Genomic DNA, 72,089 nt, shown 5'->3' with positions numbered 1-72,089 from the left:
CCTGACGATATTCCCAACGACGAACTTTGTTTCCTTTATGACCATTATCAAGAAAAAGTAGACGTACAGATCTTTCCAGATGTTTCATTGGAATGGGATAGCATTCAAGACTCCAGCCTACCCAAACACTACAAGTGCTTCGCGCACTCTTTAAATTTGGTCGCGACAACGGATGCCGAGAAAGCGTTAAATGACGTCAACTACAAGAAAAGGTACAATATGGCCATATCGAAATGTTGCACTATCTGGAATAAGATAAGTCGCTCGACAATATCATCCAATCATGTCCACGAACTTCTTCCAAAGCGACTACCAACTCCTTGCCCAACTAGGTGGAATTCGTTTTTTGATTGTCTGACGGAAATTCTTAACTCTAAAGAACATATGTCTGCTATTTCCAACATTCTTAGTGAACCTCAGTTAAAAGCGGCGGACTTCGAATTTCTAACGGAATACCTAGCCGTTATGCGTCCGATTGCAATTGCCCTAGATATACTCCAGGGGGAAGAACATTGCTACCTGGGATTAGTCCTTCCTACTTTGTATCAGATAAAAGTTTCGTTATCCACTCTTAGCAATATAAGAAAATGTTCGGCATTGCAAAAATCTGTCATTGAAGGCTTAGATATCAGGTTTTCAGAAATAATGTCATTAGATAACCCGCAGAGTAAGCCTTACATTTTAGCGACCGTATCTTTACCGAAGTTCAAACTACAATGGTTGTCTATAAGTGACCATGGAGATAAGTTAGAACAAGTAAAAAATATGTTGGTGTCAGAAGCGATTAAATTATCAGGGATGATCTCTACATCGGGAGATTGCAGGGCTACTACGGACAAAGTAGAAACGACAGCTGTGTCAGATGAAGTAGACTCATTTTTTTCTTTCTTAAACAACAGCGAAGAAATGACTTCCAATGAGTCTACTTGCAATATAATAACCATGCAGGTTCTTTCTTATTTAGAACACAGAAAAAGAGATCTAGCCATATTACATCAATATCCGCTAATCAAGGAAGTGTTCCTCAAGTATAACACTATTGCCATCTTCAGCCGCCGTAGAACGAGCTAGTTCTGGTGGTCAAATTTTTACTCCAAGGCGCAATAAACTAGACGATGTTATGTTTGAAACAATGTTAATGTTAAAATATAACAGAAATATGTCACCTTAATGGTATTCAATTGCTTCTTATTACCTAACCTGTGTATATTGTAATGAACTAAATACGCAAAAGGTCAATAAAGAATAATCTTGTCATTTGTTTCGAATATATTTAAAAAAACTCATCTTCATTTATTTTTTAAATACTTTCCTTCAATTCCTGTAATTAGAGTTAAATTCAGTTTATAAACACCCTGAAATTAACGTCTTGGGCTTCACGTTCTGTTTTGAAAGTTATTGATTTAGAAAAAGTATCTAAATTGTACACATATCTAGGTACAAATATTTTACCTTTAGGTATAATTATTTTATCTCTAGGTAAAACTCCTTCTTTAACTAGGTACTATATTTGAAGTTAATAGGTATTTCAGGTAACATCTAATACGTGAATATAAATGTACAAAATGTATCTAAAGGTAAACAATGAAGTACGTTTAGATATTAATAATAGTACAAGATAAAAGTATCTATTGACTGTCGACACAATAGATACACTAGATACTTCTACCTAAGGTACAAGTACCTAAGGTACAAGTATCTATTTATCTAGTATCTTGTAGCTTGTACCTAGATGCCAAATCGCTGAACACTGCATATTCGACTAATGGTATTTGTAAACCTAAGGTAGACCAGCTAGGAGCCCTACCAAACTGTTTTTTTCTCCATCCTAGAGTGGTAAAATTTTGTTCTAAACTATCGGAGAAAAAACTATGACCACTAGCACAGAGGTCACTGCCTCGTTCAATTCAGTTTCGGTTCTTTCTCCGTATCTACGAGCTTCAAATAATCGACTTTTAATATTGGGTGTGGTGTTATTTTCTTTAGGCGCTCCCCAATTGACATCACGTAGCTTTAGTGGCTTCACGCTTTTTCCTCTCGACCTATTCCATTTCTGTGGTAACTCAGTGCACGCAAGCACTGGTGGTTTTCTTTTAAAAGACACAAAAGTCTTAATAAAGCTACTATATGGTTACACGTTCCAAGCTTTCCGGCTTTGCACACACATGCACCATCAACTATGCGTCTGGGCTGACATCGCAACCATCGGAGTGTAAGGTTCTAGCCATTTGCGTTGGCTTCGAAAGCATTTTTCTTTGACATAAGCGACATTGGTAACACTAAAATTATGATATTTCAAGTAAATGTAACGCAAATGAAATTTCTCTAGAATGATATACACATGATACACCTGTTAAATGAGGATTCAACAGTTTCACTGTTCACATAACTTTCGATGGCAAACTTGTAACGCCTCTCGAACTGCCGTTGGGTGATATTTATTTTCGTAATAAGCTGAAACATTTTCTACCGAAAGCTTTGGTATCTTATCTAGCGATTTCGAATAACCAGCAATTGGAAAAATTAAGCGTTTTTCAATAGATCCAGGTACTTGCTCATTTAAAACGTTCCCTAAGCCTTTGCTAGGAGTAGTGCTCGGAATTGGTGTAATTTTTATCCATTAGATAAGGTCTATTTTAATATTCATGGGTTTATCCATTTTGATGAAAATAGACCTTCTTATTATCAAACAATTCAGATAAAGGGAAAACTATATCGAAACGTGTAATTTTATACGTTTCACCTCTGACCCCTCTTATCTAGAAAACGTTTAAATAATATAAATAAAGTGTCGAGTATGTTCACAATTCCATTATCCATGGCTAAATCTAAATGAACATCGACTAAGCTTATCCAATTAGGTCTATCTTAAAAAAAATATTGCTCGTTGGATAAATTATCCAATAAATAAAGTAGACATATCCTTTCAGTTAAAAACAAAAAAAAACTTTCGGGGGAATTCTGCAGACTTTCCTAGGAAAGTTGTGACACGCCTTCTCTCTTTCAACTTTCTTCTTGAGATTTCATTGGGCGCGAAATCACATGTCGCATTACGTCCAAAGGGACCGTACAAATTCGACCCCTTCGTTCCGATTGGTTGTCGTTACGTCAGAGAATGACACCACGTGAGTGTGAGGCAATAATCGCCATCTATGCGACTCCGAAGGACCAAGTTCAGTTCAGTTCCGCAGCTAGATTCAACGGGCCTGTGGTTAAGAGTTCTCATAGGCTGAAGTGGTCGTGACGTATGCCTATTGTAATTGGCTACAGAAAATTGAAGGGGGAAAGATTTCCCCCGGGAATTTGCCGTTATCTCTGACGCTATTCCGGGGAAAAGAACTTTTAGCTTGGAGGCGCCTTCTGTCTTTGAGCGCGAAAACTAACATCATGAAAATTCGAAGGGAAGTGAGTTTATCAAAAGGTCACGGTCAACCGGAAAAAGTGCTGAAGGTCACTTTAAATTTCAAAATGGCGTGTGAAGCTGTGGAAAAGGTCCCCCGAACGTGTGTGCTAGTGTCGTGTATAATTTGTAAAAATGTCGATAAAAATTATATGTCAGCCGTAATTTACACGATCTGGACGTTGAAAAATTAGGTATGGAGTGCAAATTTTTACGAAGAAGGTATATTTGAAGGTTTCAGGTTACTGGAAGTCGTGCATTGGTGTAGGCCTGTAACCCTTGCCTTATTTTAAACAAATTAAGATCCTTTTTTGCAAGCCGAAGAGGTTTCATCTGCAAAAGTAAGTAACTTGTTATAACGTATAATTCTTAGACTAATTAAGTACTTTTAGATATCGTTCGTGACAATGTACAGCGATTCGATTCCAAAAATATGTATGAACATTTTCATGTTGAAAAGTATTTTTATTTTAACATTTGTAATAATGGTCCTAAAATGTAGAAGGTAGCTTGATGGTTTGGGTTTCATACAATGGCCTCATCTCATTCGCTATGGAAGAAGGAAGAGGAAGAGTTTTTAGAAGTAATGGTAAAAAAGTTCATCTTCTAATAATAATAATTACACATTTTGAGACTTCTTTCTTGCAGAGTTACAAACTGCCAGACAATAATTGACTTTTTGCGTGTCAATATCAAATCCTCCGCAGGAAATATTAACAAATATGTATAAGAGAGGCAACTTATTTAGCATTTTCTTTGGTGCACAATGTTTTAGAAAATAACCAATTTTTTTATGTTAGGAGTTGATAGGCTACTGATATCGTTATTTTTGTCGAGAATTGGTTCAAGTCTTCGATACGGATATTTTTAAACTTATTTTATCAAAAACAAGGCAGATGGTGCCACTTAACTTGATATCGGAAAAAATCACTTAAATATTGGTTATAATAGTATTGTAAATTTTTAAAATCAGTATAGGTTAAATTACGATATCGGCTAACATTTATTTCTGTAATATTGCGGACAATTAAATTAATTGAACCCTTAATACTATGTTGAGTTGAAATATAACTTTATTTACATAAATGTTGGTTGCATTTGGTTCTGTTGGTAGAAAATTCTTAATTCTGCAAATTTTTTCAAAAACCAATGTTTTGGCAATTAGGCTTAAAAAATTCCCAATATTGCATAAGTATGTATTTTGGTAACGCAGCCCGGTGTAGTGTATCTCTTGTAAAACGTTCGCATATGAATAGGTAGTGTCATACTTAAATAAATCTTATAGACGTAGGATATTATCAATTAAGTCACTGAAGAGAAAGCATATTTATGAAAAGGTGATTAAGTTGATGTTAAATATATCCCAATTTATCTGACCCCGATAAAAACCTTTCCCGCTGTTAAATCGGTAGCATTAAAGTTTTTCAGTTTATTACTGGTATTTTACGATGAATAACGTTAAGAAACTAGAAGCTGAACATTGCTTGAAAAAAACGTAACTCTTGGTTCATACAAACTTTCTATGAAACTACGTCATCTACCCCGTATTTGAAAAAATAAAATAAAACTAAGCAAAATCTTATCAGTTAAGAGTCAAAAAATACACTTCATATATTTTTAAAATACTAATTGACATTTTAGATCTTCGTTGATTAATAGCAATATATATTATTTTTAAAGGACATTCTAATAAAAATAATTCCAAATAATGATTATGTAAATAAACGGAGTTCAGCTGGTCATTTCTTTTATCTTAATGCTTTATAATCACATTCTGGACGAATTGCGAAAATTCAAACAATACTTAATACTATTTTACCAATTGAACGAGCCATAAGAATCTCCAGTTAATTGAGCCTCACCATCCATAAAATATGACTGGGAGCTATTGACACTCCTTACTCTAAAGAGCCTTTCGGTTAATTAAATTGTAGTGTCAATGGAGATTGAAACATTTATATCAATTGTAGCCCCAAGGAATTCCATTCCAATAACCTTGACATGGTTGCAACAGTTGAACGAATCGTAGATACTTTTAGAGCTCTGAGCTGGCAAGTTTGCACCTTTACTTGCTTTATTGCTGTAAACAAGAAAAAGGTTGTCCTTTATCGTCATTTGTTGAAATATGTATCTTCAAAGGAGAATGAGAAGTGGTCACACTTTGAAAATGGTGAGACCAACAGGGACTGTAAGAAGAAAATTGGTTACTTTTTCACATAGAGTTAGGAAAAAGATGGACATCATACTTAAGCTCGTTGTATAACGTGACATTTTCTGTCTCGAAGCGTGTCAAGTTTTGATAGAATCAACAATGAAGTTGTTGGGTAATCACAAACCATCAAGCCACCTTCTAAATTTTGGGACCATTATTACAAAAGTTAAAATAAAAATTATTCTCAACATGAAAATGTTCGTACCAGCTCTTCGTGTATTGAGTAAATTCCATTCTTATCCATATCGCAGTACCTTGTCACGAACGATATCTAAAAGTACTTAATTAGTCTAAGAATTAAACGTTATAACAAGTGTACTTCTCTTACTTTTGCAGATGAAACCTCTTCGGCTTGCAAAAAAGGATCTTAATTTTTTTTAAATAAGGCAAGGGTTACAGGCCTACACCAATGCACGACTTCCAGTAACCTGAAACCTTCAAATATACCTTCTTCGTATAAATTTGCACTCCATACCTAATTTTTCAACGTCCAGATCGTGTAAATTACGGTTTACATATAATTTTTATCGACATTTTTAAAAATTATACACGACACTAGCACACACGTTCGGTGGACCTTTTCCACAGCTTCACAAGCCATTTTGAAATTTAAAGTGACCTTCAGCACTCTTTCCGGTTGACCGTGACCTTTTGATAAACTCACTTCCGTTCGAATTTTCATGATGTTAGTTTTCGCGCTCAAAGACAGAAGGCGCCTCCAAGCTAAAAGTTCTTTTCCCCGGAATAGCGTCAGAGATAACGGCAAATTCCCGGGGGAAATCTTTCCCCCTTCAATTTTCTGTAGCCAATTACAATAGGCATACGTCACGACCACTTCAGCCTATGAGAACTCTTAACCACGGGCCCACTGAATCTGGCTGCGGAACTGAACTGAACTTGGTCCTTCGGAGTCGAATAGATGGCGATTATTGCCTCGCACTCACGTGGTGTCATTCTATGACGTAACGACAACCAATCGGAGCGAAGGGGTTGAATTTGTACGGTCCCTGTGGACGTTGTGCGACATGTGATTTCGCGCCCAATGAAATCTCAAGAAGAAAGTTGAAAGAAAGAAGGCGTGTCACAACTTTCCTAGGAAAGTCTGCAGAATTCCCCCGTATATCTTATTCGTTTTCGTAATGTGTACTTTGTTTTTTCAAATGAATATTGAATCGGTTAATCTATTTGTTTTATCCGATTATTTGTTACGCCGGAGGTCACGTATTTTGGTAGAATTCACTCGTAAACTCCACTCCCAAACGGATGGTTTTCGGTTTGGTTTCTTTTCGCAAACGGAAGCATGGCAGGCACTTCTAGACTGCGAAGTGACGTGTAAAGTGTCGCTTAAATCGTCCGAAGACGGAAGTTCAAAATACAAAGTGGCTCAATGCCTCTACTGCGCGGAGTAAGTAAAAGCACAAGGACTCTTATGTCTATTGTCTCAATTGGAAGGAAAAACCGTTGTATATTTATAAATCACTTAATTTAGTTTTGTCCAAGCTATTGGTTTTTATTTCCCCGCGTGTTCTATGTTACTTCCAAATATGTGGGAATAAGCCAACATAGCTTCGCCGCCTGCGCGAGCTAATTTTACTTTTAGTTTTCGACATTCTGCTCGGCCAGGGTCCGAAAATGACGTCTGTTAATAATATTTAACCATTAACTGAAATAAAATGCAGTAATTTACAATATCTCCCCAATTTTTGTTTCGGTTCGGTTCGGTTCCTACTATTTTTCGGTTCGGTTTCTGTTCCAATTTGTCTTGATCGGTTCGTTTCCGGCTCTACTTAGTCGGTTCTCGGTTCGGTTCTGGTTACTTTAAGAACCGGAACCGATCCGCGGCAACCCTAGTAAGTTGGCGACCCATGGGCCCTACGCTAGCTTTGGACGAAGAAAACGATCCCGAAAGTCAGCGGATTAAATATTTCCTAACCTTAAAGGGAATATAACCTCAAGTCTTTTTTAAGGTTTTTTTATGTTAACAATTTAGGCGGGAAATCTCTAACCAGTGCCAAAAATATCTGAAGCCATAGGAGGGAGCGGGAAATGGTCGAAGCGTTGGTGTTCCACACCAAAAAAGCTGAGGTTATATTCCCTTTAAGAAGTCATTTTTGAGACTCATTTCCCCTACGTCAAAACTTGTTCTGTTCCGTCCTCTACCATTAACCATAGACGAGTGCTGGTGAGACGACGGGTCACGGACCAGACTACGTTTTTACGTCGGGGTAGTAAATCTTCGCTTCATATGAGTAATAAAACTCTCGAAATTAACTTATAGAAAAGGTTTAAGAACAATTAAATTTCAAAAGTTCCCCATACCCCAAAATTACGTCTCTTATCCAAGGACCTACAATGTATTTTTCCCATCATACTATTAAAAGTAGCCAAATCTGGCGGGAAAACTTTGCAACTGGCAACTTGAATCTAAAAAAGGAAGAATGAGAGACCTTTGTTCTTTATCCTTGGATAATCTTGCCATATCCATAAATAACTATGAAGTAAACATTTTTTACTTAAAATAGGTACAAAACTGTATGTTCAATAGATATAAAATATGAATAAATAATAAAATAGACTTATCTGAAAGATAAGTTATTTTGCAGCTTGGAATTGTTTTTGGATAAAAAAAAAATATTTATACGCCACGTTCTTTATACAGAAATACATATCTGTGGATAACCCCCCGTAGTCATCTAAACGAATAAATTGGATAATATTTGTTTCGACAATGGATAAAGCGTTTATCCGTTATTCATTTGTTTGATAATCCAAAGTTAAAGGTAGGTGCACTTTATTCATGGATGCTTATCCAATACACAAATTATCGAATTTTATACGGTTTATCTATATTCATCTTGTTCGTAATTCCGAGCACTAGCTAACGGTAATAGTTAGTGTAGGGAGCTGTTGGCTCGCGTGGATTGAAGGGCTTGCCACCACCCTCCTACGCATTAATAATGGTTTTTAAAGTCGCTGGATGACTTAGGCCTAAGCTGGTGCCTTGAGTATTAGCCTAGCTGATTATTATTAGACCTTCATGGCGGTACATGATTCATCTTCTTATTTAGTGATATTAATAATACGATCTTTATAATAGTTAATACATCCTGATTAACTGACGAATTGTCTGCTACGTTTTTTATTTGACAATTTTTGTTGCTAATATTCGTAAACCGGAACAGAATGGATGTTAGTTCCTAAGATATTTCCGTTTAATGAATTTCAGCCACATATTTTTTCCTACATTGACTTTTGTTTTTACACAACTAGAAAGTCTATTAAGGATTCATATTTCTACTTAAATACTTGTATTCAATAGGAGAAGCGCTTAATATCCAACCGATTATGATGGTCGTTTATGGATGTTTCATGTGCGTGGATTCGTTCTTCTTTATTACGTAAGTATTATTGAGATATATAACCAGAGACGAAAGACAAATCGAACTTTCGCATTTTACGAAGAGGAGCTTTGGTAGCCTACACCATGGTTTCAACTTACGACCAGCATCGGATCTTCAATCCAATCATGGCCATCTTGAGGAGGATTTGGAGGTAAGTAACAATATTTAATCAAACTAAGAGATAAAATTTGTAACAAAGACAATACCATAACTTGCCGAGAGGTACATTTCTAATGTTTAATTTGAGATAATTAGTCAAAAAATTCTTAAATAAAAAGGGATCTGCTAGTGTTTGGCACAAATATTTTTGTTAGGTTAACTAACATATTTTCTTAGCGTTATTAATTATTTAAAGAAAATCAACAGTTACTAGACGCTTATTAGATATGTGAATGCAAGAATGTTAAGACGGTTTTAAAAATTATCACAAGCTCGAAATGTAAGCTGCTTGCAACTAAATAATCAAATCAGCCCGAGGTATCTCATTGGTTCCCTAAAGCATACGTCTTTCGAAGCGATTGAAGCACCCGCCGGTGTCGTTTTTCCTTCCCCATAATGAAACTGGATATAAATATAAATATTAATATAAATATTAATAAGAATAATAATAAGAATAATAATAAGAATAAGAATAAGAATAAGAATAATAATAAGAATAATAATAATAATAATAATAATAATTATAAATCTTTGATAGCAAAGCCTTAAGTTTCAATAAAAATTAAATGAGTGTGAAGAGCGACAATAATTATTTTTTCTTGGTATAAGAATTTATAATTTTTTGGTGGGGCTAGGTGGCTCTTCTACCGAGTAAGCTCAACGCTGGCCTCATCATATTGACAAAGAATTATAGGACCACTTTATCAAAGTTACCCGTTGACTGGAAAAAGTCGATTAGCTAATCGTCAAAATGTTAAGGGATTTATGCCACCAATAAAATTATGTTTGTCGTAATCTTAACTAACGTAGATTAAATGAAAAATTAATTAACGTTTTAATATAGGTTGGAAAACCATCAAATAGGAATTGTTTTAGAAATTGTACTTTATTTCGGCACACTCAACAAATTCTTATTATTTTTATTATAATTCTTCTTCTTTTTTTATTATAATTCTTCCTCTTTTTTATTATAATTCTTCTTATTATAATTATATATCTTCTTTTTCTTCTCATTTTTATATTATTTTTATTATTATATCTCTTCTTCTGATTAATATTATTATAATTCTTCTTTTTCTTCTTTTAACTATAATTCTTCTTCGTATTATTATTATTATTATTTTCTTATTATAATTATTATTATAATTCTTATTATAATTATTATTATAATTATTATTATAATTCTTATTATAATAATAATTTTTCTTATTATTATAATTATTCTTCTTATTATTATAATTATTTTTCTTATTATTATAATTATTTTTCTTATTATTATTAACAACCTGCTATTAAACGAAGGAAAGAGCCTCGCTATATCTTTTACGCGAAAAAAAAACTCCATGTATGTATTAAACGGTACAACTATCCCGAAGACTACCGTGCTAAAAGACCTAGGCGTCCTATTTGACGGTAAGCTACTGTTCAGGGAACAGGTCTCCTCTGTCGTTGGGCGCTGTCGGCGTACCTTGTATGGGATCCTTCGTCTCGCCAAAGTACTACGTTCCGGCAACTGTTTTAAAATGTTTAATATAAGCCTGATTAGATCATAGCTTACCTATGACATGCTTCCCTTAGGAGTTGTGCAGACTTCTTACTGGACAAAGTCGAAGGTGTACAAATGAAATTTGTAAAGCTTGCTCATTCTTTTTTTCTATTAAAAAAACCTATTGATTACCGATTCCTTTTAAATAACCTTAATATGGACACGATTCGACTATTTAACAATAAGCGCGAGTTAATTTTCCTCTGGAAAACTATTCGTATTTATAAAATACCAGAACTGACTCTCTCTATCAATTTCCTCGTCCCTGATCTGCGCACTCGTCAATGTCAGCCATTTTCTTCCAGAAGAATTATTACAACACTATTTAGAATATAAGACACGTGCAACAAAGTTTGCGGCAGCCTAGACATTTTGTCTTGTAAATTTAGCGAGATCTTTAAACTCCAATACACCATTTAAAAATATAAACTATTATTACGCATGTCTCGGTATGACCGTTACTTAATTCACTTATATGTAACTAATATTTATGTACATTGTATTTCCCCTTCTTCCCTCCACCGTGTTTAATCCTGTAGGTACCCCGGTACTGTTGCTAAACACGTCAATAAAACATTTAATTTCATTTCATTATTATAATTCTTCTTTTTATTATATCGCTTCTTCTTCTTCTTATTATTTTTCTTTTATTATTCTTCTTATACGCATTATTATAATTATTCTTAAATTTGTTAGTTGATAAATGTTCTGTAAAATTACCGATGATTTTATCGGAAAATGTTCCGTATTTTACCGGAAAAAAATAAAAAAAAAGGTTTTAATTCCATGGTTAGCCTATGGCTCGCGAATTTAAATTTCGCAGCATTCTCGCCTCATTTTGTCGAAAACAAACGTTAAGCTGAGCCTCTAGACTACTCTAAAATTAAAACCCTATAATATAAATATTGGATTTAAGTTTAATTTTTCGGATTTGTGGAAACTGTTCCGTATTTAATTTTTCCGGAAATTTAACAATTCTAATTCTTACTATTATTATTATAATTATTATTTTTATTATTATTTATATGAAGAGGGATGCACCTTTAATTAATTTTATCAACCAAATGCCCATAATTAACAGGATTATTTCTGCTTTATAATTTATTTTTGTAGAAGAAAGTGTATAGAAACTTTAATATTGGTTTTTAATTTTGAAGGTTCTTACCCAACATGATTTTGTATACCGGTCTGGCAATGTTGTTGCCACTGATGGCTTCTGGATTACAAATTTTTTCATTATGATTATTCTCAAAATTGTCATAAAAATTGGTGGACTAATTTATTATTCATCAGTAATTTTTTCCCATACAATGAACAAGTAAGTATTTATGTATATATAATGGTTTGAGATTATTTCAATGACAAGAAGTACCATAAATTTCCCCGACTAACGTCCGCGTGTTACATCGCTCCATCTCTTTTCGGTAAAATTTTAGTTTTTCATTCTTTTTGGGTCAGTCTTTTTTGTATTTCGATTGTCGGAAGCCTTCTGCTTTCTTTTAAAGAATAGTTTGACAATTTCAGTTAATTTTTTGTTTAATTCCGCTGTATTTAAATTAAATGTCGTTAAGCATTGGTCATTCTTTATGTTGAGATAGACTTTGTGGTATTCTTGCCACACAAGTGTTGTGGACAATACTAAATCGGTTCCCCATCACTATGCCAAACGGACGTTCTAAAACATGCGCCAAATGTTCACTCCGTGATCCTCCCAAGAATAATTCACCAGACCCTACCATACATTGGATTTCTTGCACCTTATGCAAACCACTTCGTTGGTTCCACATTAGCTGCGTGGGTATATTAATTGCGGAACTGTCAAAGTAAAAACCAGACTGGAAGTGTCCTCTTTGCTCACCCAAGTTCATGACACCTCAAACGCGCAAGATGTCAAACACTGGTCGTACGCTGAGTACGGCGTCTCCTGTTGCCCCATCAAACGCAGCACCTAATTCTTCCACCGCAACAATTGTCCTCCAAAACAATTCCGTTGGTATTGAAGTAGCTTTGCGTCATCTTTCCACACAATTCTCAGAGCTATCACTACGACAAGGAACCTACGACACCCATATGCAACAACTACAATCCAATTTAACTTCCAAGCAAACGATAATCAATTCATTAAAAGACTCTGTTGATGCGCTTTCCTCCACCATAGAAGCTCATCGTTTAAATGTCTCCCGTTACCAATCTGATGTCGAGGAGCAACGCAAATTACTCGATTCACAGCAGGACCAAATCAGTACTTTAACTGACAATGTTGATGAACAAGGCACCGAGATCTTAGGCCTCCGACGTACAGTCCAGGAGAACCATGACGAGGTCAACACTAAACTTTTATCTATTGATAAAGGGTTTCAGAGCCTCTCTGGGAAAGTTACGTCCTTTCAAGCCAATATAAACATACACATGACCGAAATAGAAAAGTCAATGGCTGATATACACACTCAACTGCAAAACTCCGCCCAACCGTCTAACCTCGATCTGTACATCTGCGAAGCTGTTATGCCCTTACACAAAGACTTTGACACGCAAATAATGAAAAAAGTACAGGACTCGGTTTCCACTGTCTCCAAAGATAGAGGCAAGATAGGCTTTTTAACGCTATGCTTTTCAACCTGAAAGATGATAAAGACCCAATGCACGACACCATTGCTCTCCAAGAACAACTCCATGCGATTGGTTTTGATGACGACCTGATGAACCAAGTCAAACATACACGCTTACGTTCCTATCAACCTCAACAGGCAGATACTGGCTACTGTCGTGCCATTAAACTTGTCTTTCCTTCTCTTGACTCCAAACATAAGTTCCTGAAAGGGATTAAAGATTTTAAATTCCACGATACCACATTAAAAATCTCCTGCTCAATAGACCGCTCTCCCAAAATTGCCAACTTCTACAATATTTAATCACTAGTATTTATTATCTAATCTAATTACATAGGCATATTTAAAACTAATGAAGTACTTATACTTAACATATACATATTTAATCAAACATATCTAGTCATGTCACTTTAGATATATAGGGTGTATTTTTTTGTTCGGACCAGCGATTTATTTCAAAATCTTTTGTAGCTAGAACGCTGACATTTTTACGGTCGAGTTAGTATACCGGGGACATGTATCAGTAAAATTTCGTCTAATTCTGGAAATGTTTTCACAATTTAAAAAATATATATTTTTTCACCACTAGGTGCTAGATGCAAAATATCAATTAAAAGAAAGTTGTAGAACGTTAACGAAAACCTAAGAATATCGTTGGTTCTATGAAATTAGACAAATTTCTCATGACTAAATACGGCATAAAAAGTGTCAAGTTGCTCAAGCTAAAATACCCTTTTGTTCTTTTTTAATTCGGTAGTTTTTTCTGGGAATCACTTTATCATACATTTCTTATTACATTTTTACCTCTCCGAGGGGACAAAGTCCCCTAGGAGGGGTTATACAACGACCGTGTCTGTCTGTGGGTCTGTCAGGCCTGCGAACGCGTTCGCATTTTCGGTGCAAAGTGTAATCACTGCGTACGCAGTTTCTCAAAGGGTTGGCAAAACCACCGTGTGACGGTGAGCGTTAACGGATGCATTTGCGGTTTGGTTTGGATGGTGTTTTTTCGCTCACCGTCGTGACGGTTTGGTGTATTACGTTTTTGTAATGTTTATGCGTAGGTTGTGAGTGTTGAATTTGTTGTGTTTGTGTTCTAATGGTTGTGCATGTTGAGTCTGTTGAGTTTATATGGGCGTTTTCTCTCCAACTTCTTCTTAATGACTTTGGGATGGACCGAGTGCTGAGTGTAATGCTACCTCTCAACGTCCAATGGCAGGGTTTCCACCAGTTGTACACGGTATTCGTATCAATTTGCGATCGCATCGGGCGGGATTTGAACCCGAGACCTCCTGATTGACAGGCGGACGTTCTACCACAGAACCACCGACACTTGTTACGCCTTAATGAAAATTAGACCTTCAACTTTATCGGAAGCGTATTTAATAGAGTACGAAATTTTGGTTTAATTGAAATAGAATTGAAATTGAAATTATTGCATCGAAGAAATTCTAATTTAGCGTTTCTCTATTGATTAAAAACAAATGCGCCACCCAGGTTTCGAACCCAGACCATTCGGCTTGGCGGTCGAGCGCTCTACCACAGAACCACCGATAGCTGCTTAGATTCACTGAAATTAAGACACTCATCGTAAGCATAATAGGTAATAAAGTCTTTTTTTATGAATGAATTTATGAAGGCCTAATCTGTTTTTTTACGAATGAAATTTTAAAGGTTAAATCTTGTTTTAGCGCAGTAAGACGAGATAAGAGGGTTAAAGGGTAGACCCTGTGGGTGGTCCATTTTGTTAGTTTTTTGTTATTTATTTACGGGTGTTCTTAACGACCTATATATAGTTGTGTTAATTCAAAGGAGATAATTTAACGTTAATTGCTTTAAGAGCTGGCGGTTAGTCAAGTGGCTCTCTGTGCTTTGTTGATGGTAAGGTTTTTGCTTCTAGTAAATATATTTGGTGTGGATATTTGGATATCTACGATTTCTAACGCAACTGGAAGTTGAAATAAAATGAACGTTAAAGATGCGGCAAGTATTTCGTAAGCGAGAAAAATACAAATACCATCTGTAGATGTTTCTTTCATTAAAATTTGCTTAGTATTATATTCAACTGATAAACATGTACTGTAAAAAGAGTTAAATTCAATTGTGCATTGTTTTAGTGAATCTAACTCGCTGTTGTAACTACTTAATTTATAATATTCTGAATAAATTAACTCGATTGTTTCGTCTCAATTATTTAAATTAAAATGAAAATTTTACACCGGGCAGGGTTTCAACCGAGAATACGTTTTTCGTAAATAACTCTGAATTGCGGAGATATCTTTGGGGGGCGTATCGAGAAATTAATACCACTAGGGACCATACTTCCGAGGAGAGGTATATTTTGGCTTGCCAACTTGTTTATCATACATTTGTTATCACATTTTTATCAAACATTTTACATTTCATGAAGAGACCACCCTTTTTTCACAAGACATCTTGCACTTGGACTTTCAACGTTATGGTTTAGAAATGTACAACTAAGACTTCATTCATACGTTGATCAAATCCGTAAAAACTATTTTTCCTATCGACCCAATAACATTTGTAAATTTTGTATACAGCTTTACGCCTTTGATTGACAAAACATACCTAGCGTGAAATATTTATAAAAGAAACTCTTATCCGTGAAAATTTCAGAAATCGTTGAAATTTTACTAATTATTGTTAACGTAAATTGTTTTTCAAAAACAAGTGTTACATTTAAGTGCCAGGTCCTTATTAATATGCATGTGTTAAATCAGAAGACAGTTTTTACCTCTCCGAGGGGACTTTGTACCCTAGGAGGGGTTATACAACCACCGTGTCTGTCTGTGGGTGGGTCTGTCTGTCAGGCCTGCGAACGCGTTCGCATTTTAGGGGCAAAGGGTAATCACTGCGTACCCAGTTTCTTAGAATCAGGAAAAGGTTTTTCCAAAAGCGCCCTCTTTTTGTCATTGGGTGTAGTATAATTTTTTAATCGGCCGGGATTTGAATCCGAGCCCTCTTGCACGACAGGTGAGCGTTCTACTGCAGAACCACGGATACAGTTACGCTTCACTGAAAATTAAAAACTCTTCCGAGGAGAGGTATATTTTGGCTTGCCAACTTGTTCTTATATAAGTTTTATTTAAAAAAAAAACAAAATGTTACAAAATTGTTTCCAATATTTAACCATCAGCTGCAATGTTGTGTGTGTTTTTTTTTTAAAAAGCTGATGAATAAGGAACTGGCAATTAAATGTAACACTTGTTTTTGAAAAACCAATTTACTTAACAATAATTAGTAAAATTTCAACGATTTCTGAAAATTCCACGGAAAAGGTTTTTTACAACTATTACACGCTAGGTATGTTTTGTCAATCAAAGGCGTAAAGCCCTTCCTAAAATTACAAATGTCATTGGGTCGATAGGAAAATATTTATACGACTTTGATCAGCGAAAATAACGTATGTACGAAGTCTTAGTTGTACATTTCCAAACCATACCGTTGAAAGACCAGTGCAAGTCTGCCTTGTAAAATAAGGTTAGTATCTAAATAAAATGCAATAATAAATTGTATGATAAAAATGTAATAATAAATGAATGATAAAGTGATTCCCAGAAAAAACTACCGAATCAAAAAAGAACGAAAGTGTATTTTAGCTTGAGCAACTTGTCAGTTTTTCATGTCGTATTTAGTCATAAGAAATTGGTCTAATTTCATAGAACCAACCACTCATATTTAATAGCTAAACGGAGTTCAAAACGTATAATTCTCTGAAAATCTGTAATTAAAATATTATGGGTAATGACAAAATTGAACTAAATTTAATACGAAAAAATAAAAGCTGGTACCCAGATATCCACCAAATTATAGAAAACGCGATTAACGAGATTTGAATCCTAGATATTTTTTTAACGTGGTCTTATATACATATCTTCTCAAAAATAGTTCAGTTTTATAATTAAGATGAAGATTGGTTCTGTTTAGTTTAATCTCAAGTTTCGTAACGTTTACTTCGTTCTTCGCGACTCCTACTTTACTGTATATATTAACTGATGTTCTTAACGATCTTGAACAAAATAACTAGTTTAAAATGTTAATCGGATTACTTGCTAATTTACTAGGGACTAAGGTTTCAACACAAAAAACCTTCGAAATTTACTAGCCTAAACAAATAATAATAATAATAAACAATATAAATATATAAATGCAAGGTATTTACCATTATGTAGAAGAAATATTTAAAATCCTCAGAAATAAATTTTGCCAGTCGCATGTTCGAAACGAGCGGCTAATTTTCCGACTGGTTCGAAGAGTTTATTGGTTGAAGAGGCGAGCATGCGCTGCATTTATTTTCGATTTTTACTTGCGCCTAGCACCTTTTTTTACGAACGTACTATTAACCAACGTGTGTTTGTGTGATTTGGGATGTTTCTCTTTTTCTCATGCCTAATTATGCTTTCGAGCACCCCGGCCCTTTGATATCATGACCGTCCGTAAGCGATTTCCAGTGGCGTACCGGGGGGGGGGGTTATATGTAATTTTACCGTTATTAAATTTAAAAATTAATTCCCAACGTTTCTACGTTTGTTCTGATGCCCGTAAGTAAGCGATTCGCGCTATTTCATCAGTGGCACACCTGAAGAGGAAGGGGGCTTTAAAATAATTTCTCATTGATCCCATTTATAATTTAGAATAGCTAACGTGTTCGGACAAAAATATGAAAATTACAAAAAATTTTAAGGTCGAAATTTGGGAGTCTTTGCGACCTCGAAGTAGTTAATTGTTTTATTTTGATTTTTTGCTAGCGCAATTTGCCCGTCATATTTGTATTCAGCACAAATTGTATACATGAAATGTAAATTTTCTTTGTCATAATTTTATTAGACACCTTAATAATCGACAGAAACGAATTTTAAAAGTTTAAAATCGAAAATAACCTAAAATTGAAAAAATATATTAAAATAATTTAATTACAGGTCTAAAACTTTGCTAATCTTATTTTCTTAAGAAAATAAATCCGTAGAAAATATAATTAAAATGAAAAATTAGCCAAACAACTAAACAAACAAAAGGTAATTAGGTAAAGGAAGACCGTTTTTAATCAGAAATAGCGCGGTACTTCGGCACGTATGCCTTCTAGGCGAAGAAAAATCGAATAATAAATACAAAATTTCCACTATATAGTCAAGTTGACATGGAAAAACCTCATTTGGTATTTTCTATTCATTAGGACCCATAGGATACGCCTTTAATTTTTGACACTCTTACCTGTATGTAAATCTGACATTACTAGCTAGGTGGATAAATTAATCTTATGACTATGGTCCTTAAAGCTAAAAGCCTGGACGGGTTTTTCTCTTAATCGGAAACCAGCCCCGAAAATGGTTTATTTTGTCAATTTATAATACATTTTGTAGGCGTTTGAATTAGGGTTGAGTAGTTGTGTTTTCTGAAACACGAACTAAAGTATGGGCCTTAGGTTTCAGATAAACTGATTTTTGATTAACCCTGTAGTAATTTAAAAAAAAAACTCAAACATAGACGCAGCGTTCAAAAACGATATTTTTGCCAATTTTACGCTCAACTTTTGGGAAAAAACGGAATAAGATAGAAGACTGCGGTGTGTGTTTTATTGATAAATAGGTATGACACCAAGTTTCAAAGTAATTAATTTTTTAATTTATTCCTTTAATATTTTTAAGTTAATGAGAATTATAATTGGGGAATTTGGTTACCGTTTCGCATACTAGAAGTAGAATCGCTTTAAAATTCCCTTTCGTATTGCGTGTTAGGCTTTCAGCTCTTCTAAGGCAAAAATTTACTTAATTTATGTTTGGAGTGAAAAAAGAATATTTCACTTAATCTTACAAAACATTTCGTCAGTGCAGTATCAGTCAATACAACGTGAAGCTAAGGGAATTAATTTCAAAATTGAAACGCTGTTGCCCTCTAGTTCTTTTATTCGGTACTAAACATTCATAGGGTTCCCCCCAAAAAGGGAGTATAACCTTTTTTTATAATTTATGGGGGAAAGTCTTTCATTACCCCAGGCGCGAAAACCCCAAAAACCAATAAAACACCAAACCGAAAACTCAGCCGCTCAACAGAGTGCTTCGATATGCGAGAAGGACTACTCTGCCGTAGACTTCGTACCTCCACTGGATTCCATTGGGCTACTGTCGCACCTAAATCGATGCGTACCCCAATTCTGTACACGCTGCATGACAATGTTCAAGCCGGTCATCTGGGATTCCGTCGCACCTGGGAACGCATTCGTTCAAGGTTTTGGTGGCCAAAAATGTTATCGCACGTTTCTAACTACATCTCATCATGCACAGCCTGTCAACAGCGCAAGACGTATCCATTCAAACCAGCGGGGTTACTGCAGCCAATCCCACCGACCACCAAACCCTTCCAAAGAATCGGAATTGACAAATTGGGTCCCTTTCCCGAATCCCACAACGGCAACGTGCATATAATCGTCTGTACCGATTACTGCAGCCGTCTTGTAGTGGCAGCAGCTGTTCCTCGAGGCTCGGCGGACGAAGTCGCTCGCTTTCTCGTTCATCGGGTTTTACTCCAATATGGCAGCCCGAGGGAAATGATAAGTGACAGAGGGACAGAATTCCTCAATAAAGTAGTAGCAGAAATAACACTGTTATTCAGTGTGGAGCACCGGCGTACCACAGCGTATCATCCCAGAACGAACGGGATGGTGGAACGGTGTAATAAAACATTAGCCGACATGATGTCGCAATACATTTCCGAAGACCATCGGGATTGGGATCACTTCCTTCCCCACCTGGTCTTCGCTTACAACACTTCCATCCACGAAACAACGGGATATACGCCATTCTTTCTTCTCCACGGTTACGAAGCCGACTTAAATCTCGATGTCGCTCTCCATCTACCGGCCCCCTCCATCACGAGTCAGTTTGGTTTTGAAAATATTCTTTACGCGGAAAGGGCGCGCCAACTCGCCGCCGAACGCCACGCCATCTCGCAGGAGAAAAATAAACCCCGTTTTGACGCAAAACGAAGAGAAGCTAGCTTCAAAGAGGGCGATCTGGTCCTATTGCGTACTCCTCGTCGCGTTCCCGGGCGTTGCGAAAAACTTTTACACCAGTATGCCGGCCCATACCGAATTTTACGACAAACCGCTCCCAACGATTTTGAAATTTCTAACTCTACGGGCACGAAAACTGACTTAGTGTCCATTGAGCGCCTTAAACCATATTTCCCAAGGACAGACTGGGACGAACCGCTACCCCCTCCCTTACCGTCTACAGTCCGCTTCAAAGAGCAAGTTGACACTTGTGAATTCTCCGTTACTGATAGTCCTATCTCCTTAAGTCCGAGGAACAATGACTCTCCTTCTCGAACGACCCCCCCTACCCCCATCACCCCCTCCATAAATCCCCGCCGGTCAACGCGGTTGCGGAGAAGCCCCGACCGACTAGGATACCACAATTTCTAAGAAGAAAAAAAAAAGAAAAAACAACATTTGGTTTATGAACCAACGCCCCCCCCCCCCCATATCTCCCTTAGGACCCAATTATTTCGCTTCCAAGCATTCACAGTCTATTTTCGTAGAAACTCGCGGGGCCATAAAATTCAATATACGGCGAAAGCACCGATTTCTGCTAAAATACATGGACAACTGTTTCATTTTCGAGTTAACTCCTGCTCTGGCCGTGTACATTTTTTTTTCCTCTCCACCAACACGTTTAAACCAAAAATGAAACCTTCGCGGGCCAAGCGTCAGAAGGAATATCACGGAAGACTCCAAAACCTTCGCCGGACGGATACGCTAAATCCCCGGGTTATTGCAGATTTATCCAGGAGGAACAAACGCCATGAACGGAGGCTCCAATCCCGAATCAAAGCTCAACCCGACGTCATCTCCTCTACTTCGTGCTCCGCACATTCGAATTCCCATTCTCTCACTCGCTTCGGCCTAACCATCACCAATGCCGACTTAGCGCCACTGCAAAGCCGCGGAAATGACGAACCTGCAGCTGTACCAGATGTTGTCATCGATGTGTACCTTAGAGTGCTGGAAACACAAACTTCCAGGTCAGTGTATGTCTACTCCACCCAGTTTGCCTCCCCATTGTGTAAAACGGAACCCAGCGCTGCCTGCTCGTTGACTCGCCAGGAACCTGACCTTTTTGGCTACGAGTTGTTAATTATACCAATCCACACTAACAACTATTGGAGTGTGGTTTTTGTGGATATACCAGATACATCCGTGGTGCACTTAAGCCCTATTCAGCCAGCCGACCCACAGATTATCTCCATTACTCGGCGATATCTATCTCGGGAAGCCCAACTGCGAGGGATTTTGGACGTTGACCCCATCGATTTCACTGTACGCTTCCCGGTATGTAGCCTCCCCACGAACCCAAAAGATGATGGAATCTTCATTTGCGAGTACGCCCGCCGGATGGTGGAATCTCTTCCACTAACTTTCACCGACGAAGTGGATTTACGACACCACATACTGCAGTATATCACCGAATAATGTTATTATTTTAAATATTTCAGTTCTCATTTACTTTTGTACATATAATTTTTATTTTATTTTTATTTTTTGCTTTTTCTTAAAATTATCGCCGGGGACGGCTCTACTCATGCGGGGGAGCTGTCGCGCTAGCTAGAGAATAGGCGGACAGACAACCAAACAATAACATAAGCAGTCAGAAATGTGGCGAGCAGGAACAAAAGGACCAAGGTCGCTCGGCCACTATAAAAGCGGGGTCCCTCTCCAAGATCGGGACGTTCTCCCGGCGTAGGCCGAAGAAGGGACTAAAAGCTGCACAAGCTCGGCCCTTCCGAAGAGGCGACCTAACCTCCTGCTGCTAAAAGCTCGAGACGGTTGTCTAGGTAATAAGCGCGGGGACAGAGACTGGAAAAGTCCGGCCCCGTGTGAAAAGCCTCCTTCGTCGTGAGACTATCCCCGACGGTGACCCGCCGCTCGCCATCGCTTCCCGTCTATCCACCTTCTCCTGGCTAGTAGGCGTTATATTGTACTTGTATATTTTGTATGAATTAAATTGTCTTAACTTAGAAATACTTGTCGTTACTCAAACTCCTACCGTAACAATATTCTTACCATATTTGGTTAAAGTCGATTTTTAATATAAAGCTAAGGTAGCCTCTACGTGAAGAGGCAATATTTCAAAATATAGCACGTTTATAAAATAAATATATAATCACTGATATATAGTTATTTCACTAGTTAATGGTTTTGTTTAAAAATTTATCAGTTGAATCAGTATATATTTGAACTAAAACCCCTATATTAGCCTGATAGTAGAGGTTTAATGGATAATTTATTGTACTATTTGTTTGTAGTAATCCGTATGGATTTTTTAACAAGCTTACAAGTGTTAGTGCACTCTACCAAACTAGAAAGGTCATAGACCCTTTAAGGTTCAACATCCATTTTATAAAGTTACGTTTAGTAAGTTAAACGAAATTACCTGAATATTTCTTGAAAGTTTTGACTTCGTTATTAAACTTAAGTCTTAGTAATGTGACTGTCGTGCAGTTACAGATGTGTTTTTCGTGCTTTTTCTGAGTAAAAGGCGAGAAAAACGCAACGGTGCAAGGGATACTCTTCTCGTCTGTTTTTCCCTCAACGCAAACGCTTCATAGAATCATAACGCATTACGCAAATTTGAAAACAATCTAACACAACGCATAACTTCAAATCCCAAAGCGTTCTTCAGCCATGTCTAACTTTACTATCACTGAGATGACTGATGATATTGGCAATTCGACAATGGATCCCGCAATCATGGCCGATATACTAAATAAACACTTTGCCGCAGTCTCTTCCAACACGATCCCACCTCCTACCCAACCCGCATCTACACATCCAACCCACATCACTCCCAAAGATAACTATCTCACTGATTTTTCCTGCACTACAACGTCAGTCTTCAAGCAATTAATGGCTCTAGATCATAACCAATTAGCCGGACCTGATGGCCTACACCCCTATCTATTGAAAACATAAGCACCTGTTATTACACAATCAGTAACTGTAATTATCAATAAAAGTTTCCGCTCCGGTGTAGTCCCGCAAGTTTGGAAGTATTCTACCATCACACCAATTCACAAGGCAGGAGCACGTACTAACCCAACGCACTACCGCCCAATATTCAAAACCTGTCTACTTGCGAGGGTTGCAGAATGGCTGGCTGATGATCCGCTTCGAACCTTCTTGACTGACAACAATTTCCTACACCCTTCACAACACGGATTTCGCTCCAAACACTCTTGTATACCTCGAATCTACTGATGGCTACCAATGACAGGACTCGATGGCTTGACTCTGGGTCCCCAGTAGTTGTCATCTACTTGGACCTCAGCAAGGCTTTTGACACTATCCGCCACTCGGGCCTAATTGCGTCACTCGAAGAATCTGTGCGGTTTCATAACAGGTCGCCCTCATGCTGTTGTGCTTAAAGGCTGTACTTCCGCACCGCTTACACTGACAAGTGGTGTCCCACAAGGATGCGTACGTGGACCCATTCTCTTTTCCATTTTCATAAACATACGTAACCCTATACCAGTCACTAGCGCTTCCTCAAATAAATTATGCCTCGTAGGTTTGGAGACCGCATATGGCTGGAGATAGAGATCGACTGACCAAAGCCCACAACCGATTCACGAAGCTAACGAAACCGATACGCCTGAGATGCGGAACTTCAAACTTGCCATTGACGCACCACTATTGCGACATACTATCAACGACCTTCTCCATATCTGGAATATCTGGACTGGTAGCTCTGCCTTAAAGGCAAATACTTTCTTCGACTTCGCCACTCTTCGAAAAACGAGAGGTCATAATGCCAAGATAGTCAAACCACATGTCCGTACTACCACCCGTCAATGGCACTTTTCCGTCCGTACAATTACCTGGTGGAATAAATTACCCAGCGATATACTCCACTGCACCTCACGCCCGATGGCCCGACGCAACATTAGAAACCATCTCATAGACTCTCAGTAACTCCGCCCTGTCCCCATTTATCCCCTGTTTGCACTATTGCCTTCACATTTTTTCTTTTTTTCTCATGTTTAACGTATTTTTTTTATTCTTTTTGTTTTTTTATTATTCTTCATATCTCCATAAGCCACAAGCTCTAAGATTGCACAAAAGCTTGATGTAGCTTAGCAGTCTATTATGTATTTAAATAAATAAATAAATAAATAAATAAAATAAATAAATTGTAAAAAAAATTAGATTAACCGTTCGCGCTCCTAAAACTACTTTTTTGGAGCTTATTGTTATTGTGAAGAGGTATGAAAAATTAATTACCCTTTTTAAAGTTGAATTTTAACCCATTGAAATACAAGAATGCAGAGAGAATCCTTTTTTCTTCACAAGAGTAGGAGCGAGCGCAAACACCCAATGAAATTAAAAATGTATTAGTTAAAAATTAAATTTTCTTAAAAAGTAGTGTTGATAAGTTTTTGCTTAGATGCTTTCGATAATTATGATTTCCTAACTGAGTTTTAATTCTTTACTTGAAGTGCGTGACCCACATGTGGTATCTGTCGGCTGACTTGCAATTGTTTCTGGTTGCAATCGTTTACTTCTTTATTCTATTCAGGTAAGAAAATTAAAAACTTATTTATTTGGAAATTTTTTATGGGGACCACTAGTATAAACATTTTCATTTTGTTCAAACCATGAGCAGCGACACTGCTATCATATTTATTAGAAGGCAATATATTTTCTACGTACGGCAAGAAAAATATCATTACCTTCTTTAATTTTATATTTTCTAAATGGCCACTGATAATTTCTAAATGGTCACTCAGACTTGAATTTTTTTAAATTGATAAAGTAGACAACGTGAATAATAAAATATAACGATAATATTTATGGAATATTAAAACGTTAAATTAATGAGATATTTGTTTATATTTTCTTCCTTTTTCATGGTTTCCTATGACTATTTAAATTAAAAAAAAAAGTTATGCTACTTCATGGTATCAATAGACGCGTCCTTCCGAGAATTTTATTAAAATAAAATAAAATAAAATATAAAAAACTTTTAAATAATTAATGATTTATTAAAATTTTATTAATCTTTACTCAAGACGAAGCTGATTCTACAAAACTTGTAAAAAGACAAGTTTTAAGCTGCCACGGTTCTATATTCATCTTTGTGGAATCGCGACTAATACACTGAAATATCTAAAGGTCTTTATCAATACTATAAAACTATGCGTGTTTCGTATAATGCCCAGATGAATCCGAAATTTACTCCCCAAAATTAAGCGCAACAGCTCCTTCTTAAATCGAATATATAAACTGAATTTTTATTTCAAACTCTAACTGTCTCTTCCTCCCGGTGCGCGTTCCAAATCTTCCAAGCGAGATAATCAGACACGTTTTTAAATCGCGCGCTTCGTCAAATAGAGGTTTCACAAACCTAGGTTTTTTAATACGCGTTTACAATGCGTTTTGTCACGATGCTAATAAGAAAAATAAGATGAAGAAAATTATACGTTTGCTAATAATATAAAAGTGCTAAAATCCAGGAAACACGTTTCAACAATCCTCGTTTGAACCTAAATTAATTCTTCATTTGGTACTTAAAGAAGGCTGTAGATATGGAAAAGTTTTAAACACGCTCTAAATAAAGAAAGTCGGTATTTTCTTTAATAATTGTTTTTCTAAGAATGTTTTTCCGCGTGAGATTTTGGAATAAAGAACCAGGTTGAGCATTGTTTTTGAAAAACTAGGATTTTTGCGTTTAAAAGTATTACGATTAATATCAGCAACTCTAATGTCGAATCCTTTTGTTTCAAAGGAGTCCAACTTGCGGAAAGTTGTTCTTAGGATTGAGCATTTTCACTTCGGCCGCTGCGAATGGATATGCGAATTATTACTTCGAATTTCCTCCCGCCGCCATATTCGAAGCATCCGATTTTGGGTAAGTTTAAAATATAATTCAATGAACTATTCTACAGTTAACGATTATTTTTTCGAAAGCTATTTCCAATTGCGAAGTAATAAATTTTAAATTAAAATTATTTTTAAAAGCAATTATAATTTAGATTGACCCAGACCGTGTTGTGGTTTTTGAACAATTTTCTGTTTTCATTGGTTCTGGGAAGAATGGAAATCGATTTCGCGAAAGATCTAGGGATCCGTTGTCGAGATAGAGTATCTGACCTTGACCACTAGTGTCAACCACTGTCTTCCTTTTGAATTAATTGAGATAGAGACACGCGGCTTATGTCATATTCTGAGACTAGTTTCATTATCTCACCAACACATAATTAATAAATTTTTCATTTTTGACCGCCAAAAGGTGTACTAAATTCCCGGAACGAGATATTATATCTTTCCGGGAGTTACCCCTCTATGAAAATCTAAATCTTAACAGATTAATTCACTGCAGTTCTTTAAGTTTTTTCAGAGATATAATCTACCTTGTCGGTATAAGGTATCCAAATTATATTTCTTATCGATGCCTCAGACACGTCTTTAACAGTTGAAAGCGATCCCACTATCAAACCTTTTTACACAAATGCCAATTTTTGTTAGGAAATTTCTACGAGAGGTAGCATTATTTAATTCCTGGCGTTGTTGGCAAGGGCTCATTTTTCTATAAGACCCGTACGCGCTTGACTCGCCAGTTGAGAATTATAAAGCACCATTAAGGTCAATCGCCAACTTCGCAGAGTTCCCAGCAGTTGTTTTTGAGAAGACCAGAGTTTGCAGTTTATTTTGCGGTTTAAAAAAATGTAACACTTTATCGCCTATAGACAGAAACACATTTCAATTGCATGTAGTGTGTATTTTGCCGAAATGTTATTTTGCTTTAACGAATGGAAGTTCTTAGAAAAATCTCTGTGCTCATGAAACATTAGGTTTTTCTGAGATTCGACAAATGACCGGTCCAGACATAGAAATCTCATAGGTAACTAGAATGCTGCCGTGTAACTGGCAAATGGCCCAAACGCCGTGGCAGACGACGCCAGATCTCAGCCAATCAGAGCTCAAAGAGCGGTTCTGCCAAGAATTGAATGTCACCGGAGAGAATGACGTCACCTATCTCCCGCTATAGTAACGGATCCAATTAGGATTATTATCCTCCTTGGCGGAACCACTCTACGGCCTCTCATTGGCGAACTGGCGTCAAGCTCGGCCGTAGGCGGCAGCATTCTAGTTACCTATGAGATTTCTATGGGTCCAGACGGTGGAAATAACGCGACCGATTTGAATTTAATTTATTTTCCGCTCTAAGTAGTTCTTTTTCTTTGATCATATGACAATAAATGTTTTTCTTTTTTTACTTTAAAGAAAAGCATCATTATACCTCGAAACAATTACGTACAAACCACAAACACATCTGGGAATATACAGCATCGGTTTATTTCTGGGGACATTTTTGGCCAGGAACAAGAAAACATCAGTATCGTTGGTAGGTATTGGATCAGTTCATATGGTTTTACCACGTATGAGAGCTAGAGTAGGCGAGGTAGCGGTAAATATCACGGGTAAGCGGATTGTTGAAGAGTATGTAACGGGCTTCTTTCCACCCTTGCGCTATTCCACCGAAATGGACAAGATTTTGTCGCCGCTAAACTGTGCGTCCGGTTAAACGTGGTCGAAAGACTTGAGAAATTCAGTATAGAAAATCACGAAATATTTGCGCTTGGAGTTGGTAAGTCCGATAAAATCACGCAGAACCGAATGGGAGTGGTAAATGCACCTCCCTGGAATGAAATAAGCCTGAGTAGAGGTTTTAATACGAATTATTTAGTGAGATGGGGGGCCAGTTTGCCCGGTCCATAAGGTCTTCGGTCTTGGGAAGAATGGAGACAATAGAGCAGTTGGTAATGAGATCAATTAAGTTAGTAACTAAAACGTTTCTATAATCTGGGCAATTCATTCGAACGATACGATTTAACAGTAATTGAAGTTCTCTAGCTCCAGAATAGTGTCGGGGTAGTCTTAATTGTTTAACGCTTTGATAATGTAGTTCAAAGTATCGACAGCGATAGCGTCGCATGATGCCGAAATATACAAGCAAAAGAAATGGATCGGCCTTAAAAACGAACGCAGAGATATCGGTCCTAAAAACTGTCGACGAAAGGGACGTAGGGGCGGAGAAAAAGACATATCGCTATAGACCACTGCCCGGATTCAGCGCGGGCACGTAAAAAAATCACATATGATTTTCAAAAACGGTGTCACGTAAGTTTCCTAAAAACAAACGATGTCGGGATGAAGACTGTCCTCAAAGTCACGAGCGGGGATAGACATCAGAGTCAGACTCATACCGCGCACATTAAGAGACAAAACTGAAAAAAAATTGTTAAACACAAAACTAAAGCAGTGTTATTTTTTTCTGAGAGCTCACCACATCTGACACATTAGGAAAAAAAGCGCTTATAGATGATGAGAGATGGCAGTAGCAGTTGCGTTCGCTCCGATGTAAGCCGTTGTTGGCAATGGGTACGACGGCGGGATCATTGTTTCCGTCAACGGAACAGGGTTTAAACGGGGGCGGGATCCCTATCGTTTCCGGCCAACACGGTGCTGCCGATTGGATTCGGGTAGCCTAAGGCACGGTGAACGAAACTGTTGACGAGGAGGCTGGCTTAAAAGGAATTTGAGTGTCAGCCGATAAATCACTGGCTGGATCGTATCGGTACTTTTTTTAGCCGGGGTTAAGGGGGGGTCCATAGGGAGTTTGGGTTTATTGCACCCCTGGGGCGGGGTTTGGGACCGAGGGGCGTCTCTTGCGCTGGATGACCTTGACGGTGGTTTCGCTATCAAAGTCCATAGTAGCGTCCTCGCGGAAGCGAAAGTGGTAATGGTGGTGGCGTTGACTGTGGAATAAGTGGTGAACGCGGTAGCTTGAGCGCTGGTTTGGTTACGGTTAAGATGACCTGATTTATTAAAAAATGGACGGATAAGAGCAGAGAGGTGAAGACTTGTTCTGCTCTGGCTGAGAGCGATAGATACACGATTTTGATAGTCAGTAAATTGTGATACGGAATATCAAATTAAAAAATACCGTGTTTTTATTTTCTCAGACAATATGTGTCACATGCAAATTAATTAATTTATAAATCGTTTTTTGACTGGTCTGATAATACTAAATAGTGCTTGCAGAGAATAGAGCTTACAAGGAGAGTACCCGAGGTGTTTATTGCCGATTTTGTTCAAAGTCAGCTGTAATATAGACCTATATGAGATATGAATTTTAACAAAAGGAGATGCTGCACTACCCATTCAATTCATCCTCCTTGGTTTCACCTACGAATTTTTTTAAAAATTTGAAAATCACGAAATGGGAAATTTGGACCACATTTAGGTAAATTTCAATAAAATTGGATAAATTGGAACCTTTTTTGTGTAAAATAAGGAAAAAATCTTAGTTTCATTTAAGAGGTCAAAAACATTTTTCTTTGTCATGGCAAATCGAATAGGTACTGCAACGTCTACTTTTGGGAAATTTCATATCTCATATAGGTCTACATGAGAGCCCGACTTTGAACCAAACCGGCAATAAACACCTTGGGTACTCTCGTAGTCTATGCAAGAATATCTACCCCCGGAATAAAATGTAGCTCGCTCTACTGAAATTAATTTGCCGCTAGACTTCAAAGGTAAACAGGCGTCGTTAGCATGGATTCTAGTTCAAAATAATTTAATTACTATATTAAGATCTTAAGGAAACTGAACACTGAGGTCAAAGAGTTAGTACTTTAAATATGTTATAAAATAATATAATATAATATAATATAATATAATAAATAATAATAATTTAAGTTTTTCGATGAGATTAGTATTGTACCCGCCGTGGTAAAAACAGTTGACCCTGAAACTCAAATAACGATGAACCTACCGAAGGTTAATAAATGCTATTCGATATTCATCGAATGGATTTATTAGCCACTAATATTTTGTTTCTTTTTGTAGAGCACAGCCCTGATTGGATGGGTCATTGCGGTATGTTTCGGAATGACAGCAGTGTATGCGCCTTATCCGTGGGTCAATTACCACCCTTACAATACGGCAGAAGTCGTGCTATTCTCCGCGTTTCAAAGGATCATTTGGGGATTGGCTGTAGCCTGGGTGGTTTACGCATGCTACGTCCGGAAAGGAGGTACTACATGCACAAATATCTTTTACGCTGATTGCTTAAAGAGTAATGATTTAAATGCTATATATGATCTGTTGTGAGCTGCGGAAGCTAGGTTGCTTTGTTTAATATTAGTGACACCCCTGGTATTAAAATTAGAGCAAAATGTTGTGGTTCGTACTTTGTTAAATAGATTTTCAGTTCACTTTAAGAAATGTGTGTACTTTCGTTGGAGGAAAAAGTCGACATCTTTGACCTTAAATGCAAGAAAATGCCCTTCCAATACTCTAAAATACATCTCTTTTATATTATCAAACCTTACAGGTTACGTCAATGACATCCTTTCGTGGCCAGGATTTCAGCCACTAGTCAAGCTGTCGTTCCAACTTTACTTGATTCACATGATAGTTCAAATGGTCTATTGGTTTTCGAGATTGGGAAATCAAGACGTCTCAAATAGTTCATTCGTAAGTATTACTCAAGATTACCATATTGGCGACAATTGTTAGTAATATTTTTTTATAAAAATTTAAACAATTCGAATACTACCGTTGACCTTCAAGAAAGCCGTCAACAGTCGGAATAATTGTAAATTAATCAAGAAAGATAAAATAGACATTATATTACTTTAAACTTGCCTAACATTGGAAATTGAAAATAAATTAATTTAAAGCGCGTGGTATGGGCTAAAGACTGGAGCTATAAATAAGAAGATTTAAAAATGCGGGTTTATAATCGATAAACAGGGGATATATAATTCTGCGGAAGCTACAACTTAAAACGAAAACTGGAGAAATATAATGTAACACTAGGGAAGCTGAAATGTAGACAACTTAAAATACACTACTTAAAGGCTTAAAGACCGTTCATGTATATTCACAAAGATTAAATTAGTTATGTATTTCAAACCGCAGTAACGTTGGATTTCGCTGAGTTATTGAAAATCTAATTATTTACGAACCGATTGGTCATCCAACGGTTGGGATTCGTGAAAGTTTCGTTAGGAGAAAAGTTATGGAAGCACTGAACGAATATTTCCAGACTTGTTTTTATCTCCGACTGAAATATCCCAGTCAAATCACTCTACTTGGGAATAGTGAAAAATACCCTTTTGGTTAATGAAGCACTATTGCTTAAGTTGCGAACTATATTGAAGAACTTCCACCTCCTCAACCATATCTAAATCTTAATTGTTCCTCAATTCTCCTGATTGGTTAGCATAACCAAATTAGTTGATATGGCCTTAAAAGTTTTAACTTTGAAAGCTATAAAAGATTATTAAGAACAAAAATATTCTTTTTATCGAAATTTAACCTTTTGCAGGTGTATCTTTTTTTCGGGAACTTATGCACCAGTCACATATTAGCCGTAGTTATCAGGTTGTTTTTCGAAGCACCGTGCATTGAACTAGAGCGGGTCCTCTGCTCGTGGTTCATCGGGAGATCCCAGAAAACGGCCGCATTAGACAAGGCTCCCAAACTCGAAGAGAAATACACGCCCAAGGATTTTACGAACGGAGAATCGGGACCAGAAAATATCTGTGTCAAACCTGTGGCTTAGTATATATCTTAAGAAATAATAATAATCAACTATTCCGAGATTGTACTATTTTTCCTTGAAGGAAAAGTGTAGTAATGCCATTAGCAAGATAAAATAAAATGTATTATTATACAAATGATTTGACCAATTGTGATGTAATTGGTTTATGATTGCGATGTTGAATAATTAAAGATAATGATTATAAGATAAGTAAGTACTTTAAAAGAAAACATTTGGATTGTCAAATCAAAAGATTCGTTTAAGAAACCGGGCTGTAGCGTTAACTATAGCTCTCATTAACCCGATCATTTTACGTCCGTGAAGGTGGGATTTAAACCTTATCGAAATATAGTCAGAGGCGTATAAAATACATTTTCAGAAACACGTCGCTACCGTCAAGGACAAATATTTTCTAAGGGGGATTTGTATAAACGTTAATTTCGACCACTTGGGGCCCTCTTTCGAATCCTTTTTTATGTTTTAAGTTTTGCACAAAATGTTACCATACAAAATTGGGTTTTCTAATAAAAGGCAGAATTATTCGCGATTCAAGTGCGCCTCATCTTAAATTAATTGAAGGCATTAGAAAGATTTACAAACTGAGGATGAATGAAGATCTAATGAGAGCGATAACTTTTTGATGTGAGAAGAAAATGGATGATTCATGCCGATTTTCCACAGCAACCATTTTCTATTATTTGACTATTATTCCTCTTGACTTTGAACCAATTTGCATTATCCCCTTTTTTTGATAAATCCAAAAAGGAAAAGATCCCACGAAGTAAGATCTAATGACCTTGGTGGCCAATGAACAGCGTCGTTGTGCCTGATCCAACTCGTGGTTTAGGAAATTGGTCAGGTCCTTGTGATAAAAAGGCAGGGAACCATCTTGTTGAAACCAAAGTCCTCACCGTTGAGTTACATGAAGGTCACGCTAAAAAAAGTTGGGTTAAAAATTACCCAAATTAGGCCAATTTTGAACCAAATTCTGGGTCAGTATTGCACCTACTAAGAAACTTGGGTAAACTTGAAACAACCCAAGATGGGGTTAAAAATTACACATGCTAGGGTCAATGGAAAAGTACCCAAGCGGTTGGGTAGCATTTTAATAACCAAAAATGGGTCACTTATTTAATGACCCAAAATGAATAGTTGTTTTTTTATTTAACCAAAAGTAAGTTATAGTTTACTAACCCAAACATTTTAGTCAAATGCGACTTTTGCCCAATCTTATGGTTAATAATTTCATTTTATCCCAAGATTTGCGTAGTTGAAACTACCCAATTATATGGTTAAAAGTGGACATTTACCAAATTAATTGGGCAAAATCTACAATTAATCCTACTATCTTGGTAAATAGGATTAATAGTAGAGTTTGCTGAAATTATTGACTATTTATTAAAGTGAATATATGTATAGCCCCCTGCAACAGTTATGGCCTTTTTAAATAACTTTTTAAAATTAAAATTGCATTGTGCATCTAAAATATAGCAATTATCTTTCGAACATTAAAATCCACAAACTTATGAAATTGGATTTAAACTTGAAGTTTTGCAAAACATTTATTAAAACTATGAAAATCTTATCACAGATTATTTTACATGGGTTCGAATTTTTTTTCTTAAGTTAAACAAAAACATTTAGCCCGAAAGATTTATTTCAAAATCATGAAATTTATCAGTGAAAATATACATAAAGGTGGAAATGTCTTAGACTTAAAAGGCAATTTAAAAATGAGATTTTACGAAAGAATATTCTTAGTACGTTATACAGGGATAATAGGTGGTTCCTCAGCAATAGGGTAAACCTCAATATTGTATTAGCTATTGGTTAGATTTTACTACTAAATTAACCAAAATAGTCTACAGTTAGCAAACATAATATAATGAAAAGTGTGTTTCTGTAACAATTAGGTAATAAAAAAATTCACAGTTCTTAGAAAACAGGGCATACATCTTATTAAATAGTCATCCTAACCATAACTACATGAAATACACCAAATTTCCAAATATAGTTTAAAATTAGCTAGATATCTCAGATTCGCTAAAATTAATTAAGTAGTAATTTTTTCAGAAAACTTATACATTAACTCCAATTCCACTCATACTAACCATAACTACATGAAATACACCAAATATAGTTTGAATATTGGCTAGATATCTCAGATTGGCAAAAATTAAGTGGTAATTTTTACAGACAAATGTTATATATTAACTCGTAAAGGCCAAAATTCCACCAATTCCACTCATACTAACCATAACTACATGAAATACACCAAATATAGTTTGAAAATTGGCTAGATATCTCAGATTCGCTAAAATAAGTAAGGCTTAGTATGTTTGCACGTACAATATGCGATTGATAATTTATGAAAGGATAAAAACTTCGTTAGATTTGCATATTTAATAAAAACAAAGATGATATTTACAATGAGTCCGACTAGTTTCGTTTTGCTTAGCAAAACATCTTCAGGGACTAAACCGTCCTGGTGAGTTCTCCGTCATTTTATACAAAAATTATTTCAACCTTTGTCACAGTAAAGCTGATCGTACATAAATTCTTATCTCTTTTTTCAGTCAAACTATTTTTTAGAGAGAGGCGCCATCTAGGAATCTTAAATTTATACAATTAAGACAGGACGGTTTAGTCCCTGAAGATGTTTTGCTAAGCAGAACGAAACTAGTCGGACTCATTGTAAATATCATCTTTGTTTTTATTAAATATGCAAATCTAACGAAGTTTTTATCCTTTCATAAATTAAAATCAAGTAGTAATTTTTACAGACAAATGTTATATATTAACTCGTAAAGGTCAAAATTCCACCAATGAGAAACACTAAATATGGTTTGAAAATTAGCTACATTTCTATGATTCACTAAATGAAATTGTAATTTTTCCAAAAATCTGTTATATATTAACTCGTTAAGCTCCAAATTCCGACAATTCCACTCATCCTAACCATAAATACATAAAAAACACCAAATATAATTTGAAAATTACCTAGATTTATCAGATTCGCTAAAATTAAGTAGTCATTTGTCCAGAAAACTGTTATATATTAACTCGTAATGGTCAAAATTTCACCAATTTCACTCATCCTAACCATAAATAAATGAAAAACACCAAATATACTTTGAAAATTAGCAATATTTCTACGATTTGCTAAAGCTCTCCATTGACAAGAACTTTTTTTGTCAATTCCAAGTTTCAAAGGCATTTTTCAAGTAAATTCTTACAGCAAGAAACTATGATTAATTCATTGGCAATGTACTGAACACATAAGCCAGACTGGAGCGAGAAAGTTAGTGGAATTTACCTATGGCATATTACAACATAGTAATTGCTTTGAATTAAAAGCAATTGCTCTGATTAATTTTGAGAACTTCCAAACAGTTCACATTTTAAATTCTTATAAGCTAATATTTTTAAACAAATAGACCTATAGCAAAACTTTACCTATGTTTCGAAGTACAAAACATGTTTACACAATAAAGAAACAAGCTTAGGCCTAATTACTTAAAAGATAAAGCCTTATTAGGTATAGTAAATGCATAAATTTAGTTTAGAGCATATTGCAATTCTTTAAAATATCTAAGTTCATACTGCTTATAATTGACTTTAGAAAAATAATTTAAAATTACTATTGAATTACGTCTGGTTTTTTGGCGCAACCGACAGCTCAGTTTAAGGATGTTTTGTTTAGAGTCTAAAACTAAAACTTTTTTCAGTTTCTTGGAACATTCTAGAATTGGCCAGAAAAGTTTTAGTTTCGACTATTTGGCGCGTAAACGTTAAAGGAACCAATAGAAACTCAACTTTCAAAAATTTAGCAGCCGACATAATGAAGTGTTACCATTTTTTTGGGTACATTTTACCCAAGTTGGGCAATAAGACAAATTCCGAAAATAACCCAAACACATACCCCTTTCAAAATAATCCAAAAGTTTTGGAACAACCCAAAATGGGTTAATATTAACTCAAATTGGGTCGAAATAAATTTTACCCAAAATATTTAACCCAACCTTTCTTGGCGTCGTTGATTTCTTCTGCAATTTCGTTCTGTAAGAAAAGCAAAAGGTTCTGACCGTTGAGATTTCGCGGTAAAGTCACTTGACCAATGAGGCGATTTCCCACGAGTCCAACTCTATCATTAAATCCTTCAATCTGGCATCTGCACTTGAAGATGGTGGGTAAATCCCCAATAAAGGTTTTCGTCCTGCTATTGGTGATTACTTTTATGATTCAAAGGTTGAAAATTAAATTTCGTCTGGAAACAAAACCTTGCGGGTAAATTGGGGATCGAAACTTTTTGCAGAGGTCGAATCATCTTTCGAGAACTCCAACTCCTAGGCCTTGGTGCAGCTTAGCTCTGTACAGGTGGTAGTGTTTTTTGCGTAATATTAACCAAATGCGAGATTTATTACAACCAAAATTATCACTTGCTGTGGAACACCTACGGTGATGGTATGCAGCAAAAAAATGCAATTATACTGTTCTCAAAGTCCAAATCGTGTGGTCCCAAACCACGAAACCTAGGTTGCACATGACCATAACGCTCAAAGTCGTTGACCGCTTGCCTTACTGTGCTAACCGATAGTCTCCTATTTTTATGCCGTTCTGCAAAAATTACCGTGGTTAGATTTTTTCGGCCGGGTTAAGGAAACAATGCTTTAAATAGAGCTAAACCACGTGCAAACATTTGAAATTAGCCAACGTTTAAACAATGGGTTAAGCCACCCAACCCTGCTAAATTCTTAGTAAAATTCTTCAACCGCATAGAATTGAATGTGTATTTTGGATTGCCCAACTTGTCTTGTTTTTCAGTTAAAAATTGTTTTTTTTTCATTGAACGTACGATATCCGTACGTTTTCGATGACGCTCTACAACTTTCTGATTGTCAAATTTGATCTAGCTCTTAGCGGTAAAAAAATATTTCGGAAATAGTGGAAATATTTTCAGAAATCGATGAGTTTTCAGAAAACCATAAAAATTGCAATATTCTAGCGATTATAATTTTTGAAAATAATATGTTTTTCGCGCCGAAAATCAACCAGTATGTACAGGTCTATTTTAAATCAAAATAAAACATTGTTTTAGAATTAAAATAAAATTATTGTGTAAGAAATACCTAAGGTTTTAAGCGATAGTTTAGTGGCCATAAATACTTTGATTATGTCTTGCCTTCATAAAAGGTCGCTGTCGATAGCCAGGAATAAAAAGTGGAACTCTGTGTGGAACATTTTTGAACATTTGTGTTATAAATTTTATTTAAACTTTGATACAATTTTGGTAAATCATCGGTGTGCAAGCCAAAACCAAATAAAATATATCTAGATTTCGGAAAATTGTCTCTAATATCAAAAATAATATCGGGTTCTTTTTGGACGTGGTGAACCTTGATAAAGATATTTTTATATTATCGTTTTCTTAACAGTTGAGATATTCATTTCTTAAAACCTTTAATTACGCCCCGGTTTTGTTCCCACCATTATTTTCTTGGCCCATCTCTTCATTCGTAAACATTTTAACCGTATGCTTTATACTTAGGCCTAAGGTGTTGCCTAGCTGATGATGATTATTATTATTATTATTATAATCAATAGTAAATTATTTTCGAAATGTAGTAGTGGTAGTAGTAGCTACTCGTTGTCATACTGCAGCGACAGCATGCGGCTATTGTAAAGATAATTAATTTTTTTAAACTAAACCTCGAGGGCTTCGATCTCGTGACCTCAGACTTACCGGCCGAAGATTGATCGTTCACGCCCACGGCAGCCTGAGAGATGAAGGTAGAGCCGCGCAGAGTCAAGGTTTCTATATAATGACTTTTCAATATAATTTCACTTAAAGGCCCTGTACGAGTCGCGATATTTAGGTGTTTTTTTCCCTCCCGGTAGACGCTAGCTAGCGTGGTCTGCTCTCAAATTGTGGTATGTTTATTATGTTTAAATCTAACCTACTCCCCACCTTTGAGTTCGTTTATTCTTTTTGCAACGTTTTGAAAAGGTGAGACAACAGAAGCTTTGAATTCAGCAGAAGAAATACATAAAATGACAACGTTATTGCTCGCATAGACCCGCGTAGAAGGTTTCTTAAGAACACCTCAAGAATGAATTGAAACGAAATAAATCAAGGATTTCTTAAATGTTTTTTGTCCCCACGTTCTACTTATATTTCTTGATGTCCCAAATGTAATGCTGATTCCAAAGTTTTATTAGTTTTTATGGAAATTTCACTTTGACGTCATGGAATTTATTCATTTTCGAAAAATACATTATAAAGAAATTATTTTAGTATTTTCCTCATTTTATTCAACATATGTAAATATTAATAATTAAAAAGTATTATAACGGAAAGGAACCCGTTTCTGAAGTCGATTTCTTTTCCTGAATATGAAGTATAGGGTAGCGGTCTCTTGGCGTCAGAACTTTGTTTTAAAAAATGTTTAACAAATTAAACACCAAGACTCGTTTCGGTTGCGAATAATTGGTAAACAGGGCATATTACCTTTTTGATGTTTGTGCGTCACAAGCAGAAACAGGAAAATCAAACCATATATTTAACTTGAGAAAAACGAGCGATGGGAGTAGCCGCGTGTTCATTATTTCACGAAAGTGCCCTGACAGAGGTCAAACTCTCTCTGTTTCTGATGAAGCCCACGAACTTAGTTTGGCATTGTGTTTTCGTCTTCGTGGCGATATTTCTGCGCTTTTCAAATGGCGAAAGACTGGCTTTTTACCCGCACGCGAACACGGAAGTCTCCGAAGAAGAGGCTTTCCAGAAGATATCGAAGATGGAGGACGATATGAAATCGAAAATAGAATCACTGGTCAATTGGGTAATTCCGAAGCTTGTGAGGCAAAGTTCGCTGCTGGATTTGAGCAACGAATGCCAGGTGTCCCTCATGAAGACGCTGTTGGCTATAAAGGAATTGAAATTCTGGGCATTCGAAAGTAAGTGCTTTCTTAATTGACCTCACTCGAGATTTAAGACTTATATTGCGTAATATCATAATAATTGTGTTTCGGGTGATAGAAGTTTTTTAAATAATGGAAAGGGGGACTGACATAGTGTTAACGCGTAGTGCAATAATATGACGATAAGGGACAGGGGGATTGTCGTATTGTCCGTTATTTGAAAATGTGCCCTTTATATTATAGTGGTTTTATTAAATTTATGTACAAGGTAATTGAAAAATGGTTTCGTATCAACAAGGTGATTTAGAAAGCGTTGAACATTTCAGTGTGTTAAACAATACTCATAGGGTTTGATATTTTTTGTTATGGACCACATGAAGTGATTGAAGTAGCATTGTAATGGATTTCCTTGTGGTAACATTACTTTAAGGTGTTCAATTCTCAATGCGCTAATAAGAATAAAGGACAGGGTGATTGATACATTGTTCTTAATGATGTTTGGGATATTGGTTCTTACGGGATGAAACTATTACTTGATCCAAAATGGATCTTTTGTTAATGTAAATTATTTGATCTACATTGGATCAAACGGGGTTAAAAATTTTATTTGATCAAAATTGGATCGAATGTTTATATAGATTATTTGATGCACATTGGATGAAAAGGGGATAAAACTATTATTTATTATTATAAATAAAATTATTTGTATTGAAAGTTCGTTAACTATTAATTAGTAATAGTAATAAATAAATAAAAAAAATTCTATAAAAATTAATAAATAATAAAAGTATATTTATAATTAAAAATAATGTAATCGAAATTGTCAAATATTTTCTTTGATGTGTACATTTGATCCAATCTTGATCAGGATTTATTAAATACAAAAATATTCGATCATTTCTGTATATAACTTGATCCATTCTTTATCTAGATTATTTGATCCTTTCAGGATATGACTTGATCTTATCTTTATCAAGGTTATTTGATTCAAAATAATTTGATCCTTTCTGGATAAGATTTGATCTACTCTTGATCCAATCTACACAATTGTACGAAGTGATTTTCGTAAAGACGGAGAACGAAGAATGGCTTCTTTTGATAATAAAAAATCGTAGGCGGTTATTTCGCTCTTTTCACGTTACTGTACAGATGATCGAATATTTGATTAGAATTTAGTATGAAAAGTGTACTTAGCACATCGCGGGGATTGTTTATACTGAAATATCTGTGATCTCTGGTTTTACCGCTGTCTTGGCCCCTGGATTTCTCGGGTCTTATATTTTTTATAAATGTTTTCTCAACTACACCCAATTAATTAGAATAAGAGCTGTAGAATACTCGTAAAAAAACAGATGAATAAATTAATACTCGTAAAACAGCTGATGAATAAATTAATACTAGTACAACAGTGGGTGAATAAATTAATACTCATCTAACAGTGGGTGAATAAATTAATACTCATCTAACAGCTGAAGAAAAAATTAATTATTATATAATATAATCATATCTGCCTTGAAACTGTTCCTTTTATGAATCTCTGGCTTCAAGATCGGTTAACACCAGTCACAAAGACGGTTTTTACAAATCAAAGAAGTACAATTAACGTGTTAAGAAACTGATCAGACTCCGTCTCCAACCAACAACGATCATATTGTGTCCAGTTAAGAAATATTTATTCGTTAGCTTTATCCAGGGAGGTTTTATAGGCCACTGTATTATTCCGTTTAAAATGTCACCAGTAAGTGTGACAGTCATTTGTCATGACCAAATTTTGTTTTGGGGCAAATAATACTACAATCTTTGGCTTGATTTCCTAAGTGTTGGACGCCACGGGAAAACCTGGAGCCGGGATTTTCAGAGGCACCATGACCCAGATGGGATCCTATCACGAATGTCTCGGGGTGCAAATTCCTCACGAAAAACCTAAAACTACTATTGAAACAGGTCAATACTGCGTCGTCAGCTTCCGAATTGCTCTACCACCAAAACCGAAAGGGTTGAAGATGTTCCAGTCAGCTTTCCGTCGTCCAAATACCACCTTTAAAACTGAGGTAAGCTATTAAAGTGTATCGATACCTCCGCCTAGAAATTGGTATCCTCATTTTTGGTGCCCCATCTCCAGAGCGTCAAGCGGAATTTTCCCGCGTAGAGCGGCTTTTCCTCATACGGTCGTTAACATGGGAGGAAAATAAAGCTGGGGGGCCTTCTAGTGCGATTAGCAGTCACGTGGATCTAAGTTGGCCGTGGTTTAACAGACTTTAACAGAAGGAGTATCAGTATCTTACTTTTATAAAGATTTTTATCAAGATTTCAGCAGATAATTATAGGGACTAATCTATTACGTGTCAGTTTCTGTTACTTAATATTTTTAAAGTTCGTAACAAACAATCAAAACAAAACCCAAATTTGGGCAATCGATTGAAAAGTAAGTTTATATTGGTACTCTTGTTACATGATTATCGTTTATTATAAAAGTTATGATAGCAGAACTATTCAATTTGCCTAACATATTAGTAATTAAAAACTAAGCCTTTCACGTTTGTTTTGGTAAAATACAACAAACGGTAAAAGTTAGGAACAGTGTAAGTAATAGTCCTATTTATGAAAAAAGGTACAATTTTTAAAAACAGTTCCTAACTTTAAAGGGAATAGAACCTCCAACGCGTTCTTTATGGAAGACCCCATCAATTTCCTTTATTCCCTTCGCAATCACCAATTATCAGCGCCGCAGGTGTGAAAAGCCATGGGAGGCAGCGGACAATATTGGAACCCTTGGAGGGCGACAGAAATACCAGAGGTTATATTCCCTTTAAATAAAAGTGTTTTAGTAGAAAATTTTTTAACGTAAAGCGAATGGCGATTATTATCGGAAAAGGAAAAGAGATGCCGATGTAGAGACTTCTAAATCCAGTAAATTCATCGTGTTTAAATCATTTATATTTCAATATAATTAAAGCTCTATCATTACCTACGTTATTTTGGATTGGGTCTATGTATCGAAGATGGCTATGGTTGCTCAGATTGCCGGGAAGGTGCTTCCACCTAGTATCGACTTTCAAAAACAATTTATCGTTTATTTTCAAGTCGACAATTACGTGTTTGCCGAAAAGCCAATCCAAGCGAGGTTGACTGAGCACGTGATTACAAATGGTATTTTCTGATACGTGAGTAAGAATACCCAATGACCTACACTGTTAAAAAAAATTGTTCTAATTTGAACAGATTGCCGTTCAGAAGGTTGTCCCTGTAACAGAACGCCATTTTGTTCTAATATGAACAAAAAATATTCGTTCGATAAAGAACGATGGCTGATGGTTCAATATGGAACTTAGATGTTGTATATTGAACACACCTTTTTTGTTCAAATTAGAACGTTTTGTCGTTCGCGGTGGAACGCTGTGTCGTTCTCCGTGGATCATTTTCTCATTCGCCGCGGAACGCTTTGTCGTTCGCCGTCGATCATTTTATCGTTCGTCGTCGATCATTTTATCGTTCGACTTGGAATGCTTTATCGTTATCCAATACAAAGAGTACATAAAGTTATTGCTTTCAAAATTATAGCTCGTGTCTCCTGCCGGCGGTTCATCATGCTAATATAATAAGAGTAACCGAAAACAAAAACCAGGCCTAAAACTAAATTATTTGAATTTAGTTCCAACCTCAATTACAACTATTTTATTAAGCTTAATATACGTAAAATTAATAAAACCTTTTCATAGCGCAAATATATTACATTACATTAACATCCGAAAGGGTGTGAACTGGTAACAAATAATTTTAGAATTTATTTCTATGCTTAAAACGTCAAACCAAATTGCAGTATATTACGGAATATTTTCTGTAAATTTAAATTCTGGAACTTGGGCAATTACATTTCCGAACGAATTTCGTCTACCGTGCCAGTCAAATAAAAATATACTTAAAAAAAAAACAGTGCGTGTCCTATAAAATCGGACCTTTCACAACCCTTTTTCGTTTTCTACTTCGTTAGGACACGGAGGTTATTTATATCGTTAATTGTGTGAAGTTTATTTTCAATAGGTGGGGTAGTTTCTGAGAAACAGCGTTACAGACATAACGCCATTTGAGTCGCTAGTGAAGGAGCTACGCTCCAACAATGAAATTGAATCTTCGGTAAATTTCCAAACACACTGTACAACTGCCAAAACAAGTTCATTACAACATGTTCTAACTCATCCTGTAAATAAATTACTAGGAGTAATAGTTTAATCAACCAGTACACTAACTTAAAACAACATAATCATGTACGAAAAACTACCTATAACAAAGCGCACTCTAAACCACTATTACTTTATGGATGTAATACTTGTTTGTTACTTTTGGCCATACGAAGTTTTCCGCAAAATAGTGTCACACTTATTTGTTACTTTTGGCCTTACGAGGTTTTCCGCAAAATAGTGTCACACTTATTTGTTACTTTTGGCCTTACGAGGTTTTCCGCAAAATAGTGTCACACTTATTTGTTATTTTTGGCCTTACGAGGTTTTCCACAAAAAAATGCCACACTTATTTGTTATTTTTGGCCTTACGAGGTTTTCCGCAAAATAGTGTCACACTTAATTGTTACTTTTGGTCTTACGAGGTTTTCCGCAAAATAGTGTCACACTTATTTGTTACTTTTGGTCTTACGAGGTTTTCCGCAAAATAGTGTCACACTTATTTGTTACTTTTGGTCATACGTTGAAAGTGTCACTCTTATATGTTAGTACATGTACATGAAACCAATACAAAGAAATCCACATAGGGTTGTGTGTAAAACCTGTTCTAATGAATATTATAATGAATATATTCTATTGTGTAGTTTACAAGCCTCCCTCCAGAGGGCGAAAGAGCATTCGTTCTTATTTGAACGAAATAAAATATCTTGAACACACCGTTCTCTGTTACAAACCTTCAGAACGCTATCGTTCAATTTTGAACAGACTGTTCTAAGTTGAACGTCTTCTGAACGAATTTTTTAACAGTGTAAAAGCATGCTTTTGGACCACGCCATATAGGTAAATTATGTTGGGTAATGTGCCTAATCAACGTGTTTACATTTGCACGGTGGCGACAACTGTCGAGCCAGAACGAAACTCAACTAGAGCCGCCACTTGCTTTAAAGTAGTGTGTAAAGAATACTTGTTCCTAATTTACTTTAATTGGGGGCGCCATATACACATTTTGAACCGGGTGCCACAAACCCTCGGTACGCCACTGAGCGTGCCTCCTTAGGAATTTTTCAGGCCCCCTCAACTTAAAATCCGGGCTACGGGCCTGTCCAAGCAACTGCCCCCGCAAGTAGGCTTTAATTTTGATTTCTCCAAACTCTTAACCTTCTTCTCTAAACTTCGAATTAAAGAGTTCTTTCCTGATATTTCAGTTCCTTGTTGACGCGGCTTGTTATTTTTATTTAAGAACTGAAGCTTAGCTGCACTGAAATGTTTGGTGATAATTCTTTTGTTCTTTTCTGACTTCTTTGGATTTTCTTGTAATATGAAATTTTCTATCCGCGCGCTTTTAATTTTTTTTTACTATGGTCTTGATTAACAAGTGAAACGAATACATTAATATAATTTGTACTTTGAGAAGTTTGAGTATTTTCTGAAGTAGACGGAGTTTTTATTGTGTTTGATGTAGATTTTTTTCTGGGATCATAAGTATGATCTGGGAAAATCTCTGCCACTCCAGTGAAGTCCTTTCTGGTATCCTTCTCGATAGAGCTGGCACGTAATAGTTAAGTTACCAGTTTTTTGCGATCCCTTGTTCTTGCACGAGAAAGTCTTCCATTGGAACTTTTGGCACACTTGAGTGTAGCAAATGAAAGTTTTATTTAATTAAAGTTTTTTTAGGTTTTGCATATCTTTAACAAAATCTTCAGTTGTAAAGTATTCTCTCATATTAAGGATTAACAGTTGTTCTAAATTTTGCAATCCATATTCTTCAAAGTTAAGTGTTTTGGGAATGTGAAGTACGAGAAAGAGTTTGGATTTTTCGAGGTGATTCTGAATTGATTTTGACATCACAAAACTACACACTTCATTTTGAACTAACTAAAAATAGAAAGAAATATTACATTGTAAATTTGTAATGAAAGTGTGAAATAAGGGGGAAACGATTATAGTAAGCCGAGGGTTACTTTCCAATGACAAAATATTCGCCTAAATTTTCAATGTAAAACAGTGACAGATGATTTATAATAAATAGAGATGTTGAAATGAAATAAATAAGGTTACTTTACTAAAAAAAATGAAAATGAACTAACCTTGGCCAAACCTCCAACTGAAATCATTTGCGAGCCGCCTCTGGCCCTTTTTCTCTGCTGCACTCCTTCCACCTGATTAATCTAGTGACGTCATGAAACCCGGTCGGAAAACAAGCTGACCGAGGCCACCTATTATAGCGCTTTTAGGGAACCTTGGATAGAGACAAGAGTCTAAATTATTAATTGTTTTGTTCATTTAAATTTTTTGTATATTTATACAATGGCGAGCTTTCAAAGCCACAATTTAAATATTAAATTGGTGTTGGTCCATTTGATCGAAAAATATGTGATCGATAGTCGATCATTATACGTTGCAATTGATCGAAATTCCATTTGATAGAATCCCATTTGTCATTTGTTTCATAAGATCGAACCTTCAAATGATCGAATACTATTTGATCGACTTCATAAGTATTTATATTACCAGTTGGTATGTTTTTATTTTACCGAATATCAATATGAAGGGCAGAAGGAATAATGATGGAATAATTCATTGCTTAAGTGCAGAAGGAATAATGATGGAATAATTCAATGCTTTAACTGTATTAAGCCACAAAGATGAAGAGATTTTTACTTTATACACTATATGATGGATTTTTTATGACATCGACGATAAAGGCCCGTTGTTTTTTATATATATAAATAGGGTTAGGTTAGGTTAGGTTGATGTAAGCGCGCGTATGCACAGTTGTATACGAGGGGTCTGACCACGTTCACGGCCCTTCTATTGCTAAAAATTAGGTACAGAGTTCGTTTTTTTAATAGGTCTTTCTATTAATTATGTCCAAGAGAATATTTTGTTTTCTACGTCACTGCGCTCAGGTTTTTTTCTGTATATTATTTTTTGAATTTTTGTGGTTTTTTAGTTGTATTATAAATATAGCGGAGAATAGTTTGAATCTGTTAGTATAGGTTGTTACTATGGCATCTAACTATCGTGTTGTCGGTAAATGTGTTTGTTTTGACGATTTTTTATTATGGAGAAGTACTATGGTTATTTTTCTTTAGTACAGTTTAAATAAATAATTATTATTCATAGAGTCTACTGTATCTCATTCTGCCTAGATGTTGCCTTTTCGATTTACTCCCAAAAATTAGTAGTTTTACCCTACAGTAGCTTTCGATCAAATTTCGTTCGATCAAATGCAATTCGATCAAATTTCGTTCGATCAAATGCAATTCGATCAAATGGAAATTCGATCAAATGGGACCCGTTCGATCATTTGGGAATCGATCAAATAGACTCAAACCGTTAAATTGATGCTTTGGCTTGAAAAGGGACCAAGGTCCGAAATAATGTTAATGATTATTGTTTTATTTTATGGAAACATCTATTTCGGTTACGAGATAGTTTAGTTTTAATTTTCGTTTTAGTTTTGGTCGTCAGTCTGGCGGCGTACTCAGGCACGTGTTGAGGTTTGAAAACTTACGCGTAGTATCCCTTTCGGGGTGAATTTGAAAACTTATTTGCGAGTTTCAAATTGAAACCTCGAAAATGGTGCTGAATTGAACCACGAAGCGTTCTACCTGAGTTTCAATCGTCGAACCCATTTTAAGGTTCAGTTCTCAACCACTTTCGATAGCAGTGTAGCAATACAGTTCGGTAGCGCTGCTTCCCGAGAAATTCACCTCCGGCTAAACCGAAGTTAAGCTTTTACCTACGAATATAATAAATTAACAATTATGTTCATGGGATCCAACCAACATTTTTTCAAGAGGGATAATTTAATTAAGAAGTTTCCCTTGGGTGTTCTAAAAGCAAATCGTTTAGCAGTAGTCCTCTGATCGAACAAAATTTAATTTTTCAATTCTATCGTTTGTGTAATGTGTATCCAAGATTATCTCAATTCTTGCCATTTGACATTTTACATTTAAATAATTTAAAACGTGGTTTCTATTTGTGTAGGCTTTGAACCAGTTTTCTTCGTTTACGTGGGCCTTGTACGAGTTGCCGTTGAAGTTTGGTTTGTGCATTCCATCAGCATGCTCAAAGGACGATTTGCAACAATTGACTCAAGCTGGTAAGTAAATAAAGCATTTTAATTACAGGGTGCAAACTAAAAAAAATTACAGGGCCAATAATTCAAAAGGTGTTTAAGCTAGCAAATTGAACGTGCAGGTAAATGTGCTCAAATTTCGATGAGATTGATAAAGTTTGTACAAAATCGGGTAAGGTGATTAATTTCGTAAATAATCGGGTAAATGTGATAAAATTCAACGAAAAAAGGATAATCATTAATAATTTGAGCGAATTTTCATTAGAGTCAAAAGCTTCATGTTTTAAGTAACAATTATCATTGAATAGATATTATTCACCAGTAGTTGAAAAGATATTACTCATCAGTAGTTCAAAAAATATTATTCCCTTGTCGTTGAAAAGATATTCACAATTTGAAAAGATATTATTCAGTATTTGAACAGATATAATACAGTATTTGAAAAGATATTATACAGTATTTGAAAAGATATTATTCAGTATTTGAAAAGATATTACTCATCAATAGTTGAAAAGATATTATTCCCTTGTCGTTGAAAAGATATTCACAATTTGAAAAGATATTATTCAGTATTTGAACAGATATAATACAGTATTTGAAAAGATATTATACAGTATTTGAAAAGATATTATACAGTATTTGAAAAGATATTATTCAGTATTTGAAAAGATATTACTCATCAATAGTTGAAAAGATATTATTCCCTTGTAGTTGAAAAGATATTATTCAGTATTTGAAAAGATATTATTCAGTAGTTGAAAATATATTATTCAGTAGTTGAAAAGATATTATTCAGTAGTTGAAAAGATATTATTCAGTATTTGAAAAGATATTATTCAGTAGTTGAAAATATATTATTCAGTAGTTGAAAAGATTTTATTCAGTAGTTGAAAAGATTTTATTCAATATTTGAAAATATATTATTCAGTATTTAAACATGAAAATATTATCCAGAAGTTAAATAAAGTACATGTATATCGAATTTGTTTAAAGATATTAAATTAAATTTGAATGACACAAGTTAAGAAAAAAAGAAAAAATTAAAGTGATAATCGTAATAAATACATCGCAAACATAAAACTACTCTACAATATACTTATTTTAGAAAACGTGGTTTGGAACAATTTGGGGTTCTACAAGAGTGTGTGTCACTCGCTGTGAAAGAAGAACACGCTTCTTTAACAGAAAAGAGAAATTAATTTAATAGAATATAACAAAATGAAATAAAAATGAATATAGTAGTATATAACAGATTATAACAGATTATAATAAAATAAAAAATAATATTGTAGAATATAGCAGATTATAACATAATATAAAAAATATGAATGAATTAAATAGAATATAACATAATATAATATTATACAATATAATAGAAATTAGAGAATATAATGAAATAAAATATAAAATTTAACAGTTAAACATTATTTAACGGGATAAAATAGAATATAAATAATATAATTGAATATAACAGATTATAACAGGATATAATAATAATATAACATAAATTATATTATTATAAATTATAGATAATGATATATTTTGAAATCAAGAAAGTCAAGCGATATCTTTTACATTAAAAATAATGAACATAGTTAGTATTTACATATTTATCACCCAAATATTTATGTTACATAATTCTACTACACTTTTTATATTGGCCGTATTCCCGATACCCGTGGCGAGGCTTAACGAGTTTGAAAGTAACGGGACATATCCCTCGACATATCCTGTAAGAAACAGCACATGTCTATGCTCAAAAATTTACATACACTACAGAAATTGGAGTACAGGACGTGATTCTTAAAGACAGAGGTGTCTCCTAATTTTTATAGCTAATCTTTGTTACATGCATTGGAAATAAGGTCTATTAATGAATAACCAAGCTTAGCTATCAGTTGTTACACATAATTGTAAAATATATTCCATTAATACATAGCACAAATACTTGAATATCATTTTTGCAAATAGTGTTTCACTGTCATTAGAACTAGTAGAAATAGTTGAAATATATGACGGGAATTTAATTTGTACCTACTCTTTTAAAGAAAGCACAACATTAATTCGATTAACATCCATGATAAATTGATAACCATAGGGGAACTTTGAGTATAGATATCAAGTGAAAATCTTTCCGTTCTTTAAATGGCGCAGAACTCCTTAAAATCTAAATGTATTTTGAGACAAAATCACATAATTTTAAATTTTTATAGCTTAATAAAGTTAAAGAATTAACACAAATTGAAGCATTAAACCATATAAAGATATAAAATAACATATAAAATATAAAACATAAGTTTATGTCTTTGATTTAACGAGAAATAGCAGTGGAAATTAAGGGGTGGCCTTTATTGCAATTTTAACCGATTCCGATAGCGATTATAAGGATTAAACCAATTTAAAAATAGAAATTTTTAATGATATGGTTAATTTAAACCTAATCAGTTTTTTCCGATGTTTACCGATATAACGAAAACGATATTTATCAATATCATACCGACTTTGATCACGCACGCGCGGTTCGTTATAACACACCACGCGTTATCAGATTCGGCCTTGCCGATCTAACGAAATTGTAAAAGATGCGGACGACGGGCATGGAATTTAATCACATTTATCTTATTTTTAACGAATATTATTGCGTTTACCCAATTTTCGTGCATTTTTTATAAGGTTTACCCAATTTTCTAGGGTTTCAAACAATTTAATTTTAATTTTGCACAATTATAGTCGATTTCAAACAGTTTTATTTTACTTTAACCAATTTAACTTAAAAATATCTCAATATTACCTTATTCAGGTAATTTATTGAAATTTAAAAACATTTACCCAAATTTGTTTTGAAATTTTATTTTTTTAAAATTTTTTAAGAATTTTTACAGGCCTATGGAATCGAGAAAATCCCGTGCTTTTTGAATGGAGATTTTTTCGATTTGAGAGGTCAAAAACATTTTCGGTTGCCATGGGAAATCCCTATGAGATTTTTCAAACTACATACCAACACGGTTCGTCTCCTTGTGATTGAGAATGGGCCCAATATAACAGACAAGTTTATTTCCCATATAATATCCAACAATAATATTGTCTTAATTAGGGCAGTTTCTTTACTAAGACCAGTGAGATGTTGTAACTTAAATACTGCGACTTACTATATACTTATTATCATTCAGCATCATCTAGTTTGGGACTAAACTCAGAAGTCGAGAGCTGTGAACTGCCAGAGCCTTTCACCATGAACACGACACAAATTGCCATTACGTAAGCAAATTTCCAGATATGGAGAAATACGGTAAAAATATTATTGGACTCATTATTTAGGTGCGCTTATATCATTGTCATTGGCGTGTGTTTGGTGGCAACTGTAATATCGGAAATACATAAACTCCGTTACAGGAACGAAAAAATTGATAAAGGTAAATAACAGTCCCTATACAAGGGATGTTTTTCGATATTTTATTTCTGGTCAAAGGATTTTTGCTATGTTTAATAAGTTATTAATACGAGGTGTACTGCCTACTCGAAAATAATGTTAGAAGAAAGTTAATGTAAATTCCGTATAACGATACATTTTTCAACCATTTTTGGGATTATTGCTTCAGTTTGAATAGGTCAAATATTTTCATTATATTTCTGCAGTAACTAATTGATTCTCTGTTTTTAGCAAGCTACAAACTAAGAATTCTGCAATCATTATCCGTAGTTGAAAACTTTCAGAAACTAATGCGAACAAAACCTGCCGAGAAATGCTCTTTGGACTCCATGAACGGAATCAGGTTCTTGTCAGCCACTTGGGTGCTTTTGGGACACAATTATGCTGTCATTAGCAGAAATCTTTTGAGTATGAATTTTTATTTTATCTGAATTATGTTTTAACGTTTTACTTCATTTTGAATGCATTAATACATTACAAAAAATAAAGAGTTAAAGAAATCCATATCAACTAGTGGCCAATACATTTCAAATAATTTCTCAAAATAATTAATTCATAAAAGAACCGATTTTGTATGGGAAACCGGAATATATTGGAATTCAGATCTAGAAAATATATTTCTTTATTTATGGAAACGCGATATTTAACGATATAACACGATAATTCATGATATAACACGATCGTTCACGATATAACACGATATTACACGATGTAACGTTACATTACATTACATTACAAACAAATAAAATAATAACAATAATCACCGGGGCCCGTGCAGCCTCGGGGCCCGGGCACAAGCAAACGAGGCTTACTGCTAACGGGTTTCTCTCCGAAAAACTATAGCTATCTCGAGTAGCAACGGCTCTGTTAGGGCCCGAAATTTACATTTTAGTAGGGCCTCGGCCCGCTCTCGGTGGCCCTGTTCACTATTACAGTTTGCAATTAAGCATCAAATTAACAAATTAATTAACTTGAATTAAGGTGGGTAGTAATGACTAAACTGTTTCTTTGGCAGCGAAATCCCACACATGTAAATTATAATTTATTGAAGCATAACCAACCCACAATTATTACAATTTGTTGTTGCTAAAATATTCATTTAAATACATAGTTTCGAAAAGTTTTTGGTATAAGTTCACGGATTATACTACTCATCTGACGTTACTCATACATTCTGTTCCCGCACTTCTTTTCTTACGCTCCAATGCGCCAGATAACAGTTAAAAGTAAAGGGGTAGCGGGCTGCTGAGGAAATGGCCTCGCAGTTAAAGGAGCCTATTTCAATCCCAGCTTGTGGAACCGGGTGAAAACTCGGAACCACTCCTTCTGTGTAGAATTTTGAAGTTATCTAATTACTTTAAAAGGGATTTTACGCGGAATTCCTTGGGTTTACTTTACAAAAACACTTTGAAAGGTTAACTGTAATAGAAAGTGTTTTAGGGCTTACGTGGTATGAAGGGCTTTCCACCATCCTCCTACGAAATTTACGAAATTAAAGGCATTGAACGTTACTTGATGACTTGTGCCTAAGATGGTGCCTTGGTATTAGCCTTGATTGGTATTTTTATATTTTTTTGTTATTAAATGTAATTTCGTACCAAATAAACAACTCCCTAATTTGTATGCAAAGAGATTTGCTGTCTAAAATAATAATTGGTCAGCTAGTATGAAAGTTGAAAAGAACGGTTACCAATAGCAACTACTCGACTTTACGTTTGCCAAAAGGTTCGTGGTTCACTTGGAAACAGCACATCACGGAAAAACTTAGAGACGTGATTTATCTGTGAAATCGTCCTTGGAAGCTGACTTTTGGCAAGGTGTCGTATTGGGCGCTATTTTAACTCTTTCCGTCTTCAATACTCGTAAGCCATAAACCAATCTCCCGAGAAAAACAAGATCGCAGTGCGGATTTGCCATTTACGGAAAAAATTTCCAGCTGCGACCGTAGCCGAGTCACTTCAGATCTATTCAGGAGAAAACGGAAAATATTAAACGCGAGAGAGTGGGGTTCGTGGTTCTTGCTTATTAATATACAATGACTAAGATTTATCTTTCTGTTTTGATCTGTTCTTTGAATAAAGCTAACAGCGCAGTACATCGCCTTGTTGAGGTTAACGGTAATAGTTAGTGTAGGGAGCTGTTGGCTCACGTGGATTGAAGGGGTTGCCACCACCCTCCTACGCATTGCAACTCGGCCAGCTGAAATAATGGCTTAATACGTCGCTGGATGACTTAGGCCTAAGCTGGTGCCTTGACCATTAGCCTAACTGATTATTATTAGACCTTCATGGCGGTTCATGATTCATCTTCTTATTTAGTGATATTAATAATACGATCTTTATAATAGTTAATACATCCTGATTAACTGACGAATTGTCTGCCACGTTTTTTATTTGACAATTTGTGTTGCTAAAATTCGGAAGCCGGAACAGAATGGATGTAAAGCCCAGTTCACACTATACAATTAATTGGGCCACTAAATTGAAACCAACTAATTGTAAGCAAGAAAATTGTACAGTGTGAACAGAACAAGTTGGCAAGCCAAAATATACCTCTCCTCGGAAGAGTTTTTAATTTTCATTGAAGCGTAACTGTATCCGTGGTTCTGCTGTAGAACACTCACCTGTCGTGCAAGAGGGCTCGGGTTCGAATCCCGGCCGTTTAAAAAATTATACTTCACCCAATGACAAAAATAGGTCGCTTTTGGATTACCCTTTGCCCCGAAAATGCGAACGCGTTCGCAGGCCTGACAGACAGACAGACAGACAGACAGACCCACTGACAGACCCACAGACCCACCCACAGACAGACACGGTGGTTGTATAACCCCTCCTAGGGTACAAAGTCCCCTCGGAGAGGTAAAAAGTTGGAACAATGGTAACAATTTTTCTGTTCACACTATTCAATTTTCTTGCTTACAATTAGTTGGTTTCAATTAAATGGCCCAATTATTTGTATAGTGTGAACTGGGCTTGAGCTTCTAAGATATTTCCGTTGAACAGATTTTTTCCTACATTGACTTTTGTTTTTACACAACTAGAAAGTCTATTAAGGATTCATATTTCTACTTAAATACTTGTATTCAATAGGAGAAGCGCTTAATATCCAACCGATTATGAACAATTTCTTTATGATGGTCGTTTATGGATGTTTCATGTGCGTGGATTCGTTCTTCTTTATTACGTAAGTATTATTGAGATATATAACCAGAGACGAAAGACAAATCGATCTTTCGCATTTTACGAAGTGGAGCTTTGGTAGCCTACACCATGGTTTCAACTTACGACCAGCATCGGATCTTCAATCCAATCATGGCCATATTGAGGAGGATTTGGAGGTAAGGAACAATATTTAATCAAACTAAGAGATAAAATTTGTAACAAAGACAATACCATAACTTGCCGAGAGGTACATTTCTTATGTTTAATTTGTGATAATATAAGTAGTTCTATTGTGGTTTATTTTTATTTAGTCAGAAACATTCTTAAATAAAAAAGGATCTGCTAGTGTTTGGCACAAATATTTTTGTTAGGTTAACTAACATATTTTCTTAGCGTAATTAATAAATGAAAGAAAATCAACAGTTACTAGACGCTTATTAGATATGTGAATGCCAGAATGTTAAGACGGTCTTAAAAATGATCACAAGTTCGAAATGTAAGCTGCTTCCAACTAAATCAGCCCGAGGTATCTCATTGGTTCCCTAAAGCATACGTCTTTCGAAGCGATTGAAGCACCCACCGGTGCCGTTTTTCCTTCCCCATATCGCACTTGGAATTTTTTTTACCATGATGTCTACGGATCGCTTCCCTAGAGTTATACTCCCTAAGAATAAATAAGTAGTTTCTTGGTATATTTCTTTAATTAATAGAAATAATAATGATAATAATAATATTTATAATAATAATAAATTTTTGATAGCAAAGCCTTAAGTTTCAATAAAAATAAATGAGTACGAAAAGCGACAATAATTATTTAGTCTTTTTGTAACGATAATTTTGGGTTAATTAAAATAAATAATTAACATCGCCATAATAATTTAAATATTATAATATAGGACTAAAACATAATTTCCAAAAAGGCAGGAAAGGGAGTGTTGGGAAAGATGGTCAATTTCCGCTCCTGGCCAGCTGGTTTTTACCCTAGAACGTCCCCTCTTTCTTAACAATAGAACGCGAGGGCTTACCCCTTTTGTTATAGTTTTTTTAAGTATGTATATAGTTACTTTCAAATGTTTCGGGAAGATTCCATACGGTTCAAAATATCGCGATTTGTGAAAATACCCGGACGGTAGTGACGTAGATGGGGAAGTTTAGAAAGTGTGGTGAAATACTGGACGGGAAAGAAAAATAAGTGAGAAGCGGCAAAACGGCAGAACAAACTTGGACGTTCGACTAACCACGTCTATCCGACTTCGACCAGAAGCTGAAACTCTACGCTCCACAGTCGTGAACAGTTTAAATTAGGGCAGTCGTCAAGCAGTTACCGAAATGTAGTTTTCGTTCACCGATGGGACTTCGACCAGCACCAACTACGCTCTGTCAACGGCATCGACCCCAGCAGCCTTAGGACGCCGGAGCCGACGCTCTAATGAGCCCACGCGGAGATAAGTAACATTTGACTCGCTGGGTTACCCAGATTGCACGCGTAGGCCATTCGTTGGCATTATCAAGAACTTCGTGTTCGCCGTATTGAGGAGTTCGTCTCCGCTTTCGATAAGTAGTCGCGCATTAGGTAGTCAGTGGGGTACCCCGTTTTTGGTCGTCAAAAACCTAATTTAGAAATCTAAAACTACTCGTCACTACCGAACCGAAAAATAACCAAGATTGCTGTTTATATCTTCCACTTAATGTTAGTGCCGTTTTAATCATTTCATTTAATGTATAATCTAAAGAATTTGTAATTAGTATATTATTTTAATAACATTTTAGTATAAGAATTTAGGATAGCGTTTAGCGTAGGGACTTTGGCCATTTAGCTTTTAGGTATTTAGAAGTGTTTTAATTGTCTTGTAAGTATTTTATGTTAATATTAAACGAGTTTTTAATCTTCAAACCTTTGCGTTCTGAATCGCCCTTAATCATAAACAGTTTTGATTAGATTTATTTGTAGCGTTATAGATTACGCTGGTCAGGATGGGTAATCTGCTATCTTAACCAGGAAAACGTTAAATTTTCTTGGGGCTAGGTGGCACATCTACTGAGTAAGCTCAATGCTGGCCTCTTCATATTGACAAAGAATTATAGGACCACTTTATCAAAGTTACCCGTTGAATGGAAAACGTCGATTAGCTACTCGTCAAAATGTTAAGGGATTTATGCCACCAATAAAATGATGTTTCTCGTGATCTGAACTAACGTAGATTAAATGAAAAAGCAATTAACGTTTTAATATAGGTTTGAAAACCATCAAATAGGAATCGTGTTAGAAATTGTACTTTATTTCGGCACACTCAACAAATTCTTATTATTTTTTATTTTTTTCCTTCTTATTTTTAATATTTCTTTTTTTTCTTCTCATTTTTATATTATTTTTTATTATTATATATCTTCCTCTGATTAATATTATTATAATTATTTTTCTTAGAAGTATAATTCTTTTTCTTCTTATAATTAAAATTCTTCTTATTATTATAACTATTTTTCATATTATTATTATTATTATAAACCAAATGCCTATAATTAACAGGATTATTTCTGCTTTATATTTTATTTTTTGTAGAAGAAAGTGGATAGAAAATTTAATATTGGTTTTTAATTTTGAAGGTTCTTACCCAACATGATTTTGTATACCGGTCTGGCAATGTTGTTGCCACTGATGGCTTCTGGACCTGATTACAAATTTCTTCTTTATGATTATTCTCAAAATTGCCATAAAAATTGGTGGACTAATTTATTATTCATCAGTAATTTTTTGCCATACAATGAACAAGTAAGTATTTATGCTTATATAATGATTCGAGATTATTTCAATGATATTTAAAAGAAAACAAGATTTGCCGTTTTTCCGCTAAGTCGCGCTTCTAAAACTACCTTTTTGGAGCTTATAGGTTATTGTGAAGAGGTAAGAAAAATGAGTTACCCTGCTTAAAGTTGAATTTTAACCTATTCAAATACAAGAATGCAGACAGAATCCTTTTTAGTTCACAAAAGTAGAAGTGAGCTCAAACACCTAATGAAATTAAAAATGTATTAGTTAAAAACTAAAATTTAGAATCCCAGTTAATTTTAAAATAAGGAAGTTTTTAATTTTTTTAAAAAGTAGTGTTGATACGTTTTTGCTAAGATGCTTTCGATAATTATGCTTTCCTAACTGAGTTTTAATTCTTTACTTGAAGTGCGTGAGCCACATGTGGTATCTGTCGGCTGACTTGCAATTGTTCCTGGTTGCAATCGTTTACTTCTTTATTCTATTCAGGTAGAACAATTTAAAATTATTTATTTGGAATTTTTTTTGGGGGCCACTAGTATAAACATTTTTCATTTTGTACAAACCATGAGCAGCGACACTGCTATCATAATTATTAGTAGGCAATATATTTTTATATTGATAAAGTAGACAACGTGAATAATATATTTTCCAAAATATAACGATAATATTTATGGAATACTAAAACGTTCAATTAATGAGATATTTGTTTATATTTTATTCCTTTTTCATGGTTTCCTATGACTATTTAAATTTTCAAAATAAAAGTTCTGCTACTTCATGGTATCAATAAACGCGACCTTCCGAGAATTTTATTAAAATAAAATAAAATATACCATGAAATGATTTCAAAACTTTTAAATAATTAATGATGTATTAAAATTTTATTAATCTGTACTGAAGACGAAGCTGATTCTACAAAATTTAAAAAAGACAAGTTTTAAGCTGCCATGGTTCCATATTCATCCTTGTGTAATCGCGACTTATCCACTGAAATATCTAATGGTCTTTAACAAAACTATAAAAATATGCGGTTTTCGTATAATGCCCAGATGAATCCGAAATTTACTCCCCAAAATTAAGCGCAACAACTCCTTCTTAAATCGAATATATAAACTGAATTTTTATTTCAAACTCTGTCTCCAAATCTTCCAAGCGAGATAATCAGACACGTTTTTAAATCGCGCGCTTCGTCAAATAGAGGTTTCACAAACCTAGGTTTTCTTAATACGCGTTTACAATGCGTTTTGTCACGATGCTAATAAAAAGAATAAAATGAACAAAATTATACGTTTGCTAATAATATAAAAGTGCTAAAATCCAGGAAACATGTTCCAACATACTCCCCCCGATAGAATTGAACAGTTCAATGATAATCTTTTACAGTTCCAAGCTGTATAGTAATTCTATGGGTCTGCGACGTCTCGTCCCGTTGGTTACTCGTACCAAACATGAACGAATGTATCTATCGCCTCCGACGAAGATTTCTTCGACCACACCCATTTTCCAACAAAGCCTCGGTGTTTTTTCCTCAGCAATGATAACAACGTCCCCTTCTTTCAGCGGTTGCATGGGTAATTTTGTTCGGAGTGCGATGGTGTGCAGATCTCAACTGAAGTAGATATTCCTTCTTCCTTCTGTTCCAGAATCCTTCGATTATGGTTTGACGATATTTAAGCCGGCGGGTCAAATCCGGTCTTGTGGCTGATGCGGATTCTGGAGGGAACTTCCTCGATGGTAGAGCGTTAGTTCGGTCTCCCAACAGAAAATGAGCGGGCGTTAATGGCGTAATGATAGGCCTAGAGTTTATAGCAGCCTCAGCTTCCGTGATAAAGGTTTCCAATTTTTCGTGGGTCAATCTTGCGCTTTCAAGTAATTTCCGTAAGGCTTGTTTCACCAAATGTATTGCGCGAGTGACGGCACATGTAAATAACGCTAAGTAAGCTTTTCGGCCATCGCTTAGTGGTCCAGCGAAGTCCATTCCACAAACATCAAATGGTGGTGCTTGTGTAGTTCGGGCTTCCGGTAGGGGTCCCATACTAGATTGCGATGGCGTTGCGCGAAAATACTGGCCAATAGGACGCGACTTTAAGACAGATTGCACAAATCTCCGACTCTTGATTAGCCAGACTTTTTCCCGTAAAGCTTGTGACTCCTGCGTGCATTACCTTTTCATGCGAACGTGTTACAAAAAGCGTAGTAAACGGATGATTCGGTGCGAGAATCCAAGGATGCATTTGTTCGTAGGATAGGCCACTTCCGTGAATTCTGCTATCCACGCAAAGAAGACCGTTTGTATCTAATATCGGATGAAGTGTCTTAATTCTTGAGTCTCGATTGAGCTCCATTTGCTTAGTTAAGCGTTCAACTTCTTCGGCAAATTGATCCTTTTGCGTGGTTTTTATCCAGTATATTTCGGCTTTCTGAATTTCTTCAGCTATTAGCTCCCCCTAACGCTTAGAGTTATTTTTATCCAAATTGTGAATGAAGCGAAATGTCCAAGCGGTCACACGATAGAGAGACTCTATAGTGCGATACATTTTGATGTCGATAAGGTAACTTTGATCCGGTCTGTTTACGACCGTCAGAACTTGAATAACACTGTGTAGTTCTTCTTGCGGTTCTTCGGTTCTTGCGTTATTAGTTACGATTTCTTTGTTTATAGCGTCCTCTTGTAGAAACGTTGGACCATTCCACCAAAATGTATCCGCCGATAGATCTTTAAGCTTCCGACCTCTAGTTGGGATATCAGCGGGGTTTTCAGCACTACTACAATAACGCCAATTCCTTCCATCTTGACGCTGTTACTTTAATCTAGCCAAGAGTAATTTGGGAATCTGTCCACATATAAAATTTACTCGGCTTCACTTCGAGTGTTTTCAGGAGGTTGTTGCTTAGTTCAGCTCCCAATACTGCTCCCATCAACTCGAGTCTCTGTAATGATAGTTTCTTTAGCGGGGCAACTCTAGATTTCGACTTGATCAGAGTTGATCGAATTTCTCCATATTTACTCCGATACCGACGGCTGCATATGCTTGCTGGCTTGCATCTGTGAAACAGTGTAACTTGATAGTTGTAACATGAACTTCTTTGACTCCAGTGAAATAGAAGCGTGGAATGTTAACTTCTTTCAAGTCTTTTAGTTCGGAGCACCAAGAATCAAAAATGTCATTCAAATCTTGAGGAAGGGTTTCGTCCCAACCTATTCCTTTCTCCCAAAGTTGTTGTAAGATAATTTTTGCCCGAACGATGAACGGAGACAAGAATCCAAGTGGGTCGAAGACCTTTGCAACAGACTTCACTACCCATCGCTTAGTGCAAGATCGGTTCTTGATAAATTCGAAAATATCTTTAGTGTCAAAAATTAAATTGTCGCTTGAACTGTCCCACGAAAGTCCAAGAACTTTAGATTGCGTGAATTTGGCTGTTTTTCAATACGAGTTTTATCAATGTTGTTATCATTCAAAAGTTGTTTCAGATCAGGAGAGTTAGTTTGCCACTTCCTGAGACTCATTCCGGCGTCGTTTATAACTTCCACGGATTCGCGTATCAAATAATATGCCTTTTCAACTGAATTCGCGCCAGACAAGAGATCATCTACATACAAGGAATTATCGAGAATTCTGCTGATTTCAGGGTTTGATTTCTGATATTTTTGTGCGTGAGTCCGTATCGTTGCCGCTAACAAAAACGGGCTAGACGTAACTCCAAATGGTACTCGGGTAAATCTGTAAGTTTTTAGACCGACAGCTGCATTATTGTTCTCAACTTCCACCCATAGAAATCTCAATGCGTCACGATCTTCGTCTCTACCTTCTATTTGAAGAAACGCCTTCTCTATGTCTCCGGTCAAAGCAACTTTGTTTTCACGAAATCGTAATACAATATCATAGAGATTCGGGTTCAAGTTCGATTCGACTTCCAGACAGTCATTAAGCGACCTGACTCCCAATGCGCGTGATGATGCGTCATAAACAATGTGAATTTTAGTTGTGGTAGCCCGATGTGACATGTAATAGACACGTTATCCTTTTAAAGTGTTAGGCTTCACTTCCTCTATGACTCCGTTTTCAAGTTGATCTTTAATGATTGCGTTGTACTATTTTAAAATGCCAGGCTGTATACGGAGATTGTACAGCAAATCCGACGTGCGTTTGGCGGCAGCTGCGTAATTATTTGCGAGATTAGACGTGTCCGATTTCCATGGCAACGCGACTGTATGGCGACCGCTTGAGTATGTCGTAGTTTTTGCGAATTGTTTCTAGGGCATCGCTCTTGGATTAAGATTCTTTTTCGTTTTGCAAAATACCGAACGACTCCAGCTCCGAAAACTTGCGAAGTTGAGTCGATAGCTCTTCATATTGTTGCTCTTCAACGCTTACTCTCATGATTGCGACGGTATTAATTCCATTCGCGTGTGATGCGACTACTACGGGACCTTGTAAAGTCCATCCAAATGTAGTTTCCAATGCGGTTAGAAAACTTCCGACACGTTCTGATCTCCCACTCGCGACTGCCCATAGAAAATCTGCTCCAAATAGTTCATCAACCGCGTACGGGTTGCGAGTTTCAACGTTAACTGATGTTGCGTCTGCCAGTAATAACCCTCTATTTTTAAATGCGTCTGCTAAATCGGCTCCTGGAACCGAGAAGACGGAACCACAGATTTCCGGGCTTCAAAAGCTCCAATGATCACGTTTTTCTTCGGATTGTGACGACTTCTCAATAGTTCTTTTTATAAAGTAACGTGGCCTTCTTGTTTCAATGTTGCTCTTACGTCACAGTCTCTTACTTTGACAAGTATACGAGCGCGCGCTACACTCGCGAGCAATATAGGTTTTTCTAGGGCACGTGCAAATCGCTCGTGCGAAGAATGTACTAATAAAGCTCGGTCTTGTGACGTAAGAGCAACATTTTAAGAAGTTGGGCAAGACCACTTGCTATTTTATAAAATCAACTATTGCAGCCGTACTCTCCACGACATTCTCTTTACGATTTCTGGTCTTGCGCTACCGAAACTATTTAACTTCAGATATTTCTCTCTGACGACTTCGGATCCAAGTTTTCTCGAAACGCTTTCTTTAATGAACGTAACATGGCTGCCGTTGTCGAGAAGGCAACGTACTGGTACTAGTTCTTTATCTCCTGGCTTCTGCCCTATGGCCAGAGCTGTCTGTAGTTGAACAACTTCATTCCGACAACTTGTTACGCCCGCAGACAATTGGGCAACTTCCTTGGTTTTGGTAGTCTCTTGTTGCGATATTTGCGATCGCGTTTTTTCTCCCGTGTAATTTTCAGTTTGTTCGCAGAGGCTAGTGTGATGTCGAAGATTGCATTTCCTGCATCCTCTGACGTTCACTCTCGCGCGTGGTGGTTTTCTCTCAAGCACAAGAAACAACGTCTTTTCCGCATTAGTTCGTTTTTCTTGTCTCTGACTGACATCTTTTCGCAGTCAGTTGTAGAGTGGTTTGTCTGTTCACAATAAAGACACGGCCTAGTTCCAATACCCATTGTTAAGGCGGCCGCGCTAGACGGATTATGATTATATCTGTTTTCTTGGCAGAAATTATGATAATGCAAACCTTGCAAGTGCGACGCTTGTGGGTGCCACGGTTACTCTGATTCCACTCCTTGTCCTAGGACGAGGGCTCTTTCTCTACTTGCAATCTCCTTCTGGAGAAACTTGAGTAAATCTTCAATTTTTAGCTGTTCGTCGTCAAAATGTTGCCGACTGAAAGGTAGCGTGATATATTCAGGTAATCGTTGCGTAATGATAGGACATAAAAGACTGCCGTACGACTGATCTATAACTCCCAAGGATTCGAGACTTTTGACTTGCACTCGACAAGTATCGTTCAGTTTACGAAGTCCAGTAATATCGTTAGATCTTTTCACGATTGGCAGGTTTAGTAGAATATTCATGTGCTCGCTTACTATTATGTCCTAGCGTCCAAATCTTTCGTATAGTTCTTCGATAGCGTTGTCGTAATTCGCTTCAGATAGTGTTAGCCCTTCAACTGTTCTCAATGCGGCTTCCTCCAAATAAGATAACAAGTAACTATACTTATCAATCTTTTGTGTATGATGTTTTGGAAATTCGTCCAAAATTATTGCCATCCAGAGATTGTTCCGTTGAAACGACGAATTCCCAGCTTAGGCAGCTTGACCGATGGAGCGACTTTGGCGTTTTTTCTTCTCCCTCTGCCTCTACTGATGGTGCTTTCATCGTCAGAATCGCTGCTACTCGAATCGTTTCAACGACGGTTTTCCTTGATGCGTCTTTCCAGCATACTCTTCGAACGTGCAATAATGATCTTCAGTTCGTCAATGTACTCTTGTGACTCTGCGAGGTCTGCTTCCAACTTGGCGTCCGTCTCTAATTACTGAATCAACTCTGCTTCGTAGGATTCCAACATCGTCACCTTTTCAACCAATACTTTGAAATATCCTTCGATTTTATGGATATCAGGCTCATCGCTGTTCAATTCCGTTTCGAGGAGATTTTTTACCCTTGTGGCGCTTCTCTTTGTAGCTGCTCTTCTACTCTTAGTGACTGTTAGAAGACCCATTATGTAGCTGTTGCGAAGCTCTATTATGATGTGGGAAATCTTCTTCTAAATGCGACTGATTGGAGACGTAATAAATTCCGGCATACACTGAAATTTCCCGGGTTTCGGCACCAAAGTTAAGTGGAATCGCGAATTATACTTATTTTCACCACTAATTACCTAAATCAAAATAATAATAATAATAAATAAATTATTATTATTATTATTATTATTAATTACCTAAATCAAAATGATGGTGTAGTCGTTTTCGTTAAAAATACAATTAAAACAGAGTTTGTTGAAATATCTATTGGTTATGTACATGCAATTTGTATCGATATCCGTATGGTTGACTCCTCGATTTATCGTGTTTTATGTATACATCGTTCCCCGAATAGGAATCTAGAAGCATTTTTATTTCATCTCGAGCTCACTTTTGAGTCTTTTGACAGGTTAAATTTTAAAAACTGCATTATTATAGGTGATATAAACATAGACATATCATCTAATTATCTTGCATCCGGCAACTCAGACTATTTGGATATCTTATACTTACATGGTTTTGGCCCATTAATAAAGAATATTACTAGAAGTTCAAGTCAAACATGCTTGGACCATTGTTTTGTTACAGTTAATACTCAAAGAGATTCTATTTGCTGAATTTTAAAAGTATTCACCACTGATAATTTCCCAATTCTTATTAATATTAATAGTGAACTATCTCAAATTGTGATAACAATGTTCTTTGAGAAATTAGGATTGCTTTTGGGTTTTGAAAACAAGTCTGCAGTTTATAAAACTGATAATGTAAATACCGCGTTTGAAACTTTTACTGAATATTTAAATTTTTATATTAACTTATCCGTGTATTACTAACACTAATCAAACAACCAAGAAGATTAAGTTAATAAAGCCATGGATAACAGTGGGCTTGGTTAATTCAATCAAAAAAGACATAAAATGAAACGTAAATGTCTTAGGGAACCATTCAATTACTCTCTCAAATCACAATATACAACATTTCGTAATAAGTTAAGTAATTTAATAAAAATTGCCAAGAATATTTATTATGTAAAAAAAAATTAAAATGTGGCAAGAACAATCGCAAAATCTGGCAAGTCCTTAACGATTCGACTTCTAGAACAAAATCAAAACTTCCAATATCAACCATAATTGATTCAGTAAATAATATCGAAATTGATGCCGTAAAATACCCAAAACAGTGTGGGAATTTATTTAATAATTATTTTGCTAATGTTGGTAATAAAATGGCTGAACACATTTTAAGAGAACACGAACCGCCTGATAAAAGACGGACGACCAATGTAAATGGTTTATCAAACTTTAACTCAATTTTTTTAAACTAGTTGATTATTATGAATTAAAAAATGAAATACTAAAGTTAAAAATGCTACTGAAGTTGGCTATGACAGAATTAACGCAAATGTTTAAAAAAATATTGCTAACTACATAATATTATAAATAGTAGTATTGCAAAGGGTTTATTTCCGGATATTTTTAAAATAGCCATTGTGATACCGATTCCTAAATCTGGAAGCAAAAATAAGCTGAATAATTGTTTAAAATTTATGAGGCCTGTCTAAAAAATCGCTTAGTGGAATATCTAGATAAACATAAAATTATCTCACAAAATCAATTTGGCTTCCAGAAAGGTATTAGCACAAGCGATGCAATCTATAATTTTACTAGAAATGTTTCTAATGCACTAGATAGTGACAAAAAGGTGCTTTCAGTATTTCTATAACTAGCAAAGGCTTTTAATACTATTTCACATGACCTTTTACTTGTTAAACTAATGATTATGGAGTAAGAGGTATACCTCTAAACTTATTTAAAAGCTACTTAGCTAATAGGAAACAGAATGTTCGTATAGGTAGTGACTATAGTGACATTATCACAGTTAATTATGGCGTACCTCAAACTAGGTACTATTTTGGGCCCCATTCTATTCCTTGTTTATATTAATGAATTTTGTGACTCCAAATTATCAGACTTATTAATTTCATTTGCCGAAGATACTACACTACTATATATTAGCGACTCGTGGGAATCAGTATTTGAAAAAGCTACTGCGGGTCTTAGAATTGTTTATCGAGAATTGGTGAAGAGTTTATTGAGCTTGAATATTTCTAAGACTAAATTTGTTATGTTTTCTATTAGAAAATTAAATGAGAAATTTGACTTGATAGTCCATAAACCAGATTGCACTTCTTTATCTTGTACGTGCACCGAATTATAAAAAATAAATTTAATTAAATATCTAGGTGTCTATATTGCTGGACAATTAAACTGGGATATACATGTTCAGTCAATATAAAAATCAATGAGACATGTTATAAAATGATAATTTTGAGTAAGTTTTTACAATAAAATTTATTGCGGATGATATACTTCGCCTTAATTCAGTCTCAGATGCTGTATGGCATTATTGCTTGAGGAAATACGCGTTACTTTGTTTTGCGCCCATTATTTGTTCTTGTTAATAAAATTCTACGTATATGTCAGCGCAAACTCTATGATTACCCTAGAAAATTAATCTATAAATAATTCAAAATTATGTCGATCCCTCAACTATTTGTATACAATGTATAAGTTGATGGTTACTGGCTTATGCAGGCGATGTGGCTCCGAAATAAAATATAAACAAATGTAAACTGTTGATTTGAGAGTATAAACAAATAAAATTAAATAAAAAAACACTGCAATATCTAAAGGTCTTTATCAAAACTATAATAATGCCCAGATGAATCCGAAATTTACTCCCCAAAATAAAGCGCAACAGCTCCTTCTTAAATCGAATATATAAACTGAATTTTTATTTCAAACTCTAACCGTCCCTTCCTCCCGGTGCGCGTTCCAAATCTTCCAAGCGAGATAATCAGACACGTTTTTAAATCGCGCGCTTCGTCAAATACAGTTTTTACAAACCTAGGTTTTTTTAATACGCGTTTACAATGCATTTTGTCACGATGCTAATAAGAAAAATAAGATGAACAAAATTATACGTTTGCTAATATTATAAAAGTGCTAAAATCCAGGAAACATGTTTCAACAATCCTCGTTTGAACCTAAATTCATTCTTAATTTGGGACTTAAAGAAGGCTTATTTACAATTGTAGATATGGAAAATTTTAAACACGCGCTAAATAAAGAAAGTCGATGTTTTCTTTAATAAATTATTTTCTAAGGATATTTTTCCGCGTGAGATTTTGGAATAAATAACTTGGTTGAGCATTTTTTTTTAAAAACTAAGATTTTTGCGTTTAAAAGTATTACGAATAATATCAGGAACTCTTATGTCGAATCCTTTTGTTTCAAAGGAGTCCAACTTGCGGGAAGTTGTTCATAGGATTGAGCATTTTCGCTTCGGCCGCTGCGAATGGATATATGCATTACTACTTCGAATTTCCTCCCGCCGCCATATTCGAAGCATCCGATTTTGGGTAAGTTTAAAATATAATTCAATGAACTATTCTACAGTTAACGATTATATTTTCGAAAGCTATTTTTAATTGCGAAGTAATAAATTTTAAATTAAAATTATTTTTAAAAGCAATTATAATTTAGATTGACCCAGACCGTGTTGTGGTTTTTGAACAATTTTCTGTTTTCATTGGTTCTGGGAAGAATGGAAATCGATTTCGCGAAAGATCTAGGGATCCGTTGTCGAGATAGAGTATCTGACCTTGACCACTAGTGTCAACCACTGTCTTCCTTTTGAATTAATTGAGATAGAGACACGCGGCTTATGTCATATTCTGAGACTAGTTTCATTATCTCACCAACACATAATTAATAAATTTTTCATTTTTGACCGCCAAAAGGTGTACTAAATTCCCGGAACGAGATATTATATCTTTCCGGGAGTTACCCCTCTATGAAAATCTAAATCTTAACAGATTAATTCACTGCAGTTCTTTAAGTTTTTTCAGAGATATAAACTAACTTGTCGGTATAAGGTATCGAAATTATATTTCTTATCAGTTGAAAAGCGATCCCACTATCAAACCTTTTTACACAACTGCCAATTTTTATTAGGAAATATCTACGAGAGTTAGCATTATTTTATTCCTGGCGTTGTTGGCAAGGGCTCAATTATTCTATAAGAACCGTACGCGCTTGACTCGCCAGTTGAGAATCATAAAGCACCATTAAGGTCAATCGCCAACTTCGCGGAGTTCCCAGCAGTGGTTTTTGAGAATACCAGAGTTTGCAGTTTATTTTGCGGTTAAAATAAATTTAACACTTTATCGCATATAGACAAAAACACATTTCAATTGCATGTAGTGTTTATTTTGCCGAAATGCTATTTTGCTTTAACGAATGCAAGTTCTCAGAAAAATCTCTGTATCTGTTAGAACTCATGAAACAGTAGGTTTTTCTGAGATTCGACAAATAACGCGGCCGATTTGAATTTAATTTATTTTCCGCTCTCAGTAGTTATTTTTCTTTGATCATATGACAATAAATGTTTTTCTTTTTTACTTTAAAGAAAAGCATCATTATACCTCGAAACAATTACGTACAAACCACAAACACATCTGGGAATATACAGCATGGGTTTATTTCTGGGGACATTTTTGGCCAGGAACAAGAAAACCTCAGTATCGTTGGTAGGTATTGAATCAGTTCATATGGTTTTACCATTATTCAGAACTAGAACTGACGAGGCATTGATAAATATCGCGGGTAAGTGGATTCGTTGGAGAGTTTGAAACAGGCTACTTGATAAACCTAGCGCCATTCCAGCAAAAGAAATGGATCGGCCTTAAAAACGAACGCAGAGATATCGGTCCTAAAAACTGTCGATGAAATAGACGTAGGGGCGGAGAAAAAGACATATCGCTATAGACCACTGCCCGGATTCAGCGCGGGCACGTAAAAAAATCACATATGATTTTCAAAAACGGTGTCACGTAAGTTCCCTAAAGACAAACGATGTCGGGATGAAGACTGTCCTCAAAGTCACGAGCGGGGATAGACATCAGAGTCAGACTCATACCGCGCACATTAAAAGACAAAACTCAAAAAAAAAATTAAATTGTTAAACACAAAAGGAAAGCAGTGTTAGTTTTTCTGGGAGCTCACCACATCTGACACATTAGGAAAAACAGCGCTTATAGATGAAGAGAGATGTCAGTAGCAGTTGCGTTCGCTACGACGGCGGCATCAGTGTATCCCACAACGGAACAGGGTTTAAACGGGGGCGGAATCCCTATCGTTTCCGGCCAACACGGTGCTGCCGATTGGATTCGGGTAGCCTAAGGCACGGTCAACGAAACTGTTGACGAGCAGGCTGGCTTAAAAGGAAGGTAGTTTGTGTTTATTGCATCCCTGGGGTGGAGTTTGGGACCGAGTGGCGTCTCTTGTGCTGGACGACCTTGACGGTGGTTTCGCTATCAAAGTCCATAGTGGCGTCTTCGCGGAAGCGGAAGTGGTAATGGTGGAGAGTTGACTGTGGAAAAAGTGGTGAACGCGGTAGCTTGAGCGCTGGTTTGGTTACGGTTAAGATGACCCGATTTATTATAAATTGGACGGATAAGAGCAGGGAGGTGAAGACTTTTTCTGCTCTGGCTGAGAGCGATAGATAAATGATTTTGATAGTCAGTAAATTGTGATACGGAATATCCAATTTAAAAATACCGTGGTTTTATTTTCTCAGACATTTTGTGTCACATGCAAATTAATTGATTTTTAAATCGTTTTTTGATTGTTCTGAGAATACTAAATAGTGCTTGCAGAGAATTGAGCTTACAAGGAGAGTACCCGATGTGTTTATTGCCGATTTTGTTTAAAGTCAGCTGTAATATAGACCACTTAAAAGAAAAAAAACTTCATTTAAAAAAGGAGGATAATTGGTTTTACCTACGAATTTTTTTTTTAATTTGAAAATAACGAAATGGGAAATTTAGACCACATTTAGGTAAATTTCAACAAAATCGAGTAAATTGGAACCTTTTTTGTGTAAAATAAGGAAAAAATCTTATTTTTATTTAAGAGGTCAAAAACATTTTTCGTTGTCATGGCAAATCGAATGGGTAATGCAACGTCTACTTTTTGGAAATTTCAAACCTCATATAGATCTACATGAGAGCCCGGTTTGAACAAAATCGGCAATAAACACCTCGGGTACTCTCGTAGTCTATGCAAGAATATTTACCCCCGGAATAAAATGTAGCTCGCTCTACTGAAGATAATTGGCCGCTATAGACGCAAAAGGTAAACAGGCGTCGTTTGCATGGATTCTAGTTCAAAATAATTTAATTTCTATATTAAGATCTTAAGGAAACTCAACGCTGAGTTAATACTTTAAATATATTATATAATAATATAATATAATATAATAAATAATAATAATTTCAGTTTTTCGATTTGACCCTGAAACTCAAATAACGATGAACCTACCGAAGGCTAATAAATGCTATTCGATATTCATCGAATGGATTTATTAGCCACTAATATTTCGTTTCTTATTGTAGAGCACAGCCCTGATTGGATGGGTCATTGCGGTATGTTTCGGAATGATAGCAGTGTATGCGCCTTATCCGTGGGTCAATTACCACCCCTACAATGCGGCGGAAGTCGTGCTATTCTCCGCGTTTCAAAGGATCATTTGGGGATTGGCTGTAGCCTGGGTGGTTTACGCATGCTACGTCCGGAAAGGAGGTACATGCACAAATATATTTTACGCTCATTGTTTAAAGAGTAATGATTTAAATGATCAGTTGTGAGCTGCGGAAGCTAGGTTGCTTTGTTTAATATTAGTGACACCCTTGGTTTTACAATTTGAGCAAAATGTTGCGATTCGTACCTTATTAAATATATTTTCAGTTCAATTTAAAAAATGTGTGTACTTTCGTTGGAGGAAAAAGTCCACATCTTTGACCTTAAATGCAAGAAAATGCCCTTCCAATACTCTAAAATACATAACTTTTATATTATCAAACCTTACAGGTTACGTCAATGACATCCTTTCGTGGCCAGGATTTCAGCCACTAGTCAAGCTGTCGTTCCAACTTTACTTGATTCACATGATAGTTCAAATGGTCTATTGGTTTTCGAGATTGGGAAATCAAGACGTCTCAAATAGTTCATTCGTAAGTATTACTCTTATTACTTACAATTGTTTGTAATATTTTTTTATAAAAATTTAAACAATTCGAATACTACCTTCAACAAAGCCGTCAACAGTCGGAATAATTGTAAATTAATCAAGAAAGATAAAATATACATTATATTATTTAAAACTTGCCTAACATTGGAAATGGAAAATGAATTAATTTAAAGCGCGTGGTATGGGTTTAAGACAGGAGAAAGGTTATGGAAGCACTGAACGAATATTTTCAGACTTGTTTTTATCTCCGACTGAAATATCCCAGTCAAATCACTCTACTTGGGAATAGTGAAAAATACCCTTTTGGTTAATGAAGCACTATTGCTTAAGTTGCGAACTATATTGAAGAACTTCCACCTCCTCAACCATATCTAAATCTTAATTGTTCCTCAATTCTCCTGATTGGTTAGCATAACCAAATTAGTTGATATGGCCTTAAAAGTTTTAACTTTGAAAGCTATATAAGATTATTAAGAACAAAAATATTATTTTTATCGAAATTTAAACTTTTACAGGTGTATCTTTTTTTCGGGAACTTATGCACCAGTCACATATTAGCCTTAGTTATCAGGTTGTTTTTCGAAGCACCGTGCATTGAACTAGAGCGGGTCCTCTGTTCGTGGTTCATCGGGAGATCCCAGAAAACGGCCGCATTAGACAAGGCTCCCAAACTCGAAGAGAAATACACGCCCAAGGATTTTACGAACGGAGAATCGGGACCAGAAAATATCTGTGTCAAACCTGTGGCTTAGTATATATCTTAAGAAATAATAATAATCAACTATTCCGAGATTGTACTATTTTTCCTTGAAGGAAAAGTGTAGTAATGCCATTAGCAAGATAAAATAAAATGTATTATTATCCAAATGATTTGACCAATTGTGATGTAATTGGTTTCTGATTGTAATCTTGGACACAATTAAATACATAAACATTTAAAGATTATGATTAAAAGATAGGTTAAAATTGGACATTTGACCAAATTAATTGGGTAAAATCTACAATTAATCCTACTATCTTGGTAAATAGGATTAATAGAATATTTTGCTGAAATTTTTTACTAAAGTGAATATATGTATACTGTATAGCCCCTTGCAACAGTTATGGCCTTTTTAAATAACTTTTTTAAAATTAAAATTGCATTGTGGATCTAAAATATAGCTATTATTTTTTGAAAATAAACCTTAAAAAAACTTTTTTGTTACTTTAAAATATGGAACATTAAAATTCACAAACTTTTGAAATTTGATTTAAACTTGAAGTTTTGCAAAACATTTATTAAAACTATGAAAATCTTATCACAAATTATTTTACATGGGTCCGAAATTTTTGTCTTAAGTTAAACAAAAACATTTAGCCGGAAAGATTAATTTCAAAATCAGGAAATTTATCAGTGAAAATATACATAAAGGTGGAAATGTCTAAGACTAAAAAGGCAATTTAAAAATGAGATTTTACGAAAGAATATTCTTAGTATGTTATACAGGGATGATAGCTGATTTTTATCTTCCCAATAGGTGGTTCCTCAGCAATAGGGTAAACCTCAATATTGTATTAGCTATTGGTTAGATTTTACTACTTAATTAACCAAAATAGTCTACAGTTAGCAAACATAATATAATTAGTGACTTTTTGTAACAATTTCGTAATAAAAAAATTTACAGTTCTTAGAAAACCGGGCATACATCTTATTAAATAGTCATCCTAACCATAACTACATGAAATACACCAAATGTCCAAATATAGTTTGAAACTTAGCTAGATATCTCAGAATCCCTAAATTTAAGTAGAAATGTTTTTCAGAAAACTTATACATTAACTCGTAAGGGTCAAAATTACACCAATTCCACTCATCCTAACCATAAATACATGAAAAACACTAAATATAGTTTGAAAATTAGCTACATTTCTA

At 35.5% G+C, this 72,089-nt stretch overlaps 3 protein-coding genes and 1 long non-coding RNA gene across 4 annotated transcripts; 3 read left to right on the top strand and 1 right to left on the bottom strand.

The window, feature by feature from the left end:
• Positions 1 to 5,652: 5,652 nt before the first annotated feature.
• Positions 5,653 to 5,979, bottom strand: LOC149933524 (uncharacterized). The gene is made up of 3 exons (XR_016472765.1): positions 5,941 to 5,979; positions 5,818 to 5,883; positions 5,653 to 5,750 (listed from the first exon to the last, which is right to left on the bottom strand). It is a non-coding gene; the product is annotated as an uncharacterized LOC149933524 (long non-coding RNA).
• Positions 5,980 to 21,026: 15,047 nt separating this feature from the next.
• LOC149933523 (sentrin-specific protease 2-like) lies at positions 21,027 to 21,812 on the top strand. Its single transcript, XM_090157318.1, has one exon. It carries the CDS (start codon positions 21,027 to 21,029, stop codon positions 21,810 to 21,812), a length of 786 nt encoding a protein of 261 aa, XP_090013444.1.
• A 2,110-nt stretch (positions 21,813 to 23,922) lies between these two features.
• On the top strand, positions 23,923 to 32,060 carry LOC149933522 (O-acyltransferase like protein-like). The gene is made up of 7 exons (XM_090157317.1): positions 23,923 to 24,081; positions 24,836 to 24,915; positions 26,125 to 26,247; positions 27,624 to 27,744; positions 30,255 to 30,441; positions 30,742 to 30,884; positions 31,741 to 32,060. The coding sequence occupies exons 1-7, from the start codon at positions 23,923 to 23,925 to the stop codon at positions 31,975 to 31,977; spliced, it is 1,050 nt and encodes a 349-aa protein (XP_090013443.1). The 3' UTR covers positions 31,978 to 32,060.
• Positions 32,061 to 38,684: 6,624 nt separating this feature from the next.
• LOC149933521 (O-acyltransferase like protein-like) lies at positions 38,685 to 71,212 on the top strand. Its single transcript, XM_090156203.1, has 15 exons — positions 38,685 to 38,910; positions 40,693 to 40,925; positions 47,046 to 47,160; positions 50,307 to 50,394; positions 50,455 to 50,549; positions 50,798 to 50,974; positions 53,656 to 53,749; positions 53,814 to 53,903; positions 56,332 to 56,497; positions 56,904 to 56,983; positions 66,384 to 66,506; positions 67,556 to 67,676; positions 69,543 to 69,729; positions 70,018 to 70,160; positions 70,693 to 71,212. The coding sequence occupies exons 1-15, from the start codon at positions 38,751 to 38,753 to the stop codon at positions 70,927 to 70,929; spliced, it is 2,109 nt and encodes a 702-aa protein (XP_090012329.1). The 5' UTR covers positions 38,685 to 38,750; the 3' UTR covers positions 70,930 to 71,212.
• The last annotated feature ends 877 nt before the right edge of the window (positions 71,213 to 72,089 follow it).

This window comes from Leiobunum rupestre, chromosome 8 (genome assembly GCF_980474605.1).
Source record: "Leiobunum rupestre chromosome 8, qqLeiRupe1.1.hap1, whole genome shotgun sequence".
In the NCBI taxonomy this organism is placed as follows: Eukaryota; Metazoa; Arthropoda; class Arachnida; order Opiliones; family Sclerosomatidae; genus Leiobunum; species Leiobunum rupestre.
The sequence above is the reverse complement of the archived record's forward strand: the minus strand, read 5'-3'. Positions and strand labels throughout refer to the sequence as shown.

What these genes read in the sequence shown, in the direction of transcription:
- LOC149933522 (XM_090157317.1), top strand. Translation starts at nt 23,923, where the DNA reads ATGGCTGGAGATAGAGATCGACTGACCAAAGCCCACAACCGATTCACG. An exon ending in TACTTCTTTATTCTATTCAG is followed by an intron (nt 24,916 to 26,124) that starts GTAAGAAAATTA and finishes TTTGTTTCAAAG; the next exon opens with GAGTCCAACTTGCGGAAAGT. An exon ending in ATGCTACGTCCGGAAAGGAG is followed by an intron (nt 30,442 to 30,741) that starts GTACTACATGCA and finishes CAAACCTTACAG; the next exon opens with GTTACGTCAATGACATCCTT.
- LOC149933521 (XM_090156203.1), top strand. Translation starts at nt 38,751, where the DNA reads ATGGAGGACGATATGAAATCGAAAATAGAATCACTGGTCAATTGGGTA. An exon ending in GCAACAATTGACTCAAGCTG is followed by an intron (nt 47,161 to 50,306) that starts GTAAGTAAATAA and finishes ATTATCATTCAG; the next exon opens with CATCATCTAGTTTGGGACTA. An exon ending in TTCGAAGCATCCGATTTTGG is followed by an intron (nt 66,507 to 67,555) that starts GTAAGTTTAAAA and finishes TTTACTTTAAAG; the next exon opens with AAAAGCATCATTATACCTCG.
- LOC149933523 (XM_090157318.1), top strand. Translation starts at nt 21,027, where the DNA reads ATGAAACCTTCGCGGGCCAAGCGTCAGAAGGAATATCACGGAAGACTC.